Here is a 72,089-nt window from a genome sequence, read left to right on the forward strand (position 1 = left end):
CTGTAAAATCCGCGAGTACCTGAGCCTTGACCGCGGGCCTCGGTTGATACTGTATGTCGAATTCACTTAATTCTACCGACCACCTCGTCATTCTCCCCGAACTCTCCGGTCGCTGTAGAATTTGTCTCATGGGCAGGTTTGTTAACACGACAACCCTATGGGCTTGAAAATAGGGTCTTAATTTGCGCGCTGCACAGATGATGGAGAAGGCGGCTTTTTCCACCGTGCAATAGTTCTTCTCGGCGCCACTTAACACCTTACTTGTGTAATATATAGGCTGATGCTTTCTACCCTCTTCCCGAACCAAGACCGAGCTGACGACATTCTCTGTGGAAGCTATATATAGATAGAGGTCTTCCCCATTCTTTGCTTTTGTCAAGAGAGGAGGGGATCCGAGGTATTGCTTAAGCTGCTCGAAGGCTACCTCCTGATCTTCCCCCCATTCGAATCCTCCCTTCTTCCGCAGTGTTCTAAAGAAAGGTAAGCCTTTATCCCCTGAGCCGGAGATAAATCTACTGAGGGAGGCTATCTTTTCGGTCAGAACTTGTATCTCCTTTTTAGTCCTTGGAGCTTCCATCTCCAGCAGCGCTCGTATTTTATCCGGATTTGCTTCTATACCTCTGTGAGTCACCATAAAGCCCAGGAACTTACCTGTAGAAACGCCGAACACGCACTTCGAGGGATTCAACCTCATGTGGTACCGGCGAAGGAGCTCGAACGTTTCCCTCAGGTCTTTACAATGTTGCCCTGCTTCCATGCTCTTCACCAACATATCGTCCACGTAAGCTTCCATTGTTTTTCTGAGCTGTTCTTTAAAAATCTTGTTCACTAGCCTCTGATATGTGGCCCCCGCATTTTTTAAGCCGAAAGGCATCACCCGGTAACAATATAAACCCCTTTCGGTGACGAAAGAAGTTTTTTCCTCATCAGCGGGACTCATAGGGATTTGGTTGTACCCTGAGTAAGCGTCCATGAAGCTGAGGAGCTCGTGTCCCGAGGTCGAATCCACTAGCTGATCAATTTGAGGGAGAGGAAAGCTGTCCTTTGGGCACGCTTTATTCAAGTCCGTGAAGTCTATGCAGGTGCGCCATTTTCCATTGGGCTTTCTGACCAGGACCACATTGCTCAGCCACTCGGGGTAGTCCACTTCTCGGATGAAGTACAGTTTCGTCACCTCTTCGTCAATTATTTTGATCCGTTCCATCGCGAAGCTCCTTTTTTTTCTGTTTTACAGGTCGGTGGTTGGGGTTGACCTGCAACTTGTGCTCTATCACAGCAGGGTCGATGCCGGGCATGTCTGCTGCCGACCATGCGAACAAATCAGAGAATTCGTCCAAGAGTTCAGTCAACTCCGCTTTCAAAGTATTGGGCAAGTGATTCCCGATCTGTACACTTCTCTCCTGGTGGCCTTGCAGTGGTATGTGTTTGATATCTTCGTGTAATGTACTGATCTGGGGATACTCTCCTCTGACCTCCAGGTCTTCCACTGTTAGAGCTTATTTGGCCTCCATCTTCCCTTTCAAGGCCATTACATAGCAACTCCGGGCAGTGGCTTGATCTCCTTTGGCATATCCTATCCCTTGTGGTGTAGGGAACTTAACTTTGAGGTGGTATGTTGATGTTACCGCTCGAACTGCATTAAGGAATGGACGACCCAAGATGACATTGTACACCGAAGGTCGGTCAACCACCAGGAACTCTGTCAACGTTGTTACCTGCTGCGGGGTCGTCCCTATTGTCACTGGTAACGTGATGGTTCCCAAGGGGTGAACAGTGTCTCCCCCAAATCCTACCAAAGTGGTCGAGACGGGCTTCAATCGTTCCTTGCCGATCTTCATCCCTACCAAGACCGACCAGAACATGATGTTGGCCGAGCTCCCGTTGTCTACCAGTATACGCCTAACCATGTAATTGGTTATGAGTAGGGAGAGCACTAGTGCGTCATCATGCGGTTGCTGCACTCCCTCTTCATCTCCGCTGTCAAAGGTTATGGCGTCACCTTTCTTGTTTCGTTTGCTACTGGTTTCCCCCTTTTCTATCTTCAGCACTTGTTTAGCATATCTTTTGCGTGCACTTCCACTATCTCCTCCATTGGCGGATCCTTCGAAGATCACCGCAATTTCCCCAATAGCTTGCTCTTCCTTCTCTTTTGCGCCATGCCTCCTCTGCTCGATTGGTTCCCTTTGTGGATTTTCTTTCTTGACAAATCTTGACAGATGTCCCCTTCTTATTAGGACTTCGATTTCTTTCTTCAGCTGAATGCATTCTTCTGTGTCGTGGCCGTGATCCCTATGGAATGCGTAGAACTTGGACATGTTCCGCTTATGTAGAGGCGTTCGCATAGGTTCGGGTCAAGAGACGTAGTCCTTCTTTTTGATCTGCATCAGCAACTCTGAGCGCGGTACATTTAGAGGTGTGTAGGTGGAGAACTTGTTGTGCTGTCCTCTACTCTTTTGACCTGTTTGCAGCGCACTAGTTTCGTGCCTTTTTGTAGGTCTATACGCGTCTCCAGATTCTCTGTCGTTGTTTCTCCTTTTCCGCTCTAGACGATTTCCTTTCGTGTCCATCATCTCCTCCAGGTTTATGTATTTCTCTGCTCGAATCATTAACTCCCCCATGTCCACTGGTGGTTTTTTCCCAAGGGAGTATAAGAAGCTTCCGGGTTGAAGAGCCGTTGTCAGGGCAGCCAAGGCTACCCCCATATCCAAGTTGCAGATTTCTAGGGTCGCTGTATTGAAACGGTGCATGAAGTTCTTTAGAGTCTCGCGGTCCCCTTGCACCATACTCATTAGATGGCCTGTTGTTTTGGCAACTCTCCGGCTACTAAGGAAGTGCCCGATGAACATTTGCTCCATCCCTTGGAAGGAACCAACAGATCCTGGTCGCAGAGTTCGATACCAGTCTCTGGCGGTACCCTTAAGGGTGGTAGCAAACACTCGGCACATGATGGCGTCAGGAGCCCCTTGCAGCTGCATTAACATTTTGAAATTTTCCAGGTGATCAATGGGGTCAGACAAACCTTCATATCTCTCAAAGATAGGCATCTTGAATCTGCTGGGCAATGGAGCTTCCATGATCTCTTTGCTGAACGGAGACTCCGCGCACTTTAGGGATGTTTCCCCATAGTAGGGCCTGGCTCTAGCCTCTTTCATCATCTTCTCTATGTAATCTATCTTCTTTATTCTTTCCTCGAGCTCGGTGGATCTTTGTTGGTTGACGTCCACGCTATTTGCATCTTCTACCTTCTTACTGGGGTGAGTTTTCTCTTCTTTCTCCCTTAGTTCGTCAGCTTGTTTGTCTGCGCTGGGTTTGTTTTGCGGTTGGGGAAGGACGTGCCCTTCTTGCCTCTTCTGTTGTAAGAATTGGTTGAGCATGTCCTTCATTTCCTTCTGGAAGGCAAGGAACTCCTCCCTACTGACACCATATGAGTCGGAGGTCCATTGGATGGATTGGGATGGTTCTTTGTTATTAGGGAAGGAGGTGGAATTGCGTGAGGTTGGCATTGTTTGAATGTTTGAAAGTTAAGAGCAAGATAATATAGCCTCCTAAAAGTAACTTCCCACAGACGGCACCAACTGTTGCGGGGTAAGCTGGGATGCTCCTTCGACTCTCATTGACCTGAAAGAAGAAAAGAATGAAGACTTGGAGGACCCGGGGTGTACTCCGGGGGACCACTCCGATGCCTCAGTAAGAGGAAGGCTTTTAGGAAGGCTAAATGCAACAGTAGAATAGTGTTATGTCACTTACCTTTGCCTGTACTCCCAATCCCTACTTATAGGGGCTTGAGTTGACCGCTGGTTGGCTCGGATTTATTGCGTGGGGGCGCGAATTGCTCTTCGGCCATAAGTGCGTGCGCCTATTACTCGGTTTTTAAGGGCGTCGGCGTGAATCTCTCCTCCTCTTTATTAGGTCGGAGCTAATCACTCGTCAGAAAGTCAGACCTGGAGAAAGTATGAGACAGGCGTTGACCTACCCTTATTAGCGTGATTTATTATGGGCATATCATTTATCATGAAAATAATCCAGAGAAACCCAAGCAATACTCTCAAAAATGATTTTTAAAAGATAAATAACAAGTGAGAGTATATGCATGTGAATACAAATAAAATGCCTAAAATAAAATACTTTCTTCAAAAATAATAAATAAGTGAAAGAGAGTTTGAGAGAGATTTGTTTAAAACATTTGCCCCAAAGAAGATATTTTTGCAATAAAAATGATTTGGGGAACTTTGATTAACAAATGATTAGAGAGAAAATAATAGCTAATCAAAGTTGCTAATCTGAGTTATGGAGGGGGTATTTATAGATTTTCAGGAAATCTGACGGTTGAGGGATACACTCAGTATTTTGGAAAAGTTTAATTAAAAAATTAATGACGTTTTAGCCCTTAAAAAAATTTCCAACCCAAGAGGTTCGGTCGATCAAGGACAAGGTTTGGTCGGCCGTGGCACTTTTAAACTATAGGTTTGGTCGACCGTCTCAGGGTGATTTTGAACCCATTGTGGGTTCGGTCGACCAAGTAGTTAGGGTGTTAGAGGTCAATGGTCCGGTCGACTGGAGACGGTGCGTTCAATTCAGAACATTTGACCGAGCGAAGTCAACATGTTGACTTCTAACATGTTCGGTCAACCAAAGCGTTTATAACGCAAATCGGTCGGTCAATCGAGGCTTAGTCAAACTTTGGCCGGTTCGGTCGACCAAGCCAATTTGTGCATGGTGGGTTCGGCCGATTGAGGCTTCACATCACATGCCTCACATGGTGGGTTTGGTCGACGGACTCATTTAGTACATAAGGGTTCGGTCGATTGAGGCTCTTTAACTAAGCCAAAAATCTAACATTGGTTGACTGAAGGCTTTGTTTTTGCCCCGATTTTGACTCTAAAGTTATTTCAAAAATCTTTGTTTAATTTTAACCTTTTAGAAAAAAGATTTTTGGTACTATTGTTGGGTCTCCTATGGTCAGCCTAATGTCGTTCTGAACTTTCAAACATATCATACAGATGCATGCATTATTATAGACCAAATAATAAGAGAACTTAAATGCAATACAAATTAAAATGAATGTCTTTGTCTTTTGCTCTTCAGTTTTCATGGAATACATCAGAATGATGATAAGTTTGAAGTTCCTCTTAACTTCCACTTCCCTTGATGTGTGTGTTTCAATTAAAGACTTGTTCAATCACTAAATACATACATAAGTAACATATGTTTTATCAACATCAAAATAGGGATCAAACTCAAAAAATCAACAAACTCAATTAACACATCCACTCCTTGTAGATTGTTTCCTCAATTTTGAGTTTGAGACCCATTTTTTTAATGTGGTCTAAATCTTTTCTCTAGCTATAGCGTTGGTAAAAAAAATTCATTAATATATTGTTTAAAATCCTTAAAAATCTCACACTTGTATAAATCACCATTATTGATATGAAATTTCAAAATATTATGTGTTTTTCTAATAAATTTGGATTTTTTGATATTGAAACATAGTATAAATTATCATGTAACGATAAATTGCATTAATTAGTATTCTGCATAGATATTTCAGGTAATAAATCATATAATCAACTTACTTCTTTGTTAGGTAGTAAGAATTGATGTTTTGATTTCTTCATTTTTTTTTTCTTTTATAATTTATCTTTTCAATTTTTTATCTCTATACTGTCCTCTCATTTTCTCATAACACCATACGTAAATTTAAATTTTGATCTTTTCACAACTCGAGTCAAGTATGTGTGATATAATTATTTTATATTATTTTTAATTAATCGGTTAAAGAGTTTTAATTATTTTTTTAGGGCTTTTTAGGATTGATTTTCATCTTGATTTTTTATAATATCTAAAGTAAAAAATTAGGCCATTTTATCTAAAAATTTAAGACAATATGATAGAATTGAATTTAGGTGGACAAGAGTAAAGAGGTGAGCTTAAGAATAGTAAAGTGTTTATCTTTAAATTACGTATCTATCTTTAAATCAAAAACTACCCATTAAAAGAAGGAGAATCATTGGGCCAAAGTGGGCCTGGGGGTATGATTAGTAGTTTCGGGCCGTTGATGAAGTGATGTCGAAGGCAGAGTGGGCTCCACGTATTTCAGCCCAACTGCCGACAGCCCTCTTCCAAACACAAAGAAAACACCACTTCTATCCGGACATGGTAAATGCGGAGAAAGGCCAGTGGCAATATAGTCAAATCACATTTCCTTCTCCGTCTCTGGAACGTTTAAACGTCGTCGTCATCTCTGGCTGGTCATGAGACCAGGATACACAGGAACAGTGGAGAAAGAAAGGAAGAGATTTGAACGGGAGAGAGAGAGAGAGAGCTTGCGAGTGAGGGACTGTTCTTGTGAACTGTGAAACTAATTGTTCAAAGCATCAAGGTTTTTGTGATTCGGGCAAGCTAAAGCTATAGGTTCTAAGGAGAACAGGAGAAACCCTAGGAATTTTGAAGAATGGTGGGGACGTCATCGCTTGTGGGGCTCCAAGATCACCTCAAATTGGCGAGGGAATACGCTCTTGAAGGCCTCTATGACACGTCGATCATCTTCTTCGATGGCGCCATTGCTCAGATCAACAAGTGCTCCTCTCTCCCCCTCCTGTCCTGATTTTGTTTCTTTATTGTTTAATAATGGTTAATTTCAGGATTTCTGTGTGTTTTCAAGTGTGAAAGTTATTATTGTGGATGGAAATGAAATCAGTCTTGCTTGAATGATGGGTGTTTTGGTCAATATTTTGTATGTTATGATTTGGCGTAAATGGGCTTCTGTATATGGTTCAGAAGCTTGAACAAAATGGTATAATTCCGTTTGCTAAAGGATTATGCTTTGACGGGATTTTTTCTCGCGCGGAGACGATTTGAATCGAGTGTGTGAAAGGGAAGTTCTTTCCCTACAGCTATCGGAAAATTTCCTGAAAATTTAAAGTAAATTTGAATTACTAGGTTAAATTATGCTAAGCGTTTGAAGATGTTTGTTTTGTTTGATGGAAAATTCATGTTCCTAGAGAAAAATTCAAATGATAGTTGTCTCAGTTGAATTATTATATCATGAAGCTTGGCAAAAAGTAATACTTTCCCTTCATCTGGAAGTAGAAAAAAATCGATTTTCTTGCTTTTTGTTCAATGAGTTCTTTTTTTTTGCTGAAAATATTGTCTAGGAGTCATTTTCCATTGAAACAAAGTGTGTTTGGGGGCATGGATTTTGGACGTGGATTTGGATTTAGGTGGATTTGAATAAATTTTAATATAATTTTATATTACATTTTATTCAAATCCAATACAAATCCAAATCCTAGGCTTCTCCAAACAGAGGGAAAGGATATTTCATTTCAATTGAAGTTTTAAACATGTGGGTTGAAAGTTCTAGCGCATGCTTTATTCTTGACTTGTGCTAAAGTTCTTAGTTTAAAGAACTAGATTTTCAATTTTTAACTTATCATCTGGTTTTCAAGTGCTTGAACATGCTCGATGATATTCATTCAATTGGATACACACTTTTTGTGCTCTCTAATTATCTTCCCCAAAAAAACATGTCTTTCAACATTTCTTGTTTCATTCTTCTCTCAAATCTCATGTCAAATATCTTTTATGCTAACTAGTCCACATTGCTTTTCTATTTAAAGACATTTGAGCACACTTGATGACCCTTTAATTCGTACAAAGTGGATGAATGTTAAGAAAGCACTGTCTGAGGAAACAGATACTGTAAAGCAGTTGGATGCAGAGAGAAGAGCTTTCAAGGAAATTCCTGGGGGCAGACGCCCATCTTCACCTCCAATTTCTACTAAATCATCATTTGTCTTTCAACCACTAGATGAGTATCCAACTTCCTCTGGTGCTTCCATGGATGATCCTGATGTATGGAGGCCTCCAAGTAGAGACAACAGTACAAGTAGAAGACCAACAAGGACTGGTCAAGTGGGAATGAGGAAGTCACCACAAGATGGGGCTTGGGCTCGTGGTCCTACAAGAACTGGAACAACTGGTCGTGGAGGCAAGTCTAGTGGTTCAGGTAGGCCTAACTCTGGAGTACGAGCATCAACTGCTGGAAAAAAGGGTCCTGCCTCCGGAAAATCAAACAAGGGAGATTCAGTGGTGAGTTTTTCTTTACCATCTGTTTGCTAATTATCTGTGCTCAGTACTGCATTTTGGCGTTTGAGTTCCTATATACAAGTGTGCTCTCTTTCTTCCTTTGAAAATTCTTTCTTCCTTTTAAAACAAACTTCAGCTGCATGTAAGTAAGCTTTATTTTAAAAACCATGGTGGTTTACCTTGTGTAAGTTCTTCAGCTAGTTGGATTCTGAAAATAGCTTGCCGTCTTATAAGCAGCTTCTCAGAGAGAATAAGTGATGTGTTTTCAATAATGGTGTCACAATTTATTGGCCTAGAAAGTATGGAAATAAGTGATATATGTTGTATCAGGACTCTCATTAAAGCATGGAAATATGCAATGTTGTATCAGTACACTCACTGTACCTTTATGCAGTATTGTGACCGTAAATTGCAAGGTCAATTCTGGGTCGGGCAGACAAACTTGGAAGTTTGGAACCTCTAAATTTGGTATCAACATGTTAGTTTTAGGTTGAAGATTGTCTTGGTGGAATTTTTTTCCATATAAGGTAAGATGCACTTTCTTAGCCCAGGGAAATACATGAAGAATACAACAAAAGAGGACAGCTTCCTAACAACTAGGAGGCTGCATCCCCGAAAAAAAGACTGACAACAAAGCCTAGGAGGCTTGCAAAGCATAGTTTAGACTTAGTCTAAGATTTGCATCCTGAACCATTTCTGGATTATTTCCTCAGCATTTACAGAATTTTGAGTATATATCACAGAATTCCTAGTTCCCATACAAAGCAGATAGCTGCGGACCAGACCTGTCTACTAATATCATTATCCGTCTTTTGCAAGAGCTGAGTAACTCAATCCAGAATCTGATTCTTTTTGGCTTGCTTTGAGCGGCACAAGAAGCTTCGTAGATACTTCTGGTGGTAACACATTTGAAGAACAAATGGTACCTATCTTCAGCTGAACCATTACAAAAGATGCAGGCATGATGGCACATCTTGTAGCTTTGACCCATGAAAAAAGCCTTTGAAGACTGGGATATCTGTTCAAAATTGCAAGCCAAGTAATAATATCATGCTTGAGGATGTGGTTCTTAAACCTGAGAGCATAGGATCATGGGACTGGACTATTCTTGACCCTTATGCAAATCCAAGCTGAGTTGTTCCATGAGGAAGTTATTTTCCATATAGAACTGCAGCTTTTTCAGGGATCAAAGGGAAGTTGAGAACAGTCCTTAAGTTGCAAGCATTGTTGGATCGTCTTCTAGGCCAGTTCCATTTCCCTTGATCCAAAAATCAGCAACTTTTGCCTCCATAGTGAGCCCCAGCTCCATGTGAAGATGAGAGTTAAGATTAGAATCCAGCAGGGAAACATCCTGCCAATTATCAAAGAAGCAGGAGCAGCTTTTTCCGCCCACTTTAAGCTGGATAAGCCCTAGATCTTCTATTCAAGATTTTCCTCCATGCCAAAGTACTGTTCAGGGTGGGCTTAACTGCCTAAGTGCTTTCACCTGTTAGCTTGTGTGAGTGAATCCAAATTACCCATGGAATGTTTTTTGAGGAGCATATAAACCAAAGGAGTTTGAGGGCACTGATCTCTATCCATTCAGTTAGGAGCTTCAAACCTAGCCCTCCCTCTTCCAAAGGCTTGCAGACTTGAGACCATTTGACTTTGCAGTTCAGAATATTTCAGTCATTTCCTTTCGAGTGGAAAGCCTTAAATTTTCTCTCTTCTTAGACCACAGAGTTAGGGAGAAAGAAGGTGGAATACCAGTAGCCTCAGATGCTGAGGAGAATGGATTTGATCAGCTGCAATCTGCCAGCATAAGAGAGGAATTTTTGGGTCAAAGAGCAAATTATGGTAGTTTTTTTTTTCCCCAAAAGAGGTCACAATCCAGCTTGCTTTCTCTTTTAGTAGCCGAAGGAAGGCAAGGTATATGACAGGAAGAGAACCAATTTTAGCCCCCAAACCGTTTGAGATCTCGGCAGCAATATGATTAGGAATACCAGAGCAGAAAAGTTTAAACTTTGAGGATTGCATTGGAGCCCATATGGACCATAAAAAAGAGAAAGAACATTTGTTATGCTATTTTCGATGTTCAAATCTCCATAAGCAAGGATAAGTAGATCATCAACAAAGCATAGGTTTGTGAAAGCCAGCTCGATACATTTGTAAAGAGGAAAAAAAGGTGTCCTTGGGTATCATAGGCCGAATATATCACACCTTCTAAAGGGCTATGTGGCACTAGTTAAAGCACTCTTGTTTAACCAGTCATTCAAAGATTACCGCGGTCTACTATTGAAGCACATTCACAGTGGTTGAATGAAAAGTAAGCGGAAGCAGTAAGCAATTCATGAAAGCAAATAACAAGCAAGCGATAAACATTGAAGTAACGTAATTTATTAACAACACCTCCATAAGCAACATGTGTTTAGTGATGGAGGCAAGTAGGCTAAACATAGTTAATAAATGCTAGTGAGTTTTACAAGACTGATAAACACTCATCATCGCCAAAAGATATTTATATGCTATTTTGTCTATATTACTAGGAAACATCAATTTGTACGAGCAGTCATACTCCCCTTTCACACTATGTCTTACACCTACTCAAAACATAAAACTCATACTAGTATTTACATGATGGTAACCCATCCCATGCACACAAGGCAAGTGGTCACAAGCAAGCATAATGCCTTGAACAAACTTGACTCGTGATGTTTCCCCCCACTTATATGGTCAATGTCCTCATAGACTTTGTTGCTAGGTACTCTTTTTACTTTGTCCATGAATGGTTGCAAGTCTTCAACTGAATTCTAGCTGATTTCTTTGTCTTGAAGGCCTTTCCACTTCACCAAGAACTTGTGCCGTTCTTCCTTGATGATGTGAACTCTCAGTTTGCTAGGATGATTTCAACTTCGTTTCTATCAAGATGCGTTGTTTTCAGTGGTGCTATGGTTGATTGACTTTTGCTTGGATCTTCAGTGTTGGCGTTGAATGACTTGTGGTAGCTAATGTAAAACATAGGATGCACTTTCATCCAAGTTGGAGGATCAACTTTGTAAGATTCCTTCTTGACTTTAGTTAAAATGGGGATTGGTCCTTCATATTTGCGAAGTGGTCTCTTATCTTGGTCTTGTAATGATCTGATTTGTTTAGAATGGAGCTTATGAAGCACCAAGTCACTCACGTTGAAGCGCAACGGTCTTCTTCCTTGATTTGTCCACTTCTTCATCTACTTGGAACTTTCTTTAGGTAGACTCTGACAATTTTACATTCTGTCTCCATTCTTTGGTGCTCTTGGGCTCTTTTCCCTATACCACCGTACAACTTGTCCACTGTGTCAGATAACACTGGTTGTTGGCTTGTAACAAGCTCAAAGGACTTTTGTTGGTTGTTGAGCTCTTTTGGGCATTGAAACAGAACTGAGCCAAATCGAGTAGCTGCGCCCAATTCTTCTAATTGGTTGTGACAAAATGGCACAAGTACTCCCCAAGTAGCTTGTTGAATCTCTCCATCTTTCCATCTATTTTTGGGTGGTAACTTGAAGAGATGTCAAAGTGTGAATCAAGGATTTTGAAAAATTTTGTCGAGAAGTTGCCAGTGAATCTTGAGTCTCGGTCATTGATATTCTCTTGGGAAACACCCCAATAGTTCACAACATGTTTCAAAAACAATGGTGCTATCTCTTCTTTCGAACAATACTTTGGTGCGGGTATGAAAGTACCAAACTTCGAAAACTTGTCTATAATCACAAGTATAGACCCTTAATTTTCCCACTTTGGGCATGATGGTGATGAAGTTAAGTGAGACTCTCCCACGATTTGGTTGGTACTTGAAGGGGCTCCAGTAGCCCTGCAGCCTTCTTTTGCTAATTGTTGTCTTATTGGAAGGTGAGACAAGTTTAGGTATACTTGACTAAGTTATCATGCAGTTGTAGCCAATAATATTTTTGCTTCAGCAAGGCCAATGTGTGATGCTATCCTGGATGACTTGCCCTGTAGTAACCCGACACAAAAAAAAAAAAAAAGAAGAAGATATTTTGGAGAAGATATTTTGAGATATTTATATATAAATATCTTGGAGGAGATATTTATTTAGATTACTTGAGGGCTAAGTAAAGATTTATTCTATAAATTCTCTTATCCTCTCTCATTCTCTCATTCTCTCATTCTCTCTCTCTCTCTCTCTCCCTCTCTCAAGGATTTATTCTATAAATTCTCTTATTCTCTTTCATTCTCTCTCTCTCTCTCTCTCTCTCTCTCTCTCTCTCTCTCTCTCTCTCTCTCTCTCTCTCATTTTTTCTCTCTCTCTCTCTAAGATCCTTCGCCGTTCATCATCCGTTTCCAAAAACGGAGGGTACTGCGTGGATCAGAAGAGGAAACTCTACACTTTTAGTGGATCGGATCGTCGTTTCGGAGAGTTTCGGGTTTTCCCAAGAATCGAGGTAGGAATCTGATCCTAATTTTGATTAGATATTTGGATAGCAGTAGAAAACATAATAAGGTTATGTTCTGTGGTTTTAGGTTTTCAGGATCTCGAGTTGTCGTTTTGGACCGTTTTCGTACGAAGTTTATTTCGAATATAAGGTAAGGGGAATTTGATTACAACAGTTATTTTGGAAAACTAAACCGCTAAAAAGCTAGTTTATGTTATTATGTATGATTTAACTGCTTATTTGTGAAATTCTACCGAGTAGAAATGCCGGTTTGACGATTTTACGATTTTTGGTAAAAACGAGGATTTCGACGTATGATCTCCAAATTTTACAAACATCGTTATTTGTGTTTATACTATAGTAGGAGAGGCTCGATTCCTTTATTTATTTAGTTAAACTATGTATATTGAATTTCTATCATTTAGCGGGTTTTTGTATTAAACTTGTGTGATATATGTTGAAATGAAAATGAATGTATTTTCTATACTACTGATATAGAATATGGGAATGAAATTTCAATTTGTTATACTGACAATGTGATAAACAGAGGCTGGTGATACACCGAGCCGCATCAGTAAACAAAGAGGGGTAAACTGAGTGGAAAGACGCCGGTTTGAACCCAATGGAATTATTTCTATACTATTGATATAGATTATGGGAGATAAAATCATATTTGTATAAATTGAATTTATGATACACGGAACCACAGCTTGAGAGTCCCGGGAGGGTTGAAAAATACTTTCTTTGCAGAGTTGAAATAAACTACTGTTATATGATACGGCACGATATCGTAGCTAGATGTACACGTGCAACCACACGTACTAAACGATGTGGGTACCAAGATGGTCGGCTAGCAGGGTGAAACCATTGGCTGATATTGGGCCAATGGAGGCAGTCGGATCGTATGTAGGTACTCGGCAGTGTCTGCACGAACAGGGCATTGGACGAGTACCAGTGCACAACCCGAGCCACGGGGTAAAACTGGTTATAGGGATATTTTGCTGTTGGTCATCTGATAAATCATTAAATGGTCGAAAGACAGATGTGGGAATTTTGTAATATGAATAATGATATACCTGATGCATTACTGTATTGAAAATATTTGATTTATATTCCAGATGTTGAATGAAAATATGCATGTATGCAGTCACACACTGTTGTAACTCCTTCTTCCTTACTGAGAGGTGTCTCACCCTATCTTACAACCTTTGTTTTCAGGTCCATCCGTGCGTCGGTCTTAGTAGATAAAAGGACTAGGGAGGTTATTTTGGTTAGCTTACGTAAGCATCTAAATTTTTGTACTAAACTTGATGAAAGTCCTTTTTGGAGGGTTGTAATATGACGATTACTCTAAGTCCGAATGTATGTAAATTATGGATGTATTAGTGAACTCTGGTATAAGGCTAGTAGTAATCCCAATGGATGTTTATGTTTTTCCGCGACATTTACATCATGATTATGTATGTTTTACACCCGTATGTCCCTGTTTAGGGCGGGTTGTTTCCATATCTTGAACAGGTATAGGTATTTGATGTATGTGAGTGACACCTGAGTCCGTGTAAAGGGCCGGGTCGTTACAACATGGTGTCATGACATTCTCTCAACAGTGTCTTCCTCATATCTCCAACTTGAGGCACAAAGAGTCGATTACCATGTGTCATCTGTGCTCTTGTATTCTAACCAAAACTGGCGTGCTTTTGCTCTCTTCCTCCAACTTCATGAGGTTTTGGACAATTGGATCTTTGGCAAGGTATTCCTTAATGTGCTCCTGCATTTTTGTGGTAACCTTACTCATTGTCAAGTGAGTTACCATCTATAAAGTCGCAAGTTTGGCTTCGGTGCTCATTGCATCTGTGACTTAGTTCATCTGTCCCGCCTTGCGCTCAAATAAGAAATCAAACTCTACTGGGAATTCTTAAACTTTGACCCAAGTAGGTGATGCCGCCACATGCAAAGGCAATGTATCATCGCTACTGTTTCCTTCTCTTGAGCTGTGTACCATTTGGCTTTACTAAGCTTACGGCTCTTGTACGCAATAGGATGCCATCATGTAACAAAACCCCCAAGGGCATTGTCTGATGTAGTTGTCTGTACCTTGAAGGGTTTCATGATGTTGGGAAGAGTAACTTTTGGGTCTCTCATCATGGCAACTTTTAAGTTGTTAAAGGCTCCTGACACTTCTTTGTCTAGTTTCACCCATAACCCTTCTTTAGCAGCTTTGTCAAAGGGGCATTTCTCTTCAAACATTCTTCCATAGACTTTTTGTAATAGTTGGAAAGTCTAAGAAAGGAATGCAACTCCTTCATTATTGTTGGGATCTTCTAGTATTGAGTAGCTCTCACCTTCTCAATATCCATCTGGATATGACCTTTTTTAATCACATGAACAAGGAATTTGATGCTTCGCTAAGCGAAAGAGCACTTCTCTCTCTTGACATGAGGACTAGTCTCCTTTAGCTTGTTGAACGCCTCCTGTAGATGCTCTTTTATTCCTTCAGAGTGGAAGTGTATACAACAATGTTGTCCAGGTATACCACGACAAACTTGTTGAGGTACTTATGAAATACCTAGTTTATCAAGGTGCAAAATGTTGCTGACGCATTCGTCAACTTGAATGGCATCACCAAGAATTCATATGCTCCATACCATGTCACACAAGTCATCTTTAGTACATTCTCATCTACTATACTCACCTGATAGTAGCTTGACTAAAAGTCAATCTTGGTGAAGTACTTTACATGACTTAGCTGATCAAACAAATTAACAATCAGTGGAATAGGGTACTTGTTGCGCATAGTCACCTTGTTGAGTGCGAGGTAGTCCACATACATTCACATGCTCCCATCATGTTTCCTTTGAAACAACATTGGTGCTCCGAATAGTGCTTTGGAAGGACGTTTATACTCCTCTTTCAATAACTCATCAAACTATTTCCTTCAATTTGCTAATTCTGGATCCGTCATCTGACATTGCTCTTTTGCAGGTGGCTTTACTCTTGGTAATGACTCGATTTTATGCTCCACATCCCGTTGTGGAGGCAAGTTGTGAGGTAGTTTGTTTAGCATCACAACTTTATTCTTATCCACACAACTTGGATGGTAGTAGGCTCATGTTCTTGGCCTACATCTTCATCTACCACCAGCTGGCAAGATGTATCTGTTCATCCCTCTTCAATCCTTTCTTGAGTTGCATGATAGAAAGAAACTTCTCATCGTATCCTTTCTTCGTCATGACTTGCACCATGCAAGGGTTGTCTTCTATTGGACAAAGGGAACTGGCAAACGACATTGGTACCACCTTAGTTCCCCTCAAGAATTCAATTCAAGAATCACTTGAAAGTAATCTAACAAGATAACTATGAAATTCTCATATTTTGCTCATTGTCCAAGCTTTATGGTTAATTGCTTGGCTACTCTTAGAGTAGGTTGAGTTGCGGGGTTAACCGCTTTCATGCATTGTGAATCATTCTCTAAGGATAAGTTGAGTCTCTGCGCTTTTGCTGGTGAAACAAAATTATGGGTAGCCCCAATATCAACCATAGCACAATGCTCATCCCGTTGATCCACTCTACAAACATTAACCCTTTAGCTTGAATAACCTTTATCTCTTTTGTTTGCCTCTCCAAGGTGTTGAATAACCGCATTGCACCAGTCCTTGCGGTTTCCTCCTCATTGTCATAGTCGTGCAGTGCCCCCCTTCGCAATAGAAGCTTGTAAGGCATCGAGTGATGTTTTGTGAGGCCCCTAGGCAACTCTGCGAGGGCTTCGACATAAGAAGCATGTCATCTTAACCTTACTGTTGGGGTTGTTTAATGATCAAGATGACGAAGCTTCTTTTGAAGTTGTTGCCTTGGTATTGACTCCCCCACTTTTAGGTTTGCCCTTCTTGAAAGAGTTTCTGCTGTTTACACCTATGTCATTGTCATTGGATGTTATGTAACTCTCTATAGCGTAGTCAGTCAAGCATTCCATGGTAGCTTGTGCAGTAGGCAAGTTTTGAACTCTTTATCTGTGAAGTTTTGTCTTTGCCCATGATTTCAACTCTCAAGAAAATAAAACAACTTGTCCTTCTCTGACATATCGCGAATATCCAACATCAAAACAGAAAACTGTTTAAACATAATCCCTGACTGAAATTGTGTTTTAGGTCTCTCAGTTTATGACAAACATTGTAATCCACATTCTTAGAAAATAATTGGGCCTTAAGATCTCTTTTCAAGTCTGCTCAACGTTTTGCTACATTTTCAATTTCATTGTACTTGGTATGCCACCACAACTTTGCATCACCAATCAAGTACATTGTTATCGTGGTTACTTTCACCTATTCTAAGTTAGTTCTCATCACTCGAAAGTATTGCTCCATATTGAACAAGAAGTTCTCCAACTCCTTAGCATCATAGGCACCCACAAATGTTTTGGGTTCTGGTACCTTGGTTCCTTTATACTCCCTAGCATTGGAGTTTCCCATAGCAAGAATCACCAGGTTCATTTTGGTAGTCAGCTTCACCATTTGAGCCTGTAAGCCTTTTATAGTATAGTGGAGGTCCTCTAACATCTTCGCCATGGAACTTTGTTGATGTTTTTATGATCCCTCCAAAGCATTAACACATTTAGCAAATTTAACCATCTCTATCACCACATTGTTGGCTGTATCAGCTTGCATCTCTAGCGCTTCAATTCTCTTGGTATTGGTTGCTATGGTCTCTTACTAGTGCTTAACACAATCCAACTACGAAGGCAATTGAATTCATGTAGCAATCAATAAAGCTCTGATGTCAACTATCACGTGCCTAATATTTCAGACCTTGTGAAGGGCTGTGTGACACTAGCTAAGGCACACTTTTTTTACTAGTGAGCCAAAGATTATTGTGGTTTACTATAGAAACACATTCATAGCAATTGAATAAAAAGTAAGTGGAAGTAGTAAGCAATTCATAAAAGCAAATGATAAGAAAACGATAAACATTGAAGCAATGTAATTCATTAACAACACCTTGGTAAGCGACGTGTGTTTAGCAAGGGAGGCAAGTTGGCTAAACACGATTATAAATGCTAGTATTGTACAAGACTGATGAACACTTACCCTTCCCTAAAGAGGTTTATATGCTATTTTAGCTTTGGTGCTAGGAAACATCAAATTGTCCGAGGAGTCATACACCTACTCAAAGCATAAAACATATATTAGTGTTTACATGATAATAACCCATCCTTTACACACAATGCAAGCGGTCACAGGCAAGCATAATGCCCTAAACAAGCTTGTCTTGTGACTCCGAAATACAAGGCTCCCTGCTTTGCGAGGGTCGGGGGAGGGTTGTCACAGTGTACGCAGCCTTACCTTGCTTTTATGTAGAGAGGCTGTTTTGTTGGACTCAAAGCCATGACCAACTAGTCACAAAAGAGCAATCTTACTGTTACCCAAGACCTGCACTCCAGCTTGCTACATATCTGGTGAAGAGAAAAGATATCATGAGACCATGAGTAGCAGCCTGTTTCAAAAGCCTTGTTAGAACCCCTATTACCAAGATAAGAATATAAGGAGATGTAAGGTCTCCTTGTCTGATCCCTATTTCAAACCCTTAAAGAAATTGTGTAGTCTTATAGATTTTAATGTTAATGTGTTACAAAAAGCTAACAGAAAAAGTAATTTTGGGGGGTGGGGGGGAGTGGTACCTGGTGGCACTGCCTGGGTGCTCTTCAATGACTTCTCTCTTTACTGATTTTTTTGAAAAAAAGTTATGAGGAAGTGTAGAGATAATGACGATTTTCCTTTCTGACCTTTCGACAGTTTTTTGTCCTTCATGCAGGCAAAACTGAGATTGCTGCAGTTAGATTTAAGAACAGGTTTAAATGTTCAACACTGGATTGATACTTAATCTTTTAAGACTGGATGATTACCTTGATTACACTAGTCCTATAAAGCGACTTCTGAATTTCTTTTGCTGTTTATTGAAGCATAATTTGTAGAATCATGTGGCTGTACCATTTTAAGTTTTTGACTGCAGTTTATTGTCTTTTGAAGTAGAAGTGGACAGATGTGGTAATATTATTGGGTATGTTTTATTTTACTCTAGACTTCTGTTTGGAAAATTTAAAGTGGTACTTATTGTTTTTCAGAGACTTAGGTTTCCTGAATTGGAGTATTTGATCCAATTTATTATATCAGTTCTTTTAGATCCATGTGCTGACTACTTCCCCCCCCCCCCCTCTCTCTCTCTCTCTGTTTGCACTTTTCAGAATGGTGATGAGGATGGAAAATCAAAAAAAGGGCAGTATGAGGGTCCAGATCCAGATTTAGCTGCAATGCTTGAAAGGGATGTCTTGGAGACAAGCCCTGGAGTGAGATGGGATGACGTTGCAGGGTTGAGTGAAGCAAAAAGACTTCTAGAAGAAGCTGTTGTCCTTCCTTTATGGATGCCTGAATATTTTCAGGTATTCTAGATTGGTAGTAATGGAATTGCTTTTTGGATTCTGAACTCTTTAGTTTGTTGTACTTTTATAGTTGTCAAAAGTTCAATTCCTTGTTTGTTGGTGTAGACAAGAATACTTACTGAGAGTCTTTCCATTTTGACTTAGTATGAGAGTCTCCATGAGTCGGGTATGTGATATTGTGCTTTTGTGCCTCAGTCGAAAGTCAGTTTTTGTTTTTCAAGTAAAAGAAACTCTTCAATGAGAAAGAGGGAAAAACACACGTTTTTATATTAGAATCTAAAGACAATTACAGAAGGGCGCGGCCCTCCAATCCCTTTGCAAATCAGACAAAGAAATCCCGCTAAAAACCCCTGAAGCAGGCGGCCAAAAAGAAGCAGCAGAGGCCAGCTGAGAGAGATCAGCAGAGCACTTCAACTTCCAGGGAGTTATACAGTCAGGCTGAGAGCTTAAAGTTGCAGGGTTGGAGTGTTATGCGTTATCTTTTTACTTCCTTCTTCTTTGCTCTTATCATTGACAAGCCTTTTTTTCGAGCAGACAGCTTTCTTTTTCTTCTTTTTGTTTTCACCAACAAAAAGCTTTTCTTTTTCTTCTTTTCTTCCTCTTCCTCCTCTCTTTACTTCTTTTTATTCTCATGGTCTGATGACAAAGCTACACAAGCTGAGAAGTTTACAGCAATTTGAATTATGATTAGCAACTTCTTCATTTTTTCTTTGTTCTTTTTGCTTCTGTATTCACTTAAAATTGTTGGATAATCAAGCTAGCAACTGTCTGCCCTTTGTGGAGCACTTTGTAATTTAGACTATTTAGATATTTTTTTTAGGGTCAAAATTGTTGAAGGAAAAACCTTCTAGGTGCTAGCTAGCCACATTCCTGAATTTTTTTTTTTAATTTCTTAAATTTATTTCACACTGTAAGTAGAATCTTACGATCCATGTGTCGATCCTATGATCCGATCCTGCAGACTCCCCTAACGATCCTATGTAGGATCCCAGTTCTAACAACCACTTATTACAATTTCTGAGGCATGATGTGCTTTTGTGGGGGTAGGCGTATTGTGGGTGCTATTTCAGCGGTTAATAAAGTAGTTGAGGATGTTTGCGGGAGGACAGAGAGTTAGAATTTTCTAGATAAGTCTTCGTGAGAAAGGGGTTTGGCAAGAGGCGGTGGGGTTGGATGAGGGGGTGTTTTTCTAATGCCTCTTTTCCAGCTCTTATTAATGGAGAACCCAAGTCATAGTTTAGGGCTTTGAGAGGGGTTAGGCAAGGGGATCCACTTGTAGACACATCTTCCTAATTATTTGTAACCAGAAATCTATCAATGCAAGTAGAAGCCTTTTAACCTTTTGACTCCACCCAGGGAAAACGACCATAAAACAAAGGAACATCCTCAAGTCCACATGTTGAATAAAAAAAGACCAAACCTTCCTTATGCTGGTGGCCCCCTCCCCCTCCACCTTTTTCAACAAAAACACTACCTTGGATTGCTAAAACCAAAATGGCTTTCTTACTCATTGAAGAAGCATGCACAAGAAGAGGACTTGAGTGGGCCTGTAGACAGATGCCATCGACCACTTCCCAGAACTTCTCAGATCTAGCAACTCAAACAATGCAAAAGGCCCATAAATACAATCTCTATTAATAGTGATTCTAGTGTCCCAAAAAATCACTGATGCTCTGAAGAAGGAAAAAAAATTAAAATAAAAATAAAATCCAAATTTGAATCTAGAATCCAAAATAATCCTAACTAAAAAGTTCAAATTCTCCCAATTTTGATTCTCAAAGAAGCAAACATTTAGGATTAACTCTATTATTTACTAGTTCCCAACCAACCTCCTGTTGTTTCGACCCCTTAACCCTTGCACTTACCAGGAAAGTCTCCTCTATTTAATTGCACTAATAGCACTGAAACTACTACCACATTCTTTGTCATGATTAATTGAGGAAGCTAGCCTAAGAAAATCTTTGCACAACTTCGTAGCCGTCTTTCTATCCACTATGGACTCCTTACCTAATTGAACAATCTCCTTGCTAGAGCTAACCATTTTGAGACCCTCAAGCAAGTTTTGAGCAGGCTGGCCACTCTCCTCCTCCTAGAAGATCTGCAGTTTGGAAGTTGCTTTTAGCAGCAGAAACTCCGTGGCACAAAAATGACTCAAATTTTTGTATTAGGTAGTGAAATTGGAAGAACACCTGAAAAAGCAGCAATGTATTTCTTTAGAATCCCCAGTTGATCATTTCTTCAAGTTCTGGGGGTGTGAGAAATAAAGAACAGTAGGGCTGTCTGAAGAAAACGAAATGTTGCCATCAGGCAATGAAGAAGTCTGGTTATGCCTTTTTGATGCTTGAGAAATGCCTGCAACCATACTGCTCTTTCATGATTACTGCAAAGCTTAGGAGAAAGAAGAGCCGCCTGAGGTCATCCCCTTTACCATTTGAACTGCCATCAAATTTATTCCCTGGGAAAAAAGTGTGTATTGTCCCAATTTTGCCTGAAGGTGATTGTGGAAATCATTGTCCTCAGAATTGTAAGAGGATAGAAAATATTATCTTCCTTATCTTTGATGCCTTTGGATAGTCCCTTGTATCTGTTTGAAGTCGAGATCACCTCGTTTCCTTTAAATTTCATATCCCATCCATCCCATCCATGCATTTGCTAGATTTAAACTGTTATATCCCCATAATTTTGTTGCTGCCATGGTAGACGTAGCACTGGATGCTCCTTCATCTTGGTTGAGGCCATCATTCCTAAGATGTTTCGTTTGACATCTTCAGATGGCAGGATACCTCTTCAGTCGATCCGTTTCTCTAGATGTCTGTCCTGGAGCTTCGAGTGTGGTTGGGCATCTGTTTTGACTTTTATAGGTCCAATAAAAATTAGCCTGTGAACTTAAAGGATCATTCAACTGGGCTGTAATCACTTGATTATCTGGCCCAGCTGAATTAGTCATGCACTTTTGAGCCTCGACAGTTGACCCAACTTTATCAAAATGAGGCCCAAGCCCTTTAAATTTGAAATTGAATTTTGAACTGAAATCCTGCACAGATGTGGGCCAGAAATATCGATTAATCGATTTGTTCTCTTGAAAAAAAAATTCTTGTGCAAATTCTTCCATCCCTTCTCTCCATTAGGTGGATTTCTGCCATGGTCGATAGAATGGAAGTTTCAATAATATTGAAAAGATTGATTGTTTAATGCCTTGATCATCTAGACCCCGCTGTAATGCCCCTGGATTCATGTTCATTGATCCACAGTCCAAGCATCCACCTATTTCATTTTGTTCATTTGCACCAGAGTATCAGTAGACTTGAGTTTAAAAGGTCGACCCCCTACTCAGTTTCCCTTCAATTCTATGCCTTTTTCTGATGAAACACAATCTGCCCCCATTTGGGAGCACTTATAAAAAAAAGGGCTTGTAGCACTTTTCACTTAAAATCAAGCTCTTCTATGAAAAAGTGGCGTTTGGTTGGTACTATAATAGGCATTTTTTTTGTAAATAGTGCTTTTGCCAGGTCACTTTGAATTTTGAAAAGAAACGAGAGATAACTTTTTGGTCACTTATAAGTGACACTGTTAATAGGCGGTGGCAGTTTCATAAATTTTCAACCAAATTGGACATGATTTTAGTTTTTCCCTCTCTTTTCCCTTCCCTCCTTCCCCAAGCCCTCTCCAGCTGAGCTCAAATCTCCCTCTGTTGTTGCCTCCTCATCCTCCCTTCATTGCCATTACCTCCTCCTCCCTCGGTCGCTGTTGCCTCTTGCTCATCCTCTTCTGCCACCCACCTTCTCCACCTCCTTTCCCCACTGAGTCCTCCTCCACCCACTTCCTTTCCCCATTGCGTCCTCCTCCTCCGCCCACCTCCTCTGCCTCCTTGTCTGCCCTCCTTGTCCACCACCTCCTCCACACACCTCTTCCTTCTCCTCCTCTTCCAACCTCCTGGATCTAGGATAAAAATATTAGTTTGTAAAATTATAATTAAAAATGTCAATTAACATAGTACCAATAATGTTAATTAAAAACTTGATGATGATAAGAATTTATTTAATAGAGAATATTAAAATTGTAATAAAAAATTTCAATTAACATAAAGTCAATTAAATTGTTAACTTGAATAATTTCTATTAAAAAGAGAGTGAAAATAATAGTAATGTGTTTAGTAAAAATATTAAAAATTATAATTAATTATGTTAAATAACATAAATTAATTAAAATTTTAAAATATTAGTAATTTTAATTAAGAACATTAATTAGGAAATACTAGTTAAATTTTTTTTTTAATTTTTAGTTATATTATTATCAACATTTTAACACATATTAATTGTATATATAATATGTATATATATATTATTAATTGTATGCTGAAAAATAAATCATTATTTTAAAATGAAGCTCTTTAAAATTCATACAACATAATAAAAGTCGGCTTCCAAATGACGCTTATTTCATTAGCACTGATAATCAGCACTTATTTGAAGGACAACCAAACAGCGTTTGTGACTTTCAGCACTTCTTTAATTCAGCACTAATTGTCAACATTTTTAAAATTGAGCACTAATTCAGAAAAGTTTCCTTTTGTAAGTGGTTCCGAATGATCCTTAAAACAGTCTGAAAAAAATTCAGCTAGAAAACCCCCCTTGCCACCCGGAAATGCACAGCATCTGAATTGCACCTATATGTGGATTCTCTCCAACAGGAAAAGGCATATGTGACCGTTAAATCTCAAAGAGCAGTTATGGTTGCATGCCCTGAACATTCTCACCCAAAGGCTTCTTGTCTGTGTAAAGAAAGAAACTCAACTGCATTGCTGTTCATTGAGTTTCATCAATCATTGGGATTAAAGGACAGGCCTTCTGGTTATTCCTTTATGCAATGTTCACAGACCTATCCTTTTCCAAAACTGAAAATGTCTCTCTATCAATAGTGATGGTATCCTTTTTCCTGAGGATTGTTAGAGGGAAGCCATCCACATTCTGAATAGAGATTTTTGCTCTACCCAATATTATCAATGACAGTGCTTATTTGTTTGGAGAATGTGTCCTCGCTGATGACAATCCCCTACTTCAATTGTTAAGAAGAGGGAATCTGCTGTAGATGTTTACTGTACCTCATATTATCATTTATCAGTAACAGTGCTTGTTTACTTTTGAGATGGCTTCCTCACAATCTTTAATGGCACAATTCTTAATTACAGTCTGTCATATATGGATCCGAATTTAATCTTCATTGTATAGAATACAATGGGCATAAACTTTATGGGAGCTGAAGGATTTTTAATGGTTGTTGGGCTAATCTATGCTTTTAATTTACTGCTGTTTGTGTGGGTGGATGTCTGTAGAATGGACTCTATCTCAGGTTTAAATTCTTCCTTTTCTATTTGGGCTTGCAGGGAATACGGAGACCTTGGAAAGGTGTTCTTATGTTTGGTCCACCTGGTACTGGTAAGACACTTTTGGCAAAAGCAGTTGCTACTGAGTGTGGCACGACATTTTTCAATGTTTCATCTGCCACTTTAGCTTCAAAATGGCGTGGAGAGAGTGAACGCATGGTCCGGTGTTTGTTTGATCTTGCAAGAGCTTATGCTCCAAGTACCATTTTCATTGACGAGATTGATTCTCTTTGCAATGCTCGGGGGTAAAGTCCTTTTTTTCACCCTTTCTGGTGCAGCCCTAAGGTCCATTTACATCAAGGATTTTGTTTGGGGAAAGGAAGGAAAAGAAAATAAGGAAACTAATTCCATTATGTTTGCTCTTTATATGAAATGCTATTAAAAATGATAATTTGTTCCAATATAATTAAAAATTAAGAGAAATAAAGTGTTGATATCTAAAATCAAAATATTGTTCATTGATTTGATATAATTTTTATTTTCTTTCTCACTTCTCTTGATGGTTGATAACCACTTGTTTCTTGGAGAATGGATGGGAAACATGCTCAATATCAGTTGATTGAATAGTTGACTCAGACATGAAGAGGTCGATTCCTTCGTAATTTCCTTTCTCTTTCCCTAATATTTTCCAATTTCCACCCAAGGCCTAAATTCTTCATGCTTGACCAGATACTTATTAGACAAGAACTTACTTTTTCTCATCTTCCTTCCCAAAATTATGAGGCATTTTGTCATATAATTTTATCCACTTGTTGGATAAATAACTCAATTTACTTTTTCCTTTGAATCTATAGATATGCTCAGAGGAATGCATCTTTTTTATGCATGTCAACATGCAGGATGGAACACTTGTTCTTTTTGTTTTTGACATGAAATATTTGATGTGAAGAAATTAGTGCCTAACTATGACATTCTTTTGGCAGACCATGCTAGTAAATTTTTATAATTTATCCTCTGTTAAACAGCTGAAACTTGTTTGTTCAGGGCTTCTGGGGAGCATGAATCATCAAGAAGAGTGAAGTCTGAACTCCTAGTTCAGGTGGATGGTGTAAATAATAGTTCCACTGGTGAAGATGGTAGTCGCAAAATAGTTATGGTTTTGGCAGCTACTAATTTTCCATGGGATATAGACGAGGCACTCAGGTTTGACCTCCTCTTTTTATTTTTTGATTGTCTTCTCTTACATCATAATTTGAGTTCTTGTTTAGTTTATCTCTAAAGAGATTCTCAATAGTTGTCAAGTGCCATCTTTTACTGGTTGCACAACACAGATAAAACTTGTTTGATCTTAACTGATGGTAGTGCTATGCAGGAGGCGATTGGAAAAACGGATATATATTCCTCTTCCAAATTTTGAGAGCCGTAAGGAACTTATACGGATCAATTTGAAGACTGTTGAGGTAAATTGATCTTTTTTAACTTACATATACTTTTGGACTAAACATTGCGCTACTCTTGTCTGAATTTTATTTTGTACTGTGATTCCTTGATCATTTATCATAGTATAAGTGAATTTTTTATTTTATTTTATTTATTTTTTAAAATTTCAGTAGTTTTATTGTGTGATTAATTTATTCGAAATATTTATTTTATCCGTACAATTAATAACATAAAATCTGATGTCACTGTATTTTCTGTTTATCATTTTTCTATTGGAATATGGAGTATATCCCAAAAAGAAAAGACCTTGGCATGTAATGGGCCTGTGAGCACTGTTTATAAATGAAAAATAATTTGTATGACAAGGCTGCAACTTCATAGATTTAGGAGTATATTCTCAGGCAGAAGGATCTGAGTCCAAGTTCTCAGTAAATTTTGAAACGAGTGAAGTTTATTGCTGGAGTAAAATTCATCCATTCTTTATGAGTATGTAAATCTTTATGGTACACTAGTGAGTTGCGTCAGCCAGCTGGTTAAGCAATTATGGTGAGGTTGTTTTGGCAATTGGAGGCAGCAAGTGAGCAACATACATGTTTATTGAGTTTTTTCCGGTTTTATTATTAACAGGAAATAAAATATTAAATAATACTTTCATTGGGAAAAAAATTCCCAAATTGATGCTCACGTAATCTCGCAGCTTTGTGCTACGAGATTTAAATGGCTAGTGAATGAGAAACTGACGCGTGGCACGGTGACAGAGCAAATCTCGTAGCATTTAAAGGCCCAGCGAGTGAGAAGCTGACACGTGGCAAATCATGCTACGAGATTTAAGCGTTCTTATTTTCTTTCCTTTTTCTTTTTCTCAAATAAAATTATTCCAAAAAAGTAATATAATATATATATGAATAATCTTATTGTATTAAATTTAATTCCAACTTAATTAATAAAAGGATTTATTGATAAAAGAGATATTTTTAAGATTAAATATTTAAGATTTAAAATATATCATATATTAAAATTACTAATTTATATTTAATTATTAATAATTAGTAATTCGGTTAATTCAATTAACCAAATTAAAGACACCCCATACCTGAACCGAAAATCGAATACTCAAAATTATCTAAATCTAGAATCGAACCAAACCGATCGAAATGTTATATATTTATATATATATATATATATATATAAAATAACCCACCAATGATGAATACAAATAAAAAAAAAATCTAAATGTTGTATTACTGTTTTTTTTAGATCAGAAAATTAAACTCATTTCATTTACTCTAATGGAACAACCTACTTAAAGATTACCATCTAAACAAAACTATTAATTCTATAATCAAAAGTTTATTTTATAAATTTTAAAAATGTTTTTAGATTTTAAAAAAAGATTATATATATATATATATATATATTATTTGAAAAAAGTTGTCATTTAAAAATTATATTACTATTTGTCAATGTGCATGTACAATAAGATTGTTCCTATATCACTAATTAAAAAGCAAGTTTTGAAATTAAATAATTTATATTCTATTAAAATTTTATTTTTTATCTTTTAGGTTATATTAAGGATTATTTTTTTATTCAAGGATAAAAATGAGCATTTATTCGATTAAAATTTTAACTTGTATTAATTTTATAAATATTATTTAAAATACTGATTTTATTTTTTTATTTTTATTTTTGAATCTAGTTTTAATGTTTCATAATTGAATTAACCGAATTACTAATTAATTAATAATTAAATATAAATTAGTAATTTTAATATATGATATATGTTAAATTTTAAATGTTTAATCTTAAAAATATCTCTTTTATCAATAAATTTTTTTATTAATTAAGTTGGAATTAAATTTAATACAATAAGATTATCTATATATATTATATTACCTTTTTGGAAGGATTTTATTTGAGAAAAAGAAAAAGGAAAGAAAATAAGAACGCTTAAATCTCGCAGCATCATGCTGCGAGATTTGCCACGTGCCAGCTTCTCACTTTCTGGACCTTTAAATTTCACAGCACCAAGCTGCGAGATTTGCTCTGCCACCGTGCCACGTGTCAGCTTCTCATTCGCTGACCATTTAAATCTCGCAGCTTGGTGCTGCAAGATTACGTGAGCATCAGTTTGAGAATTTTTTTCCCAATAAAAGTATTATTTAATATTTTATTTCCTTTTAATAATAAAACCGGAAAAAACTCCATGTTTATTGGTGATAACTCCTAACCAGTTTGTTATTCTTGTTGCTAAAATTTTTAGCCAGTTGCTTTAAAATCACAACACCATATTTCCACCAGAGCCCCCCTTAAATCAGCTGGGAAAATGTGCATCTTCTAACATATTATATGCTTAAAAAGTAGCTGTGAGATCACATCTTCTAGGTTACTAACCACTTGTTTTGGAGAGCTTCTAATAAAATTGATGATGCAACATTATTTTTGGGGCTTCTCTCAACAATTTAGTCAGCTAATTACACTGGAGGAGTTGAAAATTGATTTTGAACCTAAAATCTTTTTGGGATTAAAGTTGGTGGTTAGATGTTTTCTTCCATTTAAGAATAAAAATGATTTCCCAGTTTTAACATGTTTTGATGCAAGTAATCTTCCACTTTGAAATCACTTTTAAGTTCTGAAATGAGCCCTAATACTGGTGGCTAGATACTCATTTTTTTGATCCATTGAAAAATTATGTGTGCCCAGCAGTTGTCAAAAACTTTAAATATCTAGACACTGAAATCACTTTTTAACTAGTTAGATGTATCTCGTCAGGTGGCTCCTGATGTAAATATTGATAATGTGGCTCGGCGAACTGAAGGATATAGTGGGGATGATCTAACAAATGTATGTCGGGATGCTTCCTTAAATGGCATGAGGCGTAAAATAGCAGGCAAGACGCGTGATGAGATTAAAAACATGTCCAAGGATGAAATTTCAAATGATCCTGTTGCCATGTGTGATTTTGAAGAAGCCTTGACTAAGGTTCAGAGGAGTGTTTCTGCGGCAGATATCGAGAGACATGAGAAGTGGTTTCAAGAATTTGGTTCAGCATAGACAATATGGGACTGTAAAAGATGTTGATCGTCGGTTGACGATGATATATCCTCGCATCTGGATGATTGATTCTTCCCATTCTTTTGTTCTATTTTTCTTTTATAGCCCTTGTCTGTTGGAAATGCCCCTCCTGCATTGTTGTGATTTTTGTATCTGTAATTTTTTTTTTTTCTGCAATGTAATTTGATCATATTTGGGATCAGTGTTTCTAATGTGCTAAAAGTTAATTCAAGTTGTAATTTAATTCACACAGAAGAGACCAAAGCTGCGGGTATTTTTGTTCGATGGCCCTTGTGCTTGCTAATGTAATGGGTGAGAGCATTCATGAATGTCTGTGCGAGTGAATGTAAATGAGATGTGGTTGAAAGAGTGACTCATTTTGATTCTCTTGTAATGTGAATGATGCAGATCCTCTGCCTTCAAATTTTCTAATATTGGATAATCAAATTTTCAATGAATGTTCTATATTTTAGGCGTTATTTGGTTTGTGGAATCTAATGTTCCCTGATGTTCAAGAATCATATTTTTGAGAATGAGATTAGAATATTTGTATTTGATTTGCTAGATCAGATCTTTGAAAATGTGATATTACTACATCAAATTTTAGTTTCAAAAGTCATATTACTGAGAATTCTGAAGGATCCTGCAAATCCAACACGCCCAATCATGCTCAATTGTGTAGATTAGCACAAAAGTAGAGCAAGGGTCATGGTGACCAACCAAATACTTCAATGCAATGGAGGGATTATGAGGTGCTTCTTAGAATTATGAGATATTGAGCTAAAATCTTGCTGTGATATGAATGAATATTTCAATATTTTTTAACATTTGTCACCAAGATATCGGTATTTTTTTTCTTATTTTTGTAGAAGGGACACTCTCCTGCCCTTCAAAAATCGGAAAGAAATAACTTTTCAAGAGGGGATCGAATGCTAGGTGATGACTCACAAAGGAAAGAGGGAGGAAATAGTGATTTGCGAAAAATGTATTAGAATATGTTCGACAGTTTTTAAATTATTTTTATTTCTTGTTTAAACAATATAATTATGTTTTTGTTTTTACCAGTACATGTTTTTTAATTATTTCTTTAAATAAAAAAGAAAAAACCAATCATAAAGATATTTTGTAAGGAGTTTGTAAGCTTATAAAGTTTTTTTCTCCTGATCTCGTTAATAATGTCCAAACAATGATACAGTCATTATTGTTGAGAACGATATTCTTTACTTAAAACAGTGAATAGATATTCTTTACTTAAAACAGTGAATACTATTGTAATAAATATTTTTTTTGGGGGGGAGGGGGAGGGAAGATAATAAAATTAAATCATTGCATTCAATAAATGAAACAAATCCACAAAAATATGAATTTTGATTTAGTGATGGCAGACACGCACACATGCTTTTATGTAAACATAAAATATACCTTGATTTGATTGTTACCATTTTGGAGTCATTGGAGTGGGCTATCTTTAATGCCCAATAACATAAAGGATAAGGGAAATAAAAAAGGAACAGGAAAAAAAAAAAATGAATTGAAGCTCAATATTACAATATATATATATATATATATATATATAGAGAGAGAGAGAGAGAGAGAGAGAGAGGTTAGATCTGTGAATTGAGAGGTGGAAGCAAAGTCATGAGGAAATTCATTTTTATTTTGGATCTTTTCTTCTTCCCACTCTTCTTCTCGAATGGTTCTGCACAGTTGGCGCTAGGAACAGTAAGACGATGTAATTCACGGATTCATTTTTGCAGGGTTATTAATGGATCATCATGGGGATTCATAATGTCATTTGATGACGATGATGATGATGATGATGATTAATTATTTTCTTTTTCTGGGTTGGTTGAAATTAAAATGTGCAGATGATGAGGAGGATGCCTGTAGGCGGGTACATTGTGGGCAAGGAACATGCACGGCTTCTAATAAAACATGGCTGGGTTTTGAGTGCGAGTGCAATCCTGGATGGAAGAAATTTCTCTCTCTCTCTCTCTCTCTCTCTCTCTCTCTCTCTCTCTCTCTCTCTCATATTTAAAAAATAAAAATAAAGACTAAAGATAATGAGAGAAGTTGATTTAGAGACCGTAGAAAGCTAAATTTTATTGAGCAACAAACTATATATTTATACAAAATATAAATAAAACTGAATTTGAATTACAGAAAATTAGCCTAAAAATCAGCATTAAAAAATGGTTATAATCTTAACAAATAAAACTGATTTAGCTCTTAAAGAACAACAAAAACAAAAAAGCTGATTCAACTCTTAAAGAATAATAACAAATAAATCTGATTTAGTTCCTAAAGTTTAGTAACAAATAAAATTGATTCAACTTCATGAGTCATGCTAGTCAACACTTCTCCTGAACTCTGGAGCTGCATACAACAAGCTTCTGCCTCAAGAATTCATATCTAATCTTTGGAAGTGTCTTTCTTATAATGTCGGTACTTTGATTTTCTGTTTGTAGTAGATCAGCTACACTTCTCCTTCCTTTTGTACATCTCTTAGAAGATAAAATTTTATTTTGAAGTGTTTTGTTTTGCTAGGAAAGTGGATTATTAGCAATTGAAATTGTAGTTTGGTTGTCCATAAAGATTTCTTTCTCCAAGTATCCATTCAAAAAGGCCGACTTAACATCCATTTGGTGTACAACCCAACCTTTTTGTATAGCAAAAGCTAGCAACATCCTTATGGTATCCAACCTGCCAACTGGGGCAAAAGTTTCAGAAAAATCTACCCCAAACATCTGGGCATATCCCTTGACAAAAAGACTTGCCTTGTACTTATTTACGTAACCATCAGGAGTGAGCTTGGTCCTGTAAACCCACTTGACTCCTATAGCTTTCTTGTGTTTAGGTCTGTTTACCAACTCCCATGTTTGGTTCTTTTCAATCATCTTTAGCTCCTCCTTTATTGCAGCTCTCCACTTCTGATCAGTTGCCACTTCTTCATACCCTACGGGCTCTATTATAGCAACATTACACATGTGATAAATGTTAGAGAGTGATTTGGTTCCTCTAACAGGTTCATCATCCATATCATCATTCTCCTCCCGAACCTCAAGCTTCTTGTCATTTTCCCAACTCCAATTATCTAACTCAAGGAATTGTACATCCCTGCTGACAATTACTTTGTTGTTTTATGGTATGTAGATCCTGTAGGCCTTCTAAAATGAGCTATAGCCTACAAAAATCCCAGACTCTGCTTTTTTTTTTTCTAATTTGTCTTTCTTAACTTGAGGGATGTAAGAGAAACATAGGCAACCAAGTGTCTTTAGATTAAGCAACTTTGGTTTATGGCCATACCATGCTTCAAATGAAGTCTTTTTTAGCAAAGCTTTTGTTGGCAATCAGTTTAGCAAAAAAACTGCTGTATGGCCATAAACCAAAGTTGCTTAATCAAAAGGCTAAAAACCCTCGAGCTCTCAAAGCTCGATCTCGTGGAGTTCCTGAAAAAGATTAGTTCATATTCGGGTAAGACACATCTCAGTAAGGGAAGAAATAATATATTAAACTTAGCGTGTGACCATTATGAGATTATACATATCATTTTATAATATTTGCAAATCATTAACATAATACTGAAAGTTATTTTCTGAACCTAACATTCACATGCAAAGGTTTACCCACAAGATTACCCAATGATAAGGGTGATTACCCGCCCATACAAGTAGCACCCCTCTGCTATGATACTTATGTAACCCGAAGGTCACTACTAAAGCATACCAGAGCACTGACCTTACTCAGTAACCCTCAAGTGTTAACTTGATCTCGTGCTCACGCATTCAACAACAGTTTACCGGCAAAGGCCCTAAGGATAGGGAATTCTATCTGCCTATACAAGTAGGTTCCCTCTGCCCTAGTGCGTTATGCAGCTACTACCACATCTGAAACTACTAGTGCACTCGCCTTACACAGTAAGCCCTCAAGCGAAGAGTATGTCTCGCCTAATCGTAACATGTTTTACATATATAGATACTTCTAATATCATAATACATCATTCTTTCCATCGTTATTCAATCATTCACATTCTTTCATGTTCATAACTTAACATTTTCTTGTGTTTCACTTTAAGTGACTCTTTCCCATTTGTATCATTCACATTTCACATTTCATTTCATTGCATTGTCATTCCTTATCATTTCATTTTATAACATTTTCCATTTCATTCCTTTGTATTACAGCCACTCTTTAGCCATCATCAGTTAGTCTATATAGAAATGCGCTAGAATTTGCTACAGTTAGTCCACATAGAAATGCGCTAGAATCTGCTAACCCTCAGTTATCGTACCTTTATATGGTTGCATTTAACATACATATGCAACATTGTTCATATCATATTTTATTCTCATTGCTTTACTTACTTAGCCTGCATCTTATACATTTAATATATAATTTGCACAGATTCTCATGCCACACAATCTAATAGTAAAATTCATACATATTTCTCATAAAATAAGCCAACTCACTTTTAACATTTATATACTCAAAATACACTTCATTTCTTACATAATTCCTTAGAAAATTCCTTTCACTTTCGTTCATTTACTTTCACACATACATAACTATATAAGCAACCCTAGGCTCAGAAAACATAAATTTCATGGTCGGCATTTAAACCCACATAAAAAAATATAAATACATAAATAAAACAAGATCTTTTTTAATTCATGAAAAACCTGATTTAATATATAAATTTTCCTTTTATCTGATTTCTAGCACTACGCCAATAGGGATCTCGAAAAGATGCCTGCGGTGCTTACCCGGATTTTGAAATTAAATTCCTAGTTCCAATAAATTATTCCTGAATAAAAACTATTTAAAATTTCCTAGGACCATAATTCCCAAAGAAATAGTAATACCCGCAAATATACCCAAATTTTCAAATTTTCCAAATCTCATTCTCGCTTTGGAGTGGGGTCTAGAAAACCCTAATTGGAAGTTTACCTACACCAAAATGACGACGACGACGACAAGGACCCTGTGGTGATGTCTGATCGTCGATTTAACAGCATATTTAAAGAGAAATTGGAAAAATGAGAAAAAATTACCTTTCCCCAGAAGCAGTGCTTAGGCCGTTCCCACGATAAATCTGCTCCAGTAAAAATGTTGGCAGCGAAACCAGGAATTCAATGGCACCTTCCGTTTCTCGTTCTACTGCAAATCCGCCGAGAAATTGAGAGAGAGACGGAGACGGAGCAAGCTAAGGCTTGCAGAAGAAATTTCGAGGGGGGGGGGTTGGCCGCCTTTGTGTTCTTAAAAAAAAGTTTGACTTCTTCTTCTTCTTCTTCTTCAGTGACTTTATATATATATATATATATATATTTCTCTTATTTCAATTAGTTAGTTTTTTTTTTAAATCCAATGTAAAAATGTTTAATTTAATAACTAATTATTTAATTAATTAATTTATCTTAATTTAATTTAATTTCTTTAATTTTAAAATTTTTTTCTTCTTTTTCCCACGCCATTCTTTTTATTTATTTATTTGTTATTTTTATCTATTTTTTTTTATTATTTCAATCATTTTAATTTTTCGGGTCTTTACAATGTCTTTGGTCTATTGCTTCGACCTCATCTGAACCATACGTCAAGTAAGTGTGCTAATTAAGTCATGGGAGGTGGGCATTGCACACATATACACCAACAACTTCAAACTAAAGGATCTTGGTCTCTAGAAATACTTTCTAGGGATAGAGGTGGCTCACTCCAAAACTGGAATTTTCTTATCATAGAGGAAATATGCATTGGATATACTTGAGAAAAACAGTGTAATCTACCAATGGAACCAAACCTGGAACTTAGTGAGACAGATGTAGAACTTATCTTGGATCCATCTTCATATTGAAGACTGGTTGAGAAACTGATATATTTGACTATCACTAGACCATATTTGGCATATGCGGTGCACACATTGAGCCAATTCATGGATAAGCCTTGAACTTCCCACTTGGATGCCGCACATTGGGTTTTGTGCTATCTCAAACAGTCATCTGGGCAAGGAATTATTTTGTCAGATTCCAGTGGTATTCAGTTACATGCATTCTGTGATGCCAATTGGGCGCGATGTAGAGACACTTGGTGATCTGTTACTGGGTACTGTATTTTACTTTGAAAATCACCAATCTCTTGGAAAACCAAGAAGCAAACAACAATTTCACTATCCTCAGTTGAAGCATAATACTGCTCTATGGTATCAACCTATTGTGAAATTACTTGTTTAAAGCAACTTTTGATAGATCTCCAGATAGCTTACCTACAACCAATCAAGCTATATTGTGATAATAAAGCAGCTATTCACATCGCATCTAATCCAGTTTTTCACGAGCGAACAAAGCATATAGAGATAGATTGCCATCTTGTACGAGAAATGATCCAAAATCATGTTATTCAAACTATTCACATACCCACAAATCAGCAGCTTACAGATTTATTCACAAAAGCACTCAGACCCACACAATTAAACCATTTACTGAGCAAGTTGAGTATGATCAATGTCTACTCCAACTTGAGGGGGAGTGTTAAGGAAATAACAAGATTTCCATATGAAGATCATATACACAAGGCAACCCAAGATTCACCGTGTGGCAATAAAGACCAAAATTCTATCTTGAGATTGGTCAAACCACCAGACATGGATACTTAATTGGTGTAATCAACATGATTTACTTTAATTGTCTATTGAAGAAATTGTATACATAAGAGTACTGCACTGTTATTTATGGCTCTTATACTTCTATTTTGATAAGCAAAGAACGAAGGAGGAGAAACATGACGGGGTAGCACAACATGACTCATCAACGAAGGGCCTATGCTGGTCGACGAGGGAACAACAGAGGTTCGTCGACGAAGGGTCTGAAGCTCTTTTATGAATAATGACTGAGAATAGGAAATTTTAGACTTCTGGCTTCATTGATGAGAGTCCTATATTCGTTGAAGAAGGTTCTTCTTGGTCTCGTAGATAAAGCTCCTGTGTTCGTCGATGAGGGGAATTTGGCTACGACAGTTTGTCTGAATTTTTGAATTTTGAACGTTGGGTGGTTGGGCAAACGGGGGGAAACCTCCGAGGAAACTCTATATATGTCATCTGGGCATATTTTGAGAGAGAGAGAGTGATCATTATTGAAGTGTGTTGTGTACATTTTGTTTTCCTTAGTGAAATTTGTGTGACATTGCTTCCGTGGATGTAAGCTTTGCCGAACCACGTAAATCTTTATGTTGATCTTGTTCTGGTTTTGTGTGTTATTTACATTCACTTTTTGTTGTTTATTCCGATGTGCATCTTCATTATACAATCCATTTCACAACAAATTGGTATAAGAGAGAATGTTGTTATGGCATTGGGATTGTCTTCTGCAAGATTTGACATTGTCAAATTCGATAGAACCAGAAACTTCGGTTTATGGCATAGGAGAGTGAAAGACATTCATGTGCAACAAGGAATGGCTAACGCTCTACTTTATACTCAATCAGAAGGAATGGATGAGGCAACATGGCTAGATTTGAAAGCAAAGGCAGTGTCGACAATACACTTGTGTTTGGTCGACAAGGTTCTCTATTGGGTGATGGAGGAGGATTCTCCAGTGGCTATCTGGCGAAAGTTAGAAAGTCAGTACATGTCTAAATCCCTCAATAACAAACTTTTTCTTAAAAAGGATTTATATTGGCTTAAGATGGTAGAAGGATCTAGTCTAGATCAACACATCAATGCGTTTAATCAAATCATAAGTGATCTTATGAGAGTTGATGTGAAGTTTGATGAGGATGATAAGACTTTAATGCTATTAAATTATTTGCCCTCATCTCATACCTACGAAAATCTTGTGACCACTTTTACGTGGGAAAAAGAAGTACTTGTTTTGGAAAAGGTAACAAGTGCTTTGTTAAATTTTCATCAAACGTTGAAAATATGTGATGAAGGGGAAGGACTTGTGGTAAAGGGTTGTAATGAGTGAGAAAAGGTAAAAATTGGTCCAATTAGAAATCCCGGAATCAATCTAATAAGAAGAAGGAAATCCGGTGTTATAAATGTGGTAAAAAGGGGCATGTGAAACTGGAGTGTCTGAATTGGAAGATGGGAAATGCCAATAAGGTTGTGGGGATTTCTAAATCTGTGTGTGTTGTTTAAGAAAAAGATTCAACGAATGGTGATATTCTATTAGTTTCAGCGGAATCGGATAATCTAATGGATTCTTGGATACTTGACTCGGCATGTTCTTATCACATGACTCCAAACAAGGAGTGGTTCAGCACTTACAAGTTAGTAAATTATGGATCAGTTCTTATGGATAATGATGCTTTTTACAAGATCATTGGCATAGGAAATGTAAAGCTAAAAATATTTGATGGTACTGTAAGAACATTGTGTAATGTAAGACATATAGTTGAGTTGAGAAAGAGTTTGATATCTCTTGGAAGTTTGGATTATAATGGCTTCAATTACAAGTTCAAAGGTGGAGTCTTGATGGTATGGAAAGGTAATTTGATTGTGATGAGAGGGCAGAAACTGGATGAGAAATTTTACAGGTTGCTGGGAACTACCGTTGTAGGTGGAGTTGCAACTGTGGATGCTGAATCAGATGAGACCGTCTTGTGGCATATGTGTTTTGGGCATACAGGAGAACATGACATGAAGGAACTACACAAGAGAATATTGTTGAAAGGTTTGAAAATGTGTCAGTAGGAATTTTTCAGATTTTGTGTTCTTGGAAAACAGAATAGGGCAAAATTCAATTTAGCTACTCACAAGACGAAATGAATTATTGATTATGTACATTCAGATGTTTGGGGACCAATTAGAGTTGCATCAAAGGGTGAACATGTGTGTTATGTGAGTTTCATTGATGATTACTCACGGAAGGTCTAGGTTTACTTCATGTGTCACAAATCTAGTACATTTGTCAAGTTTAAGATTTGAAAGGCTGAAGTGGAAAACTTGACAGAGAGGAGAATCAGATACTTTAAGGTCGAATAATGGGACCGAGTACACTGATTCTCGGTTTATGGAGCTTTGTGTGGAGCAGGGCATCAAGAGACATTTTACAGCTCGTCGGACACTTAGCAAAATGGTGTGGCAGAACGGATGAACCAGACTCTTGCTGATAGGGCTCGGTGTCTCAGATTGAATGCAGGGCGACTGAAGAACTTCTAGGCCAAGGTAGTTAGTATGACTTGTTTTCTGGTTAGTCGATCACTAAGGGCATCACTAGCGGGTAAAATGGCGAAAGAGGTTTGGACGGGAAATTCAGTAGACTACTCCGAATTGAAGATATTCGGGTGGTCAACCTATGTCCACATGTCTAGTGAGGAGAGGTCTAAGCTTGACCCGAACTCTCGTCATTGCATCTTCTTGGGATATCCTGAGGGTGTGGAGGGGTATAAGCTGTGGGACCCAATGGCAAACAAGGTGGTGATTAGTAGATATGTAGTCTTTAATGAAAAGACTATGGTGAAGCATATTCAAGAGTTTGATGAATAAAAACAGGAGCGAGAAAGCTGGGGCAGTGATGAACATGTTGTGCAGGTGGAGTTGGAAGCTCAAGGCAACGAAAATGATCATGGTCTCGTGGTTGCAGGGAGCTCTAGCTCTAGAAACCAACAAGTCGATGATATTCCTATACGAAGATCCGGATGCACTATCAGTCCTCCATCAAGGTATGGTTTTGATGAGTTAGTATCTTATGCTTTCCTTATTTTTTGCAACGATCCAACTTTTTTTCAAGAGGCAGTGCACATCTAGGAGAAAGATAGGTGGATGAGAGCAATGATTAAGGAAATGGAATCATTGCATAAGAACAAAACTTGGGAGTTAGTGGAGCTTCTAGATTGGAAGAGACTGATAGGTTCTAAATGGGTGTATTGGAAGAAGGAGGCAATATTAGAAAAGAAATGAGAGAAATTCAAAGCATGGTTGGCACCAAAAGGATACTCACAAAAGAAGGGGATAGATTATGATGAGATCTTTTCTCTAGTGGTCTGACATACTTCTATTAGAATTGTGTTGGGGTTGGTAGCTTATTACGATCTTCATTTGGAACAAATGGAGGTGAAGATGACGTTTCTTCATGGTGACTTGGAGGAACAAACCCACATGGTACAGCCGGAGGGATTCATTGAACCAGGAAAAGAAAATTTTCTTTGCAGGTTGAAGAAATCTCTTTATGGGTTGAAACAGTCTCTAAGGCAATAGTATAAATGGTTTGATTCGTACATGATGAAGATTGGCTACAAATAGTGTGAGTATGATTGCTATGTTTATGTGAATAAACTTGAGGATGATTCTCTTGTTTTCTTGTTATTGTAAGTTGATGACATGTTGATAGTTGCAAAGGATTTAACTCAGTTGGATTAGTTAAAGGACCTGTTGCATAAGGAATTTGACATGAAGGATCTTGGGTCAGCCAAGAAAATACTTGGTATGGAGATTCTCCGTGATAGGACCACAGGGAGATTGTGGTTATCTCAGGGCAGTTATGTGGAGAAGGTTTTGGAGAGGTTTAGCATGACTAATGCAAGACTAGTGTGTACACCTCTAGCGAATCATTTCAAATTTTCTACTACAGATTGCCCAAGTTCGGATAAGGAAACCCGAGACATGTCAAAGGTCCCCTATGCTAGTGCTGTGGAGAGTTTAATGTATGCCATGGTATGTATAAGACCAGATTTAGATCATGCAGTGAGCGTGGTGAGCAAGATCCTCTCTAATCTAGGAATGCAGTATTAGGAAGCTGTAAAATGGATACTCAGATACTTGCGGGGTACATCGGGATATGACATCATGTTCGGAAAGCAACAAGGTTGTTCTTCAGTTATGGGGTTTGTTGATGCATATTATGCTACATATATGGATGACAGAATGTCTACAACGGGATATGTGTTTACCCTTGTAGGAGGACTGGTATGTTGGAGATCCAAGGTACAGTCTTTGGTTGCATTATCCATAACTGAGGCGGAGTATCTGGCAGTTGTTGAAGCTGTAAAAGAAGCCTTATGGCTTACAAGTTTAGTCAAAGAGCTAGGGTTACAACGAGATGGTGTGGTGCTACATTGTGATAATCAGAGTGCCATTTACTTGGTGAAGAATCAGATATACCATGCTAGAACCAAGCACATTGATGTGAGGTTCCACAAGGTTCGGGAATGGATTACTTCAGGTGAACTTATGTTGGAGAAAGTTCACACATCTGATAATGCAGCAGATATTTTGACGAAATCAGTTACTTCAGAGAAGTTCAAGCATTTCTTGGACTTACTTAATGTCTCCAAGTGATAGAAGGGAGACATACCCAACCAGACATTTTTAAGTTCAAAATGAAGCAATTCATGTTTTTAAGATTCTTTGTTCATGTTTTTGAGATTCTTCTAAGGGGCGTATAATCACCAAGGTGGAGATTTTTATTTGTGGTTCTTATACTTTTTTTTTTTATAGGCAAAGAAGGAAGGAGGAAAAACATGACGGGGCAGCACAATAGGACTCGTCGACGAAGGGCCTATGCTCGTCGACGAGGGAACATCAGTGGTTGGTTAATGAAGGCTCTGAAAATCACCGACGAATAATTTCCAAGAATAGGAAATTTCAGACTCTTGGCTTCGTCGACAAGAGCCCTGTATTCTCCAACGAAGGTTCTTCTTGGTCTCGTCGACGAAGCTCCTGTGTTTGTCAATGAGGGGTGCCTGGGCTGTAGTAATTTGTCTGAATTTTTGAATTTTGAACATTGGGTGGTTGGGTAAATGGGGGGAAACCTCCGAGGAAACTCTATATTTGTCATATAAGCATATTTTGAGAGAGAGAGAGAGAGAGAGAGAGAGAGAGAGAGAGAGAGAGAGAGAGAGAGAGAGAGAGAGAGAGAGAGAGAGAGAGTGATAATTATTTAAGTGTATTGTGTAAATTTTGGTTTCCTTAGTGAAATTTGTGTGTCATTGCTTCCGTGGATGTAGGCTTTTCCGAACCACGTAAATCTTTGTGTTGATCTTGTTCTGGTTGTGTGTGTTATTTACATTCACTTATTCTTGTTATTCCATTGTGCATCTTCATTATATGATCCATTTCACAACATGTACAATGTAAGTACACACCGAAAAATATAGAAAATCTTTCTCTTAATTCTATTCTTCCTCTCCAATTTCTAGACTCTGAATTTCTTAAAGGTTTTCTTAGCTAATAGCCTTTATTCCCATCTAATTACTCTAAGGTTCTGCAAACAAGATATAGTTCCCTTCAAAACTCTTTGTAAGCCCCTAATCGTTTTAAATATTTCTCTTTTTGTATAGTTCTCCACACTAGGCGTAATCCTTATAATTGAAAATCTGCCCAAAAAGGGTTTGGATAGTGACATATTTCTATCAACTTTGCAAATATAATAATGAATCGTGCAGTGGATAACTTACTTATACCGTGTGACTGCAATAGACTAATCTAGGTGTTATTTGTGGCTTTTATACTTCTATTTTGATAAGTAAAGAAGGAAGGAGGAAAAACATGACGGGGTAGCACAGCAGGACTTGTCAACGAAAGGCTTATGCTCGTCGATAAGGGAATAGCAGAGGTTCATCGACAAAGGCTTTGAAGCTCATCGACGAATAATTAATGAGAAAAAAAAAATTTCAGACTTGAGGCTTCATCAATGAGAGCCCTGTATTCATCAATGAAGGTTCTTCTTGGTCTCGTCGACGAAACTCTTGTGCTCGTTGATGAGGGGCGCTTAGGTTGCGGCAGTTTGTCTGAATTTTTGATTTTTGAACGTTGGCTGGTTAGGAAAATGGGGGGAAACCTCCGAGGAAAATCTATATATGTCAGAGAGAGAGAGAGAGTGATCATTATTGAAGTGTATTGTGTACATTTTGATTTCCTTAGTGAAATTTGTGTGCCATTGCTTCTGTGGATGTAGGTTTTGCTGAACAACGTAAATATTTGTGTTGATCTTGTTCTAGTTGTGTGTGTTATTTACATTCATTTGTTTTTGTTTATTTCGCTGTGCGTCTTCATTATCAATCCATTTCACAACAAATTGGCATCAGAGCGATTGTTACTATGGCATTGGGATCATCTTCTGCAAGATTTGACATTGTCAAATTTGATGGAACCAAAAACTTTGGTTTATGGTAGAGGAGAGTGAAAGACATTCTTGTGCAACAAGGAATGACTAAGGCTCTTCTTGATACTCAACCGGAAGGAATGATTGAGGCAACATGGCTAGATTTGAAAGCAAAGGTAGCGTCGACAATACGCTTGTGTTTGGACGATGAAGTTCTCTATCGGGTGATGGAGGAGGATTCTCCAGAGGCTATCTGGCGAAAGTTAGAAAGTCGGTATATGTATAAATCCCTCAATAACAAACTTTTTCTTAAACAACGCTTATATTGACTTAAGATGGCAGAAGGTTCTAGTCTAGATCAACACATCAATGTGTTCATTCAAATCATAAATGATCTTATGAGAGTTCATGTGAAGTTTGATGAAGATGATAAGGTTTTGATGCTGTTAAATTCTTTGCCCTCAACTCATACCTACGAAAATCTTGTGACCACTTTTACATGGGGAAAAAAAGCACTTGATTTAGAAGAGGTAACAAGTGTTTTGTTGAATTTTCATCAAAGGTTGAAAATATGTGACGAAGAGGAAGGACTTGTGGTAAAGGGTTGTAATGAGTGAGGCAAAGGAAAGTTTAAAAATGGGTCTAATCAGAAATCCCAGAATCAATTCAAGAAAAAGAAGGAAATCCGGTGTTATAAATGTGGTAAAAAAGGGCATGTGAAACCGGAGTGTCCGGATTGGAAGAAGGGAAATGCTAATAAGCATAAGGGAGTTTCTAAATCTATGAATGTCGTTCAAGAAGAGGATTCAATGAATGGTGATGTTCCATTAGTTTCAGCAGAGTCAGATAATCTAATGGACTCTTGGATATTTGACTCGACATGTTCTTATCACATGACTCCAAACAAGGAGTGGTTCAACACTTACAAGTTAGTAAATTCTAGATCAGTTCTTATGAGTAATGATGCTTCTTGCAAGATCATTGGCATAGAAAATGTAAAGATAAAAATGTTTGATGGTGTTGTAAGAAAATTGTGTAATGTAAGAAATATACCTGAGTTAAGAAAAAGTTTGATATCTCTAGGCACTTTGAATTGTAATGGTTTCAATTATAAGTCCAAAGGTGGAGTCTTGATGGTATGGAAACGTAATCTGACTGTGATGAAAGGGCAGAAATTGGATGCGAATATTTACACCTTGCTGGGAACTACCGTTGTAGGTGGAGTTGCAACTGTGGATGCTGAATCAGATGAGATCATTTTGTGGCATATGCGTCTTGGGCATATACGAGAACATGACATGAAAGAACTACATAAGAGAAAATTGTTGAAAGGTTTGAAAATGTGTCTGTTGGAATTTTGTAGATTGAAAAACAGATTTGGGCAAAATTCAATTCAACTACTCATAAGATGAAAGGAATTCTTGATTATGTACATTCAGATGTTTGAGACCCAGTTAGAGTTGCATCAAAGGGTGGACATGTGTATTATGTGAGATTCATTAATGATCACCAATGGAAGGTCTGGGTTTGCTTCATGCGTCACGAATCTAGTACGTTTGCCAAGTTTAAGATTTGGAAGGCTGAAGTGGAAAACCTGATAGGGAGGAGAATCAATTACTTAAGGCCGGATAATGGGACCGAGTACGCTGATTCTTGATTTATGGAATTTTGTGTGGAGTAGAGCATCAAGAGACATTTTACAGTTCATTGGACACGTCAACAAAATGGTGTGACAAAATAGATGAACCGAACTCTTACTGATAGGGCTCGGTGTCCTAGATTGAATTTAGGGCTACCGAAGAACTTTTGGGCTGAGGCAGCTAGTATGACTTGTTTTCTGGTTAATCGATCATCAAGGGCATCACTACTGGGTAAAGTAGTGGAAGTGGTTTGGACGAAAAATGCAGTAGACTACTCTGAATTGAAGGTATTCAGGTGTCCAGCCTATGTCTATTTGTCTAGTAAGGAGAGGTCTAAGCTTATCTTGAACTCTTGTCATTGCATCTTCTTGGGATATCCTGAGGGTGTGAAGGGGTATAAGCTGTGGGACCCAATGACACATAAGGTGGGGATCAGTAGAGATGTAGTCTTTGATGAAAAGGCTAGGGTGAAGTGTACTCAAGAGTTTGATGAACAAAAATAGGAACTAGAAAGCTGGGGCAGTGATGAACATGTTGTGCAGGTAGAGTTGGAAGCTTAGGGCAACGAAATTGATCATGGTCCCGTGGTTGCAGGGAGCTCTAGCTCTAGAAACTAGCAAGTTGACGAAATTCCTATACAAAGATCCAGATGCACTATCAGGCCTCCATCAAGGTATGGTTTTGATGAGTTAGTATCTTATGCTTTCCTTATTTGTTGCAACAATCCAACTTTTTTTCAAGAGGCAGTGCACGACCAAAAGAAAGAAAGGTGGATGGGAGCAATGATTAAGGAAATGGAATCACTACATAAGAGCAAAACTTGCGAGTTGGTGGAGCTTCCAAATGGGAAGAGACAGATAGGTTGAAAATGGGTGTATAAGAAGAAGGAGGCAAAATCAGAAAAGGAAGGAGAGAAATTTAAGGCACGGTTGGTAGCAAAAGGATACTCACAAAAGAAGGGAATAGATTATGATGAGATCTTTTCTCCAGTGGCCCGACATAATTCTATCAGAATTGTGTTGGAGTTGGTAGCTTATTATGATCTTCATTTGGAACAAATGGATGTGAAGACGATGTTTCTTCACGGTGACTTGGAGGAACAAATCTACATGGTACAGCCGGAGGGATTCATTAAACCAAGAAAAGAAAATTTTATTTGCAGGTTGAAGAAATCTCCTTATGGGTTGAAATAGTCTTCAAGGATATGATATAAATGGTTTGATTTGTACATAATGAAGATTGACTACAAACGGTGTGAGTATGATTGCCATGTTTATGTGAATAAACTTGAGGATGGTTCTCTTGTTTTCTTGTTATTGAACGTTGATGACATGTTGATAGATGCAAAGGATTTAACTGAGGTGAATCAGTTAAAGGACCTGTTGCATAAGGAATTTGACATGCAGGATCTTGGTTCAGCTAAGAAAATACTTGGGATGAAGATTCGTCGTGACAGGACTATAAGGAGATTATGGTTTATGTGCCAAAGGTGTTGGAGAGGTTCAACATAGCTGATGTAAGACTGATGTGTACACCTCTAGCGAATCATTTCAAATTGTCTACTATAGTTTACCCAAGTTCAGATGAGGAAATCCAGAACATGTCAAAGGTCCCCTATGCTAGTGTCGTGGGGAGTTTAATGTATGCCATGGTATGTACAAGACTGGATTTAGCTTATGTAGTGAGTGTGGTAAGTAAGTTCCTCTCTAATCCAGGAAGGCAACATTGGGAAGCTGTAAAATGGATACTTAGATACTTGCGGGGTAAATCGGGATATGACATCATGTTTGGTAAGCAATAGGGTTGTCCTTCAGTTATGGGGTTTGTTGCTGCAAATTATGCTGGAGATATGGATGACAAAAGGTCTATAATGGGATATGTGTTTACCCTTGGAGTAGGATTGGTATGTTGGAGATCCAAGGTACAGTCTCTGGTTGCATTATCCACAATTGAGTCGGAGTATATGGCAGTTGCCGAAGCTGCAAAGGAAGCCTTATGGCTTACTGGTTTAGTTAGAGAGTTGGGGTTACGACAAGATGGTGTGGTGCTGTATCGTGATAGTCAGAGTGGCATTTACTTGGTGAAGAATTTGATATTCCATGCTAGAACCAAGCACATTGATGAGAGATTTCATAGGGTTCGGGAATTGATTACTTTAGGTGAACTTATGTTGGAGAAAGTTCACACATCTGATAATGCAGTAGATATTCTGACCAAATCAGTTACTTCAGAGAAGTTCAAGCATTGCTTGGACTTACTTAATGTCTTCAAGTGATAGAAGGGAGACATACCCAACCAAGGGTTTTTAAGTTCAAAGTGAAGCAGTTCATGTTTTTGAGATTCTCCTAAGGGGCGTATAATTGTCAAGGTGGAGATTGTTATTTGTAACTCTTATACTTTTGTTTTGATAAGCAAAGAAGGAAGGAGAAAAAACATGATGGGGCAGCAAAGCAGGACTCATTGACGAAGGGCTTATGCTTGTCGACGAAGGCTCTTAAGCTCATCGACGAATAATTACCGAGAACAGGAAATTTTAGACTTCGAGCTTCGTCAACGAGAGCCTTGTATTCATTGACGAAGGTTCTTGTTGGTCTCATCGATGAAGCTCCCGTGTTCGTCGACGAGGGGCGCTTGGGCTGTGGCAGTTTGTCTGAATTTTTGATTTTTGAACATTGGGTGGTTGGGCAAACGGGGGAAAACCTTTGAGGAAACTCTATATATGTCATTTGGGCATATTTTGAGAGAGTGAGAGTGATCATTATTGAAGTGTATTGTGTACATTTTGATTTCCTTGGTGAAATTTGTGTGCCATTGCTACCGTGGATGTAGACTTTGCCGAACCATGTAAATCTTTATGTTGATCTTGTTCTGATTGTATGTGTTATTTACATTCACTTGTTGTTGTTTATTCCACTGCACATCTTCATTATACGATCCATTTCACAATACTAGGCTAGTGTCTTTCAATTACTCTACCTTAATTGGTGCATGCTGAGAGTTACCAATTTACTAAAATGTTGGAATGCTTAAAGTAAGTAATAGAAGATTAAAACTCTTTATCTTAACAATTGTACTTTGAAAGATTTAGTAGGAACACAATTAGAGAATCTTCGACAATAAGTCATCCATGGCTTAGAAATCCACAATTCACTCACAATCTCTTCCACTAGATTTGTATTTGCCCCACCTTTCACTCTTGGATTGGGTTATTTTCTTACATTTGTGTTTCACCCTTAGTGTTTAACTTCTCTGGGTTGTATTTGTTTATCTTGATCTTACTCTATACTCCCTGGCCTTCCTCATCAAGCTTCTTGCTTGGTTAGCTAGGCTTTGTTTGAATAAAATTTCTCTTACCTCTTAAGAAAAGTCAATTTGAAAAGATTGACCTATATTATGTCTTATGGTAGTTGACTAGTTTTATAACACTTGTGGAGACACAAAGGAGCAACTATAAGTTCACTTATTAGAGAGAACAAAAAGAATGAATGAAACCATGTTGAAAATATTTAAATGCAATTTACTATTTATTGATTAGATGTTCTCAGTTACAATAACTTGCTTGATTGATTAAATTAGCTGCCTTTTGTGTCAATTTAACTCTAAAGTCAATGATTCAATATAGAATCTTGGGACCTTTGGTTTAGAAATTTGGTTTGAACTATGAGTGAAATAGGAACTTTAGCGTTATTTGAATTTCTCACTATTTTCACTCCATGTGATCATTACATAACTTTTGAAACCGTAATTCAACAAGTCATGTGGAGCTAAGAACAAGTGGATTAAGTGCTAGTAAAAAATATTTTAGAGAACAATTACCTTTTAACTTCATTTTGTGTACCTCTCTCTCTCTCTCTCTCTCTCTCTCTCTCTCTCTCTCTCTCTCTCTCACACACACACACACACACACACACACACACACACACACACACACACACACACATACAGACACAAAATAATTGAGTAATTTTACTTTACTAAAATTATTTTTAATTTATCACAAATTATGAAAATTTCTATCCCATAAAAAGATAAGGAACAATTCTGTCAAATAGATCACATGTACATAATTTATGAAAATTCAACGATTCATATCATATCACTTCACTTTCGAAAATTAAACTTTCTCTCTTTGTCTATGAAGTTAGGATTGACAATCCAAAAGCAAGGCACCTGTAAACAAAACATATACCCATTTTTTCTATTAAGCTTAAAAAATGTTTTTCACTTAAAGAATTGGTACATCAAATAATTTTAATACATTTTTCATCTTTCCACCTCTTATTATTGATAAGTTTTTAAATAGTCTAAATCAACGGACAGGATGATATTCCATTAATCTCTTACATCTTCATGAAAAATAAAGTCTACATATTTACATATTGAAAAAGAGTACTTCAAAACGAACATATACTATATTTTACACCATCTAAAATTTTTTCCTCAAAATCCTTAAGTCAACGTGACCATGAGATTATATTTTCTTCTTCTTTATTTTTGGATTCGGGGATTACTCCAAGTGTCCAACCAATAGTCGTAGAAAACACAAAGTCACACACTAACCCACCAAAGCATATAATATATTCAATATTCAAACTTTTGAGTAATGCAAATGCCTTGTTAGAAACATGTATAAAAAACTTTTGACCTACTTTAATCCCCACTATAGGAAGTAGATATTATGATTTTTTTGAAATAATTGGGCAATTTACAGCCCCGCCATTTGTTAATAGAAAATAAATAAACAATATTTATTTATTTTTTTGGTAGCGTTAGGTGTCCTGGGTTCCTCGGCACATCCAGTTGACACTTTAGCTGACACTCTCGTTGATTGGGCACACGCTGGTGACCTCACAAGTAACACAACCTATTCCCACGCCCATAAGATGAGCCCCACTCCCTGCGTAGGAGGTAAATTAGGATTTTGCTTGCTGGGGCAGGTAAATAATCAATATTTTTTGTCCTTGAGTAGAAGGGTTTATATATATACACACATTTATAGGACATTGAAAACATTTTTGTTCCTACAGAAAATTATATGCTAAGGGATCACAAAATTTGAACTTTAAAGCGTTTGGGAGTATGAATTTTAGGTGTTTTTGAATATGGATTTGGATGGATTTAAATAAATTTTAATATAATTTTATATTACATTTTATTCTGTTAGCCCATGGGGTGGCTTGATATACATGGGTGAACACCAACTTCACCTAAAAGCTTAAACTTATTGGGTCTTGGACCCAACCATGTATATAAGCACTCATTATTCATTCAAATTTTTCAATGTGAGATAAACTTACAAGTGGAATTTTCAACAATCCCTCCTTACTTGTGAGTTCCAACTGCTCTCCCTTAAACTAAAACCATCTCCCTTTTTGGGAATAAGCCCAATTTCCCAACAGTTGTTCAAGTAGGTCTTACCACTGACGTCTTATGTGTCTCGGATTGCATTTCGCGTTCCTCCGAACCAATCTTATCTCCCACGTCTTGACCATATTCAGATCCATCCCTAGGGTTAGATGATTCTTATTGACCTCAGTCACACACTTGATCATCCAACTATTAGCATGTCAGAAGAATTAATTTCACGTCATTATCCACTCAAATTTTCCAGTATGAGATAAACTTACAAGTGGAATTCTCAACATATTCAAATCCAAAACAAATCCAAATTTATGGTTTATCCAAACATCTGGTTAGACAAAATATATTATATTAAAATTTTTTTATTAATCAAATTTAATTTCAATTCTCAAAATTTATATTTCCAAACACAACTAAACATATTTACAAATTGTTTTGCCTGATATTGTTTTTTTTTTTTGGTTCATATCATGAGAAGTACAATAATTATCTTTTCACAAGATTGATCTCTTCCCCCTCATGCTTTGTCGCTAATAATATAACCATAATAGAGATTAAAGTGGCAAGCTCATGTTCAAGATGCTAATGGGGTTGCCTTCCTTAACCCAATTTCTTCATATGCTTTCATTAATAGTGTCGAGGAAGAAATGTTATGTCATCTCGGCACATGACAGCACATGTTGCTAGCTAGAAAGAAATATCATAGTTTGACGATAGAAAAATATAACATGTATATAGTTTTAGTGTGAGTTTATTTAATTTCATTAGAAACTTTTATGAAAAAAAAAAAAAGAACTTTCATAACACGTAGTGCACCAAAATCTTTTAAATGGCATGTTTAGGGAATAGATCATGCTTTTTATCTCCATATTTGGAAGATTGTTATTAGTTAAGAAAATTGACTTTTAAATGAAGTAAATTTGAGAAATAGAATTGAACAAAAGTTGCCCTTTTCTCTTTTTTTTTTTTTTTTGAGTCGGCTTAATGAATATTAACTGAAGAATCGTTTAAAAAATAGTTATGCATAATATTTTAGGAAAATATTTTATTTGTGCATAATGAGTACAATATTAATTACAAATAAAAATAAATTATAAAATAAACTAAAAACTTAATTCATAGGTTAAAGCACGGTAATATGTTGTTTTAAAATCGAATTCGCCCTAGGGTACAATAGGAATTTGGCATCGGGTCTCCAAGATTCAATAACTTATAATTTTTGCACAAAAAATCTTATGGATTGGTTGAGTCATGATTTTTTATACTTGGTTCATTCTAAAAATTACAAACAATGTAGAAATTCTTATAACCTTGTAGCACCGACTTTACTATTAATCAAAAAAACAAAAAGGTTGCCCCCACGAGCATGGCGTGGTGGAAAGGCATCAGCATGTAAGAAGGAGTATCAGGGGTTCAATTCCAGGTAGATACACTCACGGAACCAGCGGTACCTGTGGGTGGTGAGAATTTACTCTGTGAGCCAGCGGGGACCGTGGATGGTGAGAGTTTTCTGTGAGCCAGTGGGGACCGTAGATGGTAATGGAGATGTGTCTCGGGGGTCGGGTTGACCGAACGTCCAACTGATGCACGGAAGCCGTGTTCGCATTCTAGACTTTACCTGATCAGCGAGACCTAGGGGGAGGACGTTGATCCATAGGTTTGGTGCCGCATCAGGGGGTCCGAAGGGCTTGTTGGTGGTTGGAGTTCCTATGTAATTAAAAAAACAAAAAACAAAAAGGTTTGACGATAACAACCATATATACAATCTATAATAGATGGACTCTAAATAAATTACAAAACTTTTTTAAGTAGAAGATGATTATATATTTCTTCAATTTCAGTATTTCTTTACTAGTACTTCATTATAGGAAATGCACAAATATTAGGTAAGAAACCATAAAACGCGCAGCAAGATGAGCGAATAATTGAAGATAGATTGCAAATTTAGAAATTAAAGACTCAATCTAGAAATTAAAAATTTAAAGTAGAAACTCATTGAAGAATGTATCTTTTATGAGCAATATAACAAAGCACGAACTAGTTTTCAATTTGTAAAGTCAAAATCAATCCTATCTAAACCACCCTCTATTACCAAAAGTCACTTTGTTGCACCCATAGACCAAGTCGCTTATCTTCCAAGTGCAAAATCTTTTACTTCATCGTAAAAGGTGACTAAACCCACAAATTGACAAAAATATATTATTATGTTATTAGCTTGTGCTCATTGTGCTAATATAAATTTGTTTTTAGATAATTGGGAAATACTTATTATCGAGCACAATGTGTATCACTTACAATTATAAATAAATGAAATTAATAATATAAATTGTCGTAGTAGAATTTGTAGACTGTCTAGATTCGATTCCCTTGATTGAAATATCAACAACTTGTAAATTTGTAGAAATGTGGAATGGTTTTAATAAACCTTCTTGAATCTTTTCCCGAACAATGTGGCAGTCAATCTCAATATGCTTCGTTCTTTCATGATAAACGGGATTAGGTGCAATATAAATGACAACTTGATTATCGTAAAATAATTGAATAGGTTGGTTGAGAGTTACATTGAGGTATTGTAATAGGCTCTGAAACCAAAACAATTCATATGTGGTAGATGCCATTGAGTGATATTCGGCTTCTGCTGATGATCAAGATATTGTTATTTATTTCTTTGATTTCCAAGAGACCAAAGCATCTCCTAAAAAAAAAAAAAAACTAGTGATTTATCTCCTTGTCTCCGAGCATGCTCCCCAGTCGGCATCACAAAAAGTTGCCAACTGCAGTGGTTTGTTAACTGGACAAAATAAACCTTGTGATGGAGATCCTTTAATGTATCTCACAACTTTAAGAGCTGCTTTCTAGTGAGCCACTTTTGGTTGCCTTAAAAATTGACTCAAGACTTGCACGGAGTAAGAAGTATCTAGGTGTGTGATCATTAAATATAGCAATCATCCAATTAATATTTTGTACTTTTTGAGATAAGCAAGTTTAGGTCCTTCCTCCTCATTAAGCTTCAAATTTTGTTCTATTGGAAATTGAACGGATTTTGCTTCAATTAACCCACAATCTTGTAAGATTTCTATGCATATTTTCTTTAGCATATGGAAAACCCCTTTGAACAGTGGGCTATCTCTATCCTCGGAAAAAATTTCAACTTCCCATGGTCTTTCAATTTGAAGTTTTTTTCAAGATACTCTTTCAATTATTGAATTTCGGTTTCATTATCTCCTCCTATCACCATGTCATCAACATAAACAATCATGACATTGAAAGAGGTGTTTTTCCTTTTGAAGAACAGTGGAACAGTGAGTAGTCGACTTTGGATTGTGTGAACCTAATTTTGGTGATGACCAAAGTTAACTTGTGATTCCATTTTGTTGAAGCTTGTTTCAAACCATAGATGGACTTTTCAACTTGCATAAACGATTCTCCCCCTCTCTAATATATCCCGGTGGAAATGACTTGTAGACTTCCTCTTCCAAATTACCATAGAGGAAAGCATTATTGATGTCGAGATGGTGGAGGGACCAACCTTTAAAGGCTAAAATGGCCAATAGGCAGCAAACGATAGGCATTTTTGCAACTGGGGGGAAAGTCTCGAAGTAATCCTCCCTTTCCTTCTGTGTATATCCCTTTGCTACGAGGCATGCCTTGTGTCTTTCAATGGTTCCATCTACTTTGTATGTTAGTTTGAACATCCATTTGCATCCCATGACCTTTAAGCCTCTAGGTAGTGCAGTCAACTCCCAAGGGTTGCTTTCTTCAACGACTATTGCCAAAGAGGATGCTGGCTGGTTGTGGCAAAAGAGGAGGGCTCGGGTTCTATGGTAATGGCTAAGCTGAAGCTATGGTGGGTCGGGGACATGTTATCATAATTGAGGACAGATGAAAGGGAATGATATTTACCTTCATCCATTTTTTGTACAACAGGAGAATCATGTGGCACTGCTAGAGAGGTAAAAAGTTAGCAATGGAAATCCTAAAGATAGCCAGGTTGACGTCTTTGTCTAGTGGATCTTCTCAACTCAGGGTTAGTGTGTGCTGGTGCGGGTAAGTGTAGCTCAAGCTGGGATAAGTCAATAGGATGGGAGTGCTATGTGGGTGGGTAAATTTCAATGGTGGTGTCATGGCTAGTTTGAGCAGGTGCTGTTGGTGTAGGCTCAGAATATTATAAGGGTTGGGTATTACAGGAAGGTCATCATGAGGGTGGCTGATTTGTGTTTAGGAAGGAAAAAGTGTTTTCATAGAAGACTACATCGTGACTAATGATTGAGTCTTTAAGTAAAAGAGTTTGTAACATTTATGACATTCAGGTATCCTATGAACAAGCTTTTACGTGCTCTTGGATCAAACTTGGATTAGTGTGGATTGAGGTTTGATGCACAACATAGGCATCGTAGAGTCTTTAGGTGAGAATATGAAGGAATTTTAGAAAAAAATAATATCCCATATAATAATCCTGACATATCATAATCAACCTGATAAATCATAATCCACCTGTACCCAAGGGTGCTAGGGGTATACCTGGTATACAATACTGATACCTAAGTAGAGGGGAACATAAAATCTTATACATATCAAATTACCAGTTAATACAATACCAGAGTTTACTATAACCGTCATATGAATACACACAACCCAAAATATCTAAAAAGTATCCTAGGGTTGCCACCCAAAAATCCATTTGACCCTAGCAAAAGACTTACCCTTCAGATAGGGTAGAACAATCGAACTTTAGCGCTGCGAAGTTTTATTTGCTCTCCTATATGGGGTTTTTGAAATGTTTATATAACTGGGGTGAGATGCCTTTCAGTAAAGGTAATAAATTAATACCAGTGTATAGTAACATGAGTATTTTCATGTTATACACATAACAGTACAAAAATCACACTTGATAAACTATCTGTATGATATCTCGAAAACATATTTAATCATATCATGGTATAACATACTGAATTTCTATTTGTATAAATCATCTCATATAACTGTACATAGAAAACACCTTGGATGGACAACTGGCGGGTATCATGTCTTACCCCCACATGATTGGGTTGTGCGGTCCGAATGCGGGACCTAGTAATGGCTGGCCGACCATGCTAGATCAACATAAGTCTATAAGTTCGATGGGGCTGCCCCTTCTGGTCCGGACACCAGAGGGACGTCTGCGCTACAATAAACCACATTGACTGCTGATCTCCCACTACCCCGTACGGCAAGCGGTAGCACTAACATAAACATGATCGTGATCATATAGATATGGTACCATGCTTCATGAAAGCCTAAACCAAGCCAACCAGATCTGATAACATATAACATATTTCCCAATAATGATACATGACTATTTCATAATCATATCTGTCATGTTAATATTTTCATACATCTTAGCATAATATATCATATAAAATTTACGGCCCTTACGCTGGCATTTTGTATTTTGTAAATCACGGCCCATACGACGATATTGCATATCATAAAAGCTTTCAGCCCTTACACTGGTATTTCATATAAAATCTCGGTCCATACGCCGTCATATCATATAGATTATTTAGTTTGAAAAATCCATGTATCATTTTATTATTTTCCTGAAAGCAGTAATAACATACCTATTTTATAAACATAATATTTTCTTATCATAATTTCCATGGTAAATATTACTCATGCCACACAAAAGTGATAATAATCTTATTCCTGATATTATACATAAAATCCATATTTCTGATCAACAACATTATTTCCAACATAATTCTATAATATACATATTTATCTAAAATTAAATGTTGTAAAGTAATAAATAAATTTTCATGAAATCCTGACTTAGATTATCCCATTACTTGATTTTTGAAAAGCCCCTACAATGTCTAGTCTTACACCCCCAGGGTTCCTTGTTCAACACCCTGAAAACAACATCTCTTTGAACAAAATTTCAGTATTTCTTCGACTACTACATTTTCTACAACTATATAAAAGCCATATACTAAATAAAAAGGCTTACCTTGAATTTGGGATGGAGTTCAAGTTAGCCCCACCAAAGATCCACTCCAGCAGACTTGAAGAGAACTTTCCCAAGAGTGTTGTGGTGGCCTCAGATCGTCGAACCGGCAAAAGACCCATCCAAAATCTTAGAGAGAAGGGAAAGGGGATGAATAAGAGAGAGAGAGAGAGAGGGAGGGAGGGTTCTTCGCGTGATTTATAAGTAAAAAATCGAGTTTAGGCTATTTATACACTTGCACTCGTTGACAAGCCACATTATTTCGTCGGCGAGGCCACGAAGGAAGTTCGTCGATGAATTCTTATTCCTCGTTGTCAAAATTCAGAGCTGAAAATAGCCTCTTGGTAACTTCTCGTTGACGAGACACGTGTCCTTGTCGATGATCCCCTCAAGTGTGTTCGTCGACGAACGTGCTGTGTTCATCGATGAGGCCTTGTTTGAATTTCAAATTCAGTTTTTTTCCTCTCCTCCTCCTATTATTTAATTATTATAATTTCTTTGGGTCTTTACATTCTCCCCTCCTTATAAAATTTCGTCCTCAAAATTTACTATCCATATGATTCACCATCGTCTAAAAACAAACAGTCTACTTATTTTATTACTTACCCTAACTTATGACAGAGGAATACTGTGGTTACATTTCGAGTTCTAGGAGATAACATGTAAAAAATATAATTCTTCCAAAACCAAAATACTACTTACTAACTAAACTAATACATACACTGACTAACCTGCAAAAGAAACATTACATACTATTACACTTTTCTGATTATAACTGAACTCCATTGAACAACTGCAGATATTTCTGCCTTATCTATTCCTTGAGTTCTCAAGAAGCTTCTTCTATTGCGTGATTTCTCCATAGGACTTTTACTAGAGGAATCTTCTTATTACGTAATTCTTGTTCTTTCATGTCCAAAATCTGTATTGGTATCTCCTTATAAACTAGTGAATCATTGAGCTCTAATTCACCATAACTGATTACGTGAGAAGTGTTTGGGACGTACTTCCTTAACATGGAGACATGGAATACGCCGTGTATTCTGGATAATACAGGTGGTAAAGCTAACCTATAGGCAACTAGCCCCACTTTATCTAAAATCTCAAATGGGCCAATGAACCCAGGGCTAAGTTTACCTTTCTTCCCAAATCTCATAACCCCTTTTAACAGAGTTATTTTCAAAAAAACATGAGTGCCAGCATCAAACTCCAATTTCCTGCGACGGGTATCGGCGTAACTCTTCTGTCAGTTTTGAGCTGCATTGATTCTGTCTCCAATAAGCCAAACTTTATCATATGCCTGCTGCACTAGCTCTAGTCCCACAACTCGCCACTCACCCATCTCATTCCAATATAAGGAGAACGACACCTCCTACCATAGAGCGCCTCAAACGGTGTCATGCCAATGTTGGTCTGATAACTGTTATTGTACGCAAACTCCATCAGCGGCATGAACTTTGTCCAACTACCTTAAAAGTCCAGCATGCATGCTTGAAGCATATCTTCTAGTATCTGAATTGTCCTCTCAGTCTGTCCATTTGACAGAGGATGGAACGCCGTGTTGAAAGATAACTGAGACCCTAGAACCTCCTGCAAACTCCTCCAAAATCGTTGCGTGAAATGCGAGTCTTGATTTGACACTATAGACACTGGCACATCGTGAGAACGGACTATCTCCTAAATATAAATTTTTGCCAATTGGTTAAGGGAGTAGCTGATCTTGATAGGAAGGAAATGGGTGGTCTTAGTCAAACGATCTACAATCACCCAGATCGCATTCTAGCTATGCAATGCCGACGACAGCCCTGAAACAAAATCCATAGATATGTGATCCCATTTCCACTCTGGGATAAAAAGTGGCTGCAACTGACCTGCCGGCCTTTGGTGCTCAGCCTTTACCAGCTGGCACGTCAAACACTATGTTACATACTCGACAATCTCCTTCTTTATACCACTCCACCAATAATACTCTCACAGATCCCTATACATTTTCATGCTACCAGGATGGACTGTGTATAAAGATCTGTGAGCCTCTTCTAGGATGATCTTTCTGATATCAGCATTAGAAGGAACACATAATCTAGAACAGAATCGTAAAGCTCCGTCATCTGCAATACAAAATTCTTCTCCCTGACCCCTTTGTACTCTGACCATTACCTCTGCTAACTCCAGATCCTCCTTCTGAGCAGCTTTAATCCTTTCCTACAGAGTAGGCTACACCACTAAATTGGCAATACATTCCCGAGGATCACCCTCAACCAACTCTATGTTAAGTCTCTCTAGATTCATCATGATCAGATACTGAATCTCCATAGTTGCCAGTGCTGGTTCCACAGACTTCTTGCTCAGTGCATCAGCTACCACGTTGGCTTTTCCTAGGTGATAACTGATAGTACAATCAAAATATTTAATAAGCTCCAACCACCATCTTTGCCTCATGTTCAGTTCCTTTTGAATGAAAAAGTACTTTAAACTCTTATGGGCAGAGAAGATTTCACACCGTTCGCTAAACATGTAATGCCTCCAAATCTTCAATGCATGTACTATTGCAGCCAATTCAAGATCATGGGTAGGATAGTTCTTTTCATACTCTTTCAACTGTCTAGAAGCATACTCTACCACCCTACCACGCAGCTTCAACACACAGCCAAGTCCCTTTAAGGACGCATTGCTATAGATAACATAATCCTCACCCCCTGACGGGATGATCAACACTGGTGTCATGACAAGCCTATGCTTCAACTCCTGGAAGCTCTGCTCACAGTTGTCATCCCATTCAAACCTGACGTTCTTCCTAGTCAGTCGCGTTAGAGGCCCTAATAATGCTGAGAATCCCTCAACAAAACGTCGGTAATACCCAACCAGCCCAAAAAAACTCCTGATCTTCTGGACGTTCCTCGGTCTAACCCAATTCACTACCGCATCAACTTTACTAGGATCCACAAAAATTCCATCCCCTAAGATGACATGTCCCAAAAACATAGCCTTCTCGAGCCAGAATTCACATTTGCTGAACTTGGCATACAACTTCTTTTCTTTGAGCATCTATAAAACCTGCCTCAAATGCGTCTCATGCTCCTCATAGCTCCTCCAATAGACCAATACATGATCAATAAAAACTACAACAAACTAGTCTAAATATTGGTGGAAAATTTTGTTCATCAAATCCATGAATATTGCAGGAGCATTTGTCAGACCAAACGGCATAACAAGAAATTCATAATACCTATATCTGGTCCTGAAAGCTGTCTTTGAGACATCCTCTACTTTCACTTTCACCTGATAATAGCATGATCTGAGGTCAATATTAGAATACACCCGTATACCCTAGAGCTGGTCAAATAAATCATCTATACGGGGTAGAGGATACTTATTCTTGATTGTCACCTTATTAATTTCCTTATAATCTATACAGGTCATCATGGACCCGTCTTTCTTCTTCAAAAATAATACTGGAGCTCCCCATGGAGATACACTAGGCCGTATAAAACCTTTATCAAGCAAATCTTGCAACTGATTGTTTAATTCTACCAATTCTGCTGGCGCCATTTGGTAAGGTGCTTTAAAGATTGGTGTTGTACCTGGGAGCATATCAATAGGAAAATCTACCTCCGATCAGGTGGCAAGCCTAATAAATCATCTGGAAAAACATTTGTAAACTCTTTTACTATTGACATACTAGTGAGCTTCAATACACTCCCTGACATTTCCTTCACAAAGGCCACAAATCCCTGACAACCACTTAGGAGCAGTCTCCTCGCCTGAATAGCTGAAACTAACTGAGGCGGGGATTGTACTCGTGACCCTATAAACGTAAATTATGATCTTCCCGGAGGTTTGAAAATTACTTCTTTCAAACAATAGTCTATGCTGACATAATTGGTTGCCAACCAGTTCATCCCAAAAATTATATTGAACTCATGCATATCCAATACTATCAAATCAGTTGGAAAAAATTTCCCCTGAATATCAACTGGATAGCCTCGGAGCACTCTGCTATACCTTACTATAGACCCTGTCAATGTAGTGACTAACAATTCGGTGTCTAATAGCTGTATTTTCAGTCCACATAATCTAATACACTCCATAGACATGAACGAATGTGTGGGGCTCCTGAATCAAATAATACAATAACTTTAAATGAAAACATGTTAATCATACCTGTCACCACATCGTCGGCTGTCTTAGCATCCCTAGGCATCAAAGTATAGACCCTCACTGGAGCTACGTTCCTCTGCTAGCCTCCACGGGGTGCGTGATAGCCTCAACGATATGGTCTAGGAGCAAGAGTGGTATCTGGTGGTGTAGGGTAGTCTCGCACCAAATGTCCCTGTTGTAGACACCCTATTTTTGCCCTAACCAAATAGAACAAGGGATCCTTTCTCATTGTATTATTATTATTATTACCTTATTTTTATTATTATTATTTTATTATCACTATTATTTTATTATTATTATTATTATTATTATTATTATTATTATTATTATTATTATTATTATTACTATGATTTTTATTGTTGTTATTTATATTCTTATTATTATTATTATTTTCACTATTATTATTATTAATAATTATTTTCCTATATTGATATAAGTAATTTATTATTATTACTATTATTTTATTGTTAGTATTATTATTACTATTATTATTATTATTACTTATTTTCCTATATTGATATAAGTAATTTATTATTATTATTATTATTATTATTATTATTATTATTATTATTATTATTATTATTATTATTATTGGTATTATTAGTATTAGTGTTATTATTATCATAGTATTTTATTATTATTACCATTGCCATTCTCATTACTATTATTAATATGTTAATATTATTATTTCCCTTATTATCGTTATTTTAAATATTACTTTATTATTATTACTTTACTACTATTTTTCTTATTATCCTTTTTTTTATTATTATTATTATTATTATTATTATTTTTAAATATCACTTTATTATTATTATTATTATCATACTATTATTATATTATTATTTTCAAATCTTGCATTATTACATTACTATTATTATTAATATTATTAAGATATTATTCTTATTAGTTACCATATTTATTATTACCATAAAAGTACAAAAAAGAAAAAGAAAAAAGGATTTTAGGGTTTAGTTTAGCTTATAAAAGAAGAGAGCAGGCCCAAAGGAAAGATAGCCGGGGACGTCGCGACACTTGTCTACCGCAGCAATAGTAGACAACTCTCCCCACTCGACACCCTCCCCAGTGTCTCCTCCCACAAGTTTGACAGATAGGAAAATTCTGCACTACCTGAACCTCACGACCTCCAGTCTCCTGCCTCTGTCCTTTGTCATAGTTTCCTCTCCTCCACTGATCCTGCCTAGGTCCCTGCCGAAAGCCTGAAAGTGAAAATCTCTTCTTTTGTCCCTGCTCCTCTACATCCATATGCTCACTAGCCTCGGCTAAGGCTGCTCCAGTCCTGTATCTTCAGCACTACCTCCTGCTTGTATATGCCTTGCCTCAAACCTCTTTCAAACTGTCTCACCTTCTTTACTTCAGCAGGAATAATATACAGAGCGAAACAGGAAAGCTCTATAAACCGCGCCGCATACTGCTGGATCGACTGCTGTCCCTGCTTCAGATTCAGGAACTCCTCTACTTTAACTTCCTTGACAGTGGCTGGGAAATATTTGTCAAAGAATAATTTTTTAAATTGGTCCCATGTAACTATCAGCGTCATTCTCTTCTGCTCTAGAAGTTTCACCGCAGTCCACCACCTCTTAGCTTCCCTTGTTAGTTTAAAGGTGGCGAAGAGAATCCTTTGCTCCTCCGTACATTGTAACACCGCCAAACCTTTCTTGATCTTCTGCATCCAATTTTCGGTAGTTGCAGGATCAACTCCTCCTGAAAATGCTGGATGATTCATCTTGGTAAAATTCTCTATCATGCACCTATGGCCTGCAGTGGGGCCTCCCTGCTCTCTGGAGCTCCTAGCAATCTCAGCCATAACCTCTTGAGACACACTGCATAGTACTGCATCAGAATCAGCTCTGCCTGCACTTGAGCGCCCTGCTCCATCACTACTGCTCGCATGGGCACTACCTCCTCCTAGGTCCATCCTAAAAAACAAATAACGTGATTTAGAAACCCTATCCCTATAATTTAAGCGCCTAACATAGTCCCTTATCTTAACATCCTCATCTTATTTCTAGATTTAATTCTACATTCTAGGAACACAATCCGACAATAGTTTACTATGGTTTTCTTGAAATCGTCACCTCAGGAAAAACACAGAAACCACCATGGAAGTCCTGCATCTAGAGTGTAGAACAAAACCTTAAATCTCTTTCCTATACTTTGGTATCATTTCCGCTACACTCTAAAGTCTATAGAACCTAACAACTTAGGCTTTGATACCAAAACTGTAACGACCTACTTATTTTACCAATTTTTTTTTCATAATAATATCCCATATAATAATCCTAGCATATCATAATCAACTTGATAAATCATAATCCACCTGGACCCAAGGGTGCCAAGGGTATACCTGGTATACAATATTGATACCTAAGTAGTGGGAAATGTAAAATATTATACATATCAAATTACCAGTTAACATAATACCATAGTTTACTACAACCGTCATATGAATACACACAACCCAAAATATCTAAAAAGTATCCTAGGGTCACCACCCAAAAATCCGTCTGACCCTAGCAAAAGACTTACCCTTTAGATAGGGTAGAACAATCGAACTCTAGCGTTGCAGAGCTTTATCCGCTCTCCTGTCTGGGGCTCCTGAAATGTTTATATAACTGGGTTTAGACACCTCTCAGTAAGAGAAATAAATTAATACCAGTGTGTGGCAACATAAGTATTTTCGTGTCATACATATAACAATACAAAAATCACACTTAATAAAACTATCTGTATCATATTTCAGAAACATATTTAATCATATCATGGTATAACATATTGAATTTATATACGTATAAATCATCTCATATAATTGTACATTGAAAACACCCTAGATGGATAGCTGGCTGGTGTCATGTCTTACCCCCACATGACTGGATTATGCAGCTTGAAGACGGGACCTAACAATGGTTGGCCAACCATGCTAGATCAACATAAGTCTGTAAGTACGATGGGTCTGCCCCTCTTGGTCCAGACACCAGAGGGACACCTGCGCTACAATAAACCACATCGAATGCAGATCTCCTACTACCCCCATACAGCAAGCGGTAGCACTAACATAAACATGATCGTGATTATATAGCTACGATACTGTACTTTGTGAAAGCCTAAACCTAGCCAACCAGGTTTTGATAACATATAACATATTTCCCAATAATGATACATAGCTATTTCATAATCATATCTGTCATGTTAATATTTTCATACATCTTTGCGTAACATATCATATAAAATTTACGGCCCTTACGCTGGCATTTTGTATTTTGTAAATCATTGCCCGTACGTTGGTATTGCATATCATAAAAGCCTTCGGCCCTTACGCCGGTATTTCATATAAAACCTCGGCCTATATACCGGAATATCGTATAAAATCCTCGGCCCTTACGTTGACATATCATATAGATTCCTTAGTTTGAAAAATCCCTGTATCATTTTATTATTTTCCTGAAAGCAGTAATAACATACCTATTTTGTAGACATAATATTTCCTTATCATAATTTCCATGGTAAATATTACTCATGCCACATAAAAGAGATAATAATCTTATTCTTGATATTATACATAAAATCCATATTTCTGATCAACAACATTATTTCCAACATAATTCTACAATATATATATATATATATTTATCTGAAATTAAATGCTATAAAGTAATAAATACATTTTCATAAAATCCTGACTTAATTTATCCCCTTACCTGATTTTTGAAAAGCCCCTACAATGTCTAGTCTTACACTCGCCGGGTTCTTTGTTCAACACCTTGAAAACAACATCTCCTTAAACAAAACTTCAGTATTTCTTCGATTACTACATTTTCTACAACTGTACAAAAGCCAAATACTAAATAAAAAGCCTTACCTTGAATTTGGGAAGGAATTCAAGTTAGCTCCACCAAGGATCCACTCCAGTAGACTTAAAGAGAACTTTCCCAGGAGTGTCGTGGTGGCCTCAGTTCATCAAATTGGCAAGAGACCGTCCCAAAATCTTAGAGAGAAGGGAGAGGGGACGAACATGATTGAGAGAGAGAGAGAGAGAGAGAGAGAGAGAGAGAGAGAGAGAGAGAGAGAGAGAGAGAGAGAGAGAGAAGAGAGAGGAGAGAGGGAGAGAGAGGGTTCTTCACGTGAGTCTGAGTGAAAAATCGAGTTTATGCTATTTATACACCTGCACTCGTCGACAAGCCATGTCACTTCGTCGACAAGGCCATGAAGGAAGTTTATTGGCAAATTCTTATTCCTCATTAGCGAAATTCAAAACTAAAAATAGCCTCTCGGTAACTTCTCATCGACGAGACATGTGTCCCCATTGACGATCCCCTCAAGTGTGTTCATATCGTCGACGAATGTGTTGTGTTCGTCGACGAGACCCTGTTTGAATTCCAAATTCAGTTTCTTTCCTCTCCTCCTCCTATTATTTAATTATTATAATTTTTCGGGTCTCTACATGACAAGTTTCACATTGATGCTTGTCAATAAAAAAAGGGATAGTAGGCTCTATACTATGCAATAAATTGAGGCATTGATTGGAGGGGTGTCCCAAATGTAAATGCCACAGTTCTAATGTTGAAATAAATGAAGAGTTGGCTATGGGTTGGTGAGATGGTAGCTTGTCCCTGAGCTGATTTTTGTCCAAAAGATAGAGCTTTTGTTTTTCTTTAGCAATTCCAATTGTCCTCCAAGTGTCCAGCTCTTGAATAAAACATTGTTTAGCTAAGAGAAATGAAACAACTGTTTAGGTCTCGACTAATTTGACTTGCAGAAATGAGATTGAAATGGAAGTTAGGTACGTATAGGACAGTTTTGAGAATGAGAGCATATGAAATAATGAAAGTCCCTATATGTGAAACTGGTATCATTGTGCCATTGGGTAGGTTAATCGAGACATTTTCCAATGGCTTTTTCTGTGTTAGTAGATCCAGAGACCCTGTGATGTGATCAGTTGCCCCACTGTCGAGAATCTATGCACTTCTATTGGTGATTTTGTTTGTGCTGGTCAAAGAATGTCTTAGGGAAATAGATGAAGCAGCAAGAAGCTTACCGTTATCTTTTGGTAAATTTATACCTTGGTTTTCTGAGTTGCTGCTAGATGGAGTGGAATTTTGGCATTTCAAAAGGGCTATGAGCTATTCTATCTTATATGGCGAGATGTTCAGATTTGTCGCTCTCGAGCCTTCATCTAAGGATGCATTGTTGGCCACTTTCTATTGGTTCCTGCCTCTAGTTATTGGCTTATACAATTTGTGGTTTGGAGGGTATCCGTAGATTTCCCAAGTTTCCACTGTATGATTTGTTCTCCCACATTTCGTGGATGATGCTCTCTACTTAGGACCCGATCCCTTGTAGTTTCCTTTTGTCTACTTGACTTTTCCCATTTGGTTTTTAGGTATACCGCCATTGACTGCCATTGCTACAGATTCTGAAATATTTTGGATTGGGTTAGTAAGCTCATGGTTTGCCTCTCCTTGTAGAACAATGTTGAACACATCATCTAGTGAGGGCAGCGGGTCCTTCCATAGAATCTGGTTCCTTAGGTTTGCATAAGTGTCATCCAATCCCATAAGAAATTGCATAATATGTCTTCTCTCAAGCCTTTTATTCAATACCAAAACAATGACATAGTCCACTATTGATCATTTGAAAGGTTCTTCTTACCTCATTATCTCTTCCAATATGAGTTTCAAATTGGAAAAATAGACACTTGCTGGATTTTTTTTTCTTGTTTAGTTGTTGATGGCTGCTATTCAAGCAGAAAATTAGATTATTGCTTGACTTCTAAAACCTTTTCTTGACCTCATACCATACTAGTGATGCAGAGTTCGACCATATGATGTATCCACCAATCTCAGGTGAGAGACTGTTGGTGATCCAAGATAGGATCATATGGTTGCATCTCTGCCACTATGGGTATTTGACATTTGTATCAGCCGACTTTGTGATGGTGCCATTAATGAAGTCTAATTTGTTTTTGGCTGAGAGAACTACATACATAGCTTTACTCCAAGCATGATAATTATAAGGGGTTTACAGTTGTGAGACTAAAACAAGTCCAGGTCTCTCCCTATGATGTAGGAAATAGGGATTAGAAAATTCATCTTTAGGTTGGTGAGGTTAGGCTAAGAAAGAAGATTTTGAGGTGAAGGTGGGATGTTAGGATCGGTAGAACACATATGTGATACCCCATGGAAGAAAGGCTTAAAAGGATTATGAAATTAGGAATAGCTTCCCAAGAGGGGGGGGGGGTGAATTGGAATCTTTTTGATTTTTAAGTTTTTAAAACTTTTGCTTATGATACTAAGAAAACAACAATTAATAAATGATTATAACACTTGAAAATACAGAAATTTAAATTAACAAACCAATCAATGAAACAAAAGTAATTCAATCACTTAACTAAGAATATTAGTGCTTTTTGGTAATTTCCTTGTAAATGTTTGCCACCTTCTTTGAGTAAGCTCTTAGTATGCAACTCTCTTGATTAAGATTTCTGCAGATTAACCAACATACTCCCTTTTGGGTTTCCGAAAACGGTTAATCAAAACGTATTTTCTAAGTGTCAAGAGTCTTTGTTTCTTTCTTACTTTAGAAACTACAACCTGCACTTTTAGATCATACAACAGCAGCAAGTATAGAATATAAAGTAAAGCAGAGAGAAAGACACAAGATTTTTACGAGGTTCAGCTTCAACACAGCCTACGTCCTCGCCCTTGGCAAAACACCGAAGGGTTCCACTATAGCAGTTCTGTTATAGGGTGGAACAACGCTTGTTTACAACCACTCCTTGGTCGAGGCTAGAGCCCGCCTTCTCCAAACAATAAACCCTTGTTTGGTCAACGATCCAACAATCTAGAATCGTCCATAATCTACAAGAGAGATATCAAAAAGCTGGTGTACAAGAGAGGCTCACACAAAGAGCAGATTAGTACAAATTCAAACTATGTACTTCAAAAGATAAATATCAAGAAAGAAATATGCTTTTGAAGCTTTTGAATGATTTCACCAAATTCCTTTACTCTAGATGAGAAATCAGTAATTCTTCAGGAATTGATGAGCAAGAATATCAGAATAACAATATTTTCTACTTTGCAAAAGTTTGATCGAAGAGAGATTTTGAGAGCAAGAGAACTTGAGAGATTTTCAATGCTTGGTATATTTTTGATTCATAAGAACCATGTATTTATAGGTTTCCAAGTAAGTTTCCTTGTTGCAAAAGTTTGCTTAGAGAGTTTTCCAAGTTATTAGAAATTTTGGGGTTCAAACGGCTATAATTTAAAAAATAAGAGTTTTAAAATTTTTACTCGTTGAACAGTGTTCAGAAGTCTGAGGATTTGAGGTCAAATGTCTGAAGTTCTTGAAACCCTTAAAAATAGAACTAGATACAAGGTCAGATGTCTGAAGTCAGAGTTCAGACGTCTGAGGTTCCAGGTTCAGATGTCTGAAGTCGCGAGTTCAGACGTCTGAGCTGCTATTGCATCTTTCTGTTTTGCTCCATAAATTCTTGAGACGTCTGCACTTAATCTTCAGATGTCTGAACATGAAGTTCGGTCATCTGAAGTTGCCACTTCAGATATCTGAACTGAAAAGTTCAGTCATCTAATCTTTCAAGAACCTGTTTTTTTTTTTTTTTAAATTCTTTATAAACTGTTTTGCTCTTTTTTGATTTTTACAAGACTTATTTCAGAAAACTTCAATAGGTCTTTTAAAACTTTATAATCTCTAGAAAGAGCTTCAAAACATATTTCAAATGATATTTTGGCTTTTGAAATACTTACAAATATGTTTCCTAAGCCTTCATAAGACATGCTTGAGTTCTTTCTCATGCTTTGCTCTTGAGGTTCTTTGAAAGAATTTGCTTGAGCTTCAAATATATTAGATTCTCTTTGAATCATTTAATAGTTGTCCCATACTTGATTCATATTTGATCTTCTCTTGAACCATACTTGAGCTATACTTGAACTGTGCTTGAACCATACTTGATCCATATTTCTTGAAACACAAAACTCAACCTTTCCAAGTTAAATAGTCCTTTGTTTGTTATCACCAAAACCAATTGAAAGACCTTGTTAGGCCAATAAATTAGATGTTACTACTCATATCAACAAGGTGCTCCTTTCTTTTCGGGAGCCTTCTCATAAGAACTCCACAATTAAGCGTACTTGACTTGGAGTAATTTTTGTATGGGTGACCTTCATGGAAGTTTTCTCAGCAAGTGTGTGAGGACAAAAATACACTAAAAAGGACACGTGTTGGTTTGTGAGGCCAGTCATTTGTCCGATAAGGTCCGCCCCTATTGTCTGGATTAGGTGGAGGAGAAGAGACGCAGTGCTTCCTAACAGACCCAGGTTGGGGCGTTACAAGAGTGATTCAAAGCTTTTGCTCTAATACCATGTCAAAAGGGAGAATATTTGGTGTTGGCTACCAATGAATTCATATTGATTGAATTGAAAATTACAAAATGTCTTCTCCTAATATATATACAAAAGTTAAGACAAAAAACTGAATCTCTACAACATATTGGAAACCGAATCAATAGAGGGTAGCTATCTAGTCCTTACAGTCCGCATTTCAGACTCTAGAGAAGCAAGCGGCTTCTCTAGTTTTCTTATAAATCAGGGGCTTGTCTTTTCAAATAAAGCGAAGTCAAACTGAGTTAGAGGGAACAACAACATGCAGCTTTCATCCACAATTTCTGCCTCCTGATTTTCCTCTAACTTTCTCAATATGTTCTAAATTATAATCATTATCACTTAATGCAATAGGTACTTAGTGTCCAATCTTAGCTAGAGTAAGCTAGGAAGATAAACAAGAAAGTTTATTGATATATATCACCATCTTTCCTAATTAAAAAAGAATTTCTTTTTATAGATGTTGTAAAAGTAATAATTGTTGTTGTTTTGAATTCAAAATAACAGTATATTTAACTTAACAATAAATACCAAAAATAAATACGATATAATGGTTGATAAAAAAATTCATGTAATTAAATTAAAAATCCTTATAAATATTATAAAGTACATAATTATTCATGTAATAGAATAAAATTTTCATGAAAAGTTTGCTATGATAATATTTTATTCAATGATTTAAAATAATTCATGCTAGAATTGTGATCCATCCAGACTAATAAAAAGGTACAAAAATAGATAAAAAGACAGGTTACTAAATTGTGTTTAGGATTATAAATTTCATATTTGTGTTTGAACCAATGAGTTTATATAAATTTAAATAAGATTTAATTTAACTTTTTGTTACATCTTATATGAATTTACACAAATTTGAATTCATAGTTCATATTTCAAATCGTCAAAAAGAGAAAAAAATAAATAAAATGTATTTTAATATGACCCACATGATGTTACAAAAATGCATAATTAACCTTAAACAAACTTCTTTGTATTCTTAATATTATTAAACTAGGAAAGAGTTTTTGGGATCAAGTGCTACTAGTTCTTCTAAAACTAATTGGTGGTAGAAGGGAACAAACTTTTTCTTATAAATGGCAGTGTAGAGCCCTGCACTAAGCGTCGAGTGGACATGAGGGGCTGCACCTGTCTTGTTATGGACAGAGTTGACTGCTGGCCCCTATAAAGGTAACAATGTCCCCCCAATAGCTACCCTGTGGCACTCGAACCCGCGACTTCACTCTGATACCACTTTTTAGGATCAAGCGCTATCGATTCTTCTAAAACCAATTGGTGGTAGAAGGAACGCAGCTTTTTTCTTTAAACGACAGCACAAAGCCCCGCACTAAGCATCAAATAGACATGAGAGGCTGCATTAATTCCAAACAGGGATGCTGCAGGCTGGGCACTCCAAGCCCATGCGATCCTTGGGCCCTTGCTCTATTGCGAACATAATTGACTGCTAGCCCCATAAAACTAACAAGAGTATTCGAGTCTCATGAACCTATGACATTATAACTCCACGTGATAGAATGAGAGTTAATGAGGTAGCATGAGCCCTACTCACTACATCCCCTCTCTTCTTGCCACATAAACTTTGAATGATAACATTGCTCTTTTCCATTTGGGAGTTCACAAGGTGGGTTTAAGCCTGTTTAATTAATGCCCAATTACTTTAATCTGAAATTGAAACAAAGACCCAAAAAAAGAAAAAGAAAAAATGAAGGAATAATTAAATTATAGATTATAGATTATAGATATATAATTAAATTACAATTCTATAGAACTAACTACTAGGTGCCCTGCCTCTGGTCTGTAGGCGATGAATCAGCGGCCTATAGGGAGGAGGAGACTATGGTATAAATATATAAATGCTACTTTAAAACAAAACAGAGGAGGGGGGAAGGGACCGATTGCTCTGTTTTCGCACCCGAAGGCCATTATGGGGATATGCGCTTTGAATTTCCTCTCTCTCAATGTTTCACTCTGTCTTCTTCTCTTTTCTCTCTTCTTCAGCAGTGCCCCATCGGCCGCTGCTTCTGCAGAGTTGATTTCTACTACTCCAAGACAAGGTAATTAACACACCACTGCCTAGATTAATTGTTGTTGATCCATGTCCCTGTTTGATTAATTTGATTGGGTAATTTAATTTTCTTTCAAATTTGTGATGATGTCGTACGTTCGCAGATTTAGACAGATGTGAGTTCGTGAAATGTGGGGAAGGAACATGCAATACTTCCACCGACTCTGTTTTGGGTTTTCATTGTGAGTGTAAACCTGGATGGAAAAAGCTTAAGATTGGTCACTTGAGCTTTCCCTCTTGCGTTGTTCCTAACTGTGAGTCTCTCTCTCTCTCTCTCTGTTTGGGCCTTGGAATTCTTTTTCCATTCCTGCACATGTTATGTGTGTTTTGATTTTCTGGGAAATGTTTTTCTTGGAAAATTTGGGAAAGGGGATGAAAAAGCATGTGTTCATCGTAGTATCTTGTGCTGAAATTTTGAATTTTAATCGAAGTTCATGTTCAAGAATTGATTCAGTTAGAAGTTCAATCTTGTTACACCCATGACAATCTTGGACCAGTTCATCCTTCTATGTTTGGGAGTATGATTTATCCTCGAATTTGAAATCTGCATAAATTTGGAAAAAGATTTATTCAATTTTATACTTTATTTTTACATAAATTTAAATTCAAAAATTAAAAGTCAAAAGAATTTACAAAATTTTTATATTTTTTTCTTATATATTTAGCAAAAATAAAAAAATTCTTAAATTTCAATAGGTGAAATCAGTTACATGAATCATTTTCTGTCAATTTATGCGATAATGAACTATTTTTTTTTTTACTTAATTTGACGGACCATTTCATAAGCATAATGTTTGTACTTATAATGTTCCTAATTCTAAAATGATCATCACCTCAATATCGATATATTTGAGTCAGTAAAATATTAAAATATGATTTGATTAAAAAATAATAAGCTCAAAACTCAACTCAAATTAAAATCGATTTTGCAAATATGTAAAAGTATAATACCTAATCTAATCATATCACAAAAGTTTCTTCAAACATATAAAATCATTTCAATAAATAGACACAAAATAAAATTCATAACCTAAAGAATTTAATTTTCATAAGTGAATTCGAAATTATAAAATCACATAAGTTCTGTTTTAGATAAAATCTAAGTTGAAATTGTGAGTTTCACGCAAACTCACATAAATTCTATTTAAAGATCCGAAATTTATGTTCTTAAAGATAATCTTAGCCAGACTCTTCAAACTTCTAAATCAATTACTTTCAAAATGTTTGATAAAACTTTGATTTGTCTCCAAAAAGTCAAAAGCCTTCAAATATAATTTCAAAAAGTTTCAATTTAATAGTCAAAAGCCTTCAAATATGGTATAAAAAATTTTCAAATTTTATTTTCAGCTTTCTTCTTGTATTTTTCTTTATCTTAATTTATTTTTTGGTGTATATATCTTGCCTTTTTTTTTTTTTATTATCTACCATTGACCATGAAAATGAAACAAATAAGCGTAATGTTCGTATTTAATAATATCCCTAATTCCAGCTTGATCATCGCCTCCGGTAGGAATGCATTCTAGTTGAGTTGAGTCGAAACAGTAAAATATTCAAGCTCGACTCAACTAAAAAATGATAAGCTCGAAATTCGACTTAAGCTCGATTGATTCCATAACTATTAAACTCAAACTCGACTTCATTACAAGTTCATAAATTTCAAGCTCAACTCGATTAAACTTGACTCAATTATAAATTAATACTAAATGTTAAATAATAAAATTTAAAAACTCGATTCGAGTATTATCACTAAATTTGAACTCGACTTGTTAAAATATTCAAGTAACTTGAATCTAACTTGAACTCGAATAGAGTTGAGTTAGAGGACGAGTCGAATCCTAGTAATTTGTGAGTAAATTCGTCACACTTACACCTCTAACATCATGCCCAAAACATTTTATTTGGTCTTCACATATTCTTTAATTTAATTTAGGACGTCCACAATATACTGAATTTGCAGTTCTCGAATGTTTATAAGAGGAGTTTTGTTCTTCTTGGGTGTGAATTCTATGCTAATGTTCTTCAAACACAAGTCTTAGAAATTGATAATTTTAGTTATGATAACGTCGGTGCGATGTTATTGAATTTGCAGGCACAGTTAATTTCCAATGCGGCAACGACTCTGCACCGCCGCCTCCTCCACCGCCGGCTTCTACCAACGAGTCGAGCTCAGACCGTAAACATATATCTCCGGCCACCCAAATTACAGATTATCCCTCTTAATATTTTTGCTCCACTTTAATCGATCAATTAATTAATTGATTGATTAAGTAATTACAACCTGGGGGGATATAAAAATTAATTAAAATAATTTGTGTGATCATGCAGCCTGTGCATCAGCTTGGTGCGGCGACGGAACCTGCGTCGCTCACGGAGACGGATTCAAATGCGCATGCAATGAAGGCTCCACCAATCTGTTGAACAAAACATCCTTGGGTTGTTTTAAACAATGTAAGATTTATTCTGGGTCTTTTTTCGAATTCGAATTTCTTAAGGGGTTGAATAATAAAATTAGAAATTATTATTCTTTGTAAAATGAAATGAAAAAACAGAGCTATTTTTTACAAATAAATATATATATATTAAATATTTTTTCACATTGTATTTAAATTATGAATACCTGTCTTTGTATTAGGCTACTTTGGTGAAGATTGCGGCGGCGTGAAG

The 72,089-nt window shown here is 37.0% G+C and overlaps 2 protein-coding genes and 1 long non-coding RNA gene across 4 annotated transcripts in view; all 3 read left to right on the forward strand.

Annotated features, from left to right (window-relative positions):
• Window positions 1-6,167: 6,167 nt before the first annotated feature.
• On the forward strand, window positions 6,168-29,211 carry LOC131158905 (katanin p60 ATPase-containing subunit A1). Of its 2 annotated transcripts, none has more exons than XM_058113843.1 (7): window positions 6,168-6,576; window positions 7,620-8,091; window positions 18,735-18,929; window positions 24,313-24,557; window positions 25,297-25,455; window positions 25,625-25,712; window positions 28,465-29,211. In XM_058113843.1, the coding sequence occupies exons 1-7, from the start codon at window positions 6,452-6,454 to the stop codon at window positions 28,744-28,746; spliced, it is 1,566 nt and encodes a 521-aa protein (XP_057969826.1). In that variant the 5' UTR covers window positions 6,168-6,451; the 3' UTR covers window positions 28,747-29,211. The 2 variants fall into 2 exon arrangements, with proteins under 2 accessions (XP_057969826.1, XP_057969827.1); XM_058113844.1 differs by having other exon boundaries at window positions 7,811-8,091.
• Window positions 12,223-13,934, forward strand: LOC131158906 (uncharacterized). The gene is made up of 2 exons (XR_009137536.1): window positions 12,223-12,508; window positions 12,588-13,934. It is a non-coding gene; the product is annotated as an uncharacterized LOC131158906 (long non-coding RNA).
• Window positions 29,212-69,163: 39,952 nt separating the features above from the next.
• Window positions 69,164-72,089, forward strand: part of LOC131158907 (uncharacterized) — a 3,984-nt gene continuing 1,058 nt past the window's right edge. The window contains exons 1-5 of the mRNA XM_058113846.1: window positions 69,164-69,414; window positions 69,530-69,679; window positions 71,515-71,598; window positions 71,751-71,873; window positions 72,058-72,089. The exon at window positions 72,058-72,089 is cut by the window's right edge and continues 55 nt beyond it. Of these exons, the coding sequence (XP_057969829.1) occupies window positions 69,165-69,414; window positions 69,530-69,679; window positions 71,515-71,598; window positions 71,751-71,873; window positions 72,058-72,089 (639 nt within the window). The 5' untranslated portion in view covers window position 69,164. The remainder of the gene's footprint in view (window positions 69,415-69,529; window positions 69,680-71,514; window positions 71,599-71,750; window positions 71,874-72,057) is intronic.

Source organism: Malania oleifera, chromosome 6 (assembly GCF_029873635.1).
Source record: "Malania oleifera isolate guangnan ecotype guangnan chromosome 6, ASM2987363v1, whole genome shotgun sequence".
In the NCBI taxonomy this organism is placed as follows: domain Eukaryota; kingdom Viridiplantae; phylum Streptophyta; class Magnoliopsida; order Santalales; family Ximeniaceae; genus Malania; species Malania oleifera.

Coding starts and splice junctions, on each gene's coding strand:
- LOC131158905 (XM_058113843.1), top strand. CDS start 6,452: ATGGTGGGGACGTCATCGCTTGTGGGGCTCCAAGATCACCTCAAATTG. Junction 8,092..18,734: donor CAAACAAGGGAGATTCAGTG/GTGAGTTTTTCT, acceptor TGCACTTTTCAG/AATGGTGATGAGGATGGAAA. Junction 18,930..24,312: donor GGATGCCTGAATATTTTCAG/GTATTCTAGATT, acceptor TTGGGCTTGCAG/GGAATACGGAGACCTTGGAA.